Source organism: Cryptomeria japonica, chromosome 11 (genome assembly GCF_030272615.1).
Source record: "Cryptomeria japonica chromosome 11, Sugi_1.0, whole genome shotgun sequence".
Classification (NCBI taxonomy): Eukaryota; Viridiplantae; Streptophyta; class Pinopsida; order Cupressales; family Cupressaceae; genus Cryptomeria; species Cryptomeria japonica.
Genome location: NC_081415.1, coordinates 204,833,552 through 204,905,640, shown reverse-complemented (window position 1 = coordinate 204,905,640; position 72,089 = coordinate 204,833,552). Strand labels below are relative to the sequence as shown.

The following is a 72,089-nucleotide window of genomic DNA, read 5'->3' as shown; positions in this document are numbered from 1 at the left end:
TTCTCTCTAGCAAGCTTGTCACATTCATCAGCTTTGTCTAGATTTTCCATGCTTTGATCTTCTTTCTCCTTCAACTTGACCATCAGCTCATTACTCTTGTCTCTTGAAGTGTTTACTTGATCCTTCAAATCATTAATGAAGTCTTCTGTTGTATTCAAGTTTCTCTTTAAGGAACTTATTTCATTTCTTGTTGCATCAAGATCCTCAAGTGCCACACAAAGTTGTCTCTACAAACTAGAATCCATTGATTCAATCTTCTGGACCTTCCTCAAGCGATTAGGCTTCCACGAAGGAACTAGGCTCTAATACCAATTGTTGGAATCAAGGACTATTAAGAGGGGGGGGGGGAATTAGTGTTCTATCAATAAATAAACTTTCAAACTTATTATCAGACAATCGAAAGAAAATGCAGGAAAGTAAAATTAAAAAACATAAGATAATCAACCACATAATCATAACACCAGGATTTTTACATGGAAACCTGAAAAGGGAAAAACCACGGTGGGATTGGAACCCACAATATTCATATATTGTGATCAAGAGTACATAAATATTACATAAGGAGAATACACTTACATTTGGGTGCATTGCTTAGAACCAAAGGTTCATTTACAATATGGAAGTCTCACTGACTTACAAATCAATTACAATGATAACTACAGTTATTGAACTCCAAAATAGCATCAAACAATGTCTGGATGAGTTCTAGTTAAGTGCATAAATTCTAACTGTAATACCTCTGCAACTCTGCTTTGTTCTGCTTCTTAGTCAGCTACCGGATCAAGAATGCGCACATGAAACTATGCCAGAATGATTTCTCAATCACAACTCACTCATATCATCACCAAAAAGATCTTCTACATCGTTCATATATATCCGCAACCACAAAATAAACATTCATTAAGTCGGCCAAGCATAATATGCAATGTAACGTGTAACCGGGTGTCGGCTAAGATCGGATCACCAAAACATATGTGGATCAACCAAATAATGAAAAAAATATTTCTACAGGTCAACCCCATCATCCCATGCTCGAATCTAACCACTACAAACATCGCAATGATTCCGGACCAAAAATGCTCTGCTTATCCTGAAATACGGGAGATAGATTACTGGATCACATCCTCTTCCAGATATCAAAATCCATGACTACTAGATAGGATTTCTAAGAATATTTTCCATCAATGACAACCCTAATCCATTATCCATGCACTAAACTTCACCAGACGAGTGTCAATTACCAACAGTTATAATGTTTCTTTAGTTTATATTATTTTATAAGTTAATATTTGTATAGTCAATTTTTTTTATCGCTCTACTTTATAGTATTATTTTCAAGTTTTAGAAAAGACACGTGGTTTTGTATAAGTTTTTTAAAACAATGCTTTAGAGTCAAGATTGCTTTTGTAAAAGTTTAAGAAATAAGTTTTAATTCAAGTTTTTGAGTCCATATATATTTCTTTAGTCTTAAAATTTGTTAATTGAGTTTTTAAATAAATTTTTTTAAATTTTAAAGTTTGTTTTTAATTAAAAGTTTAAAAAATAAGAAAAGGATGAATGTACCACTCCTTAGAAAGGAGTCTTCTCACGGACTAGGGAGCGAAGAGGAGGAAAATGAGGGTTTTACAAATTTTGAGACACGGGGAGAGGAAGTTTTGAACTATATGAAGAAAAGGATTGTGTTAGTATTTTCATGGTAGATGTCTCAAGAGAACTTTTGATTGATAAGACCCTTTTGGAGGATCTTGTGATGATCTATAGATTTATAGGCCCTACGAGAGATAGGAAGTCAATTAGAGATTGGGTTAGTTCTTCATCGAAATATGAACATGTGATTAAATTTAATCCCAAAAGTTTCTTTATGGTTATCTTCGCAACAAAAGCGGACAAGGAAACCATCCTACAAGGAGGATTATGGGAAATACATAAATCTCCTCTGTATATGTAAAAGTGGGTGGTGCATTTCAATATGTTGATTTGTGATCCTTATGATTCAACCATTTGGATTAGATTGTATAATTTGTCGATTGAATATTGGGAAGAAGAGTGTTTTGAAAATATAGGGAGATCTCTTGGTATGATCATGGAGATAGACTTTGATCAAATTAATGGGGATTCTTATCTACATGCAAGGATTAAGATTGTTGCAGTGAGGAGAATCCCTTATGTCATTAGATTATTTGTTTAGAAGAGACATTGGCTCCAACGGCTGTAGGTTAAAGTGGAAAAAATCTATTGCCTTAAATGTTGGGCAGAGATCATATGGAAGACAAATGTAATAAATTTTTTGTTAGAAGAAACAAATGGATTCCTAACATGAACAATAATGCCAAAATACCATTACCTCTTGTAAAAATGGTTATTAGTAGTTATAAGGACATGGTGCGAAAGCCACCAGAAAGTGGAGATTGTTCAAATAAGGAAAATATTTCTCCATCAAATGGGCAGAAGGATTTTGTAGCAGATAAAGGGTTGGATTTGATCACGGTCAGGCATAAATATAATACTCATTCTCCAAGGAATAGTGCAGGTAAAAGTAAGGGGTCATCAATTTCAAAGGACTATTTGGATATTGTTGATTTGGGGAATAACAAGAAGGATAAGGCATTTACTGAGAAAGGGGAATGGCTTTTGAAAGATGACCAGTGTGAGATGGATGAATTGGCCACTTTGGACCCTAGGTGCATCCGTCAAACTATGTTATTTTATTTAAACAAATCAAGAAAAGGAAGGGTCATTAAACTAATAAGTAGAAACAAGAGGAAGAAGCCATAGAAAAATGTTTTCCAACAAAATAAATAGATGAAGGTCTCCATTGGACAACCATGAAAAATAATAGTTGGAATGTCAAGGGTATCTCCACCTCTGACTAGAGTCGTCTAATTAGATGTCATATGGAGAAGTTGTAGGATGATGTCTATCTATTCAAAGAGACAAAAATTTCAGCCTCTATTGGTGAAGAATTTATGAAATTTTTCCAAATGTGGAAAGGTTTTTTTAGTGATGCTTTGGGATCTACAAGTGGGTTGGGCATGGTTTGGAATTCGAGTGTGGTTGATATCTCCTTGATTGATTTTTCCTACCAATGGATGTTATGCAAATCCTTCTTTAAATGTGAGAACATATGCTGCCATATTTTTAATGTTTATGGCCCAATTAAGATGAAAGACAAACTAAACACATGGCAGGAGATTATGAGATGCCGAGTGGCAGATGATTGCATCATTCTAGATGGAGATTTTAATGCCCTTTTGGATCCATAAGAAAAAAGAGGAGGTGTTTTTAAAATGGATAAAGCTATGAGTGATTTCCACAATTTCATTAATTCTATGTAGGTGGTCAATTGTGTTCCCAAAAATGGAGATTTTACTTGGAACAATCAGAGGATTGGCTTTTCGAACAGTGCAAAAAGACTTGATAGGTTTCTAGTAGGCTTCAAATGAATCAAAGACTATCTTTATTGTGAACCAAATATTCTTCTGAATTCTCTTTCAAACCATTTCACTATTCTTCTGGATATCAAAACTAGCAAAAGACTAAGTAAAGGCTATTTTAAATTTTCCAATATGTGGTGGAGGATATCAAAACTAGCAAAAGACTAAGTAAAGGCTATTTTAAAATTTCCAATATGTGGTGGAGGGATTCTAATTTGATCAAATTATTGAAATCTTGGTGGGCAAAGACTAATATATACCAGGGTACTATTTATTTCTACTTCTTGAAGATGTTATAGTTATTAAAAAGTAAATTGATTGGGTGGAACATTGATCATTTCAAGAATATTTTTATAGAAAAGGAGAAGGTAGAATCAGAATTAGAGGAGCTGAATGAAAAAATCATTCGAGAGGTATGTTTATTGAGGACTTTGAGAAAGAAAAATATTTGAAAGCTATCCATTCTGAATTTTTAGCTAGAGAAGAGATTTCCTGGAGGGATAAGGCTCAAAAGCATTTGTTTGAGGTGGGGGAACTTAACACTAAATTTGTCCATGCATCAATGAAGAGAAAAAGGGATAGAAATAGAATTGATGAGATATGCTTTTAGGATGGTTTGACTATTGATGATCCTAAAATTATTGAGGAAGCAATTAAGTTTTTTAAAATTGTCTTAGACAGGCATTCTTGTTCAGATAGTTGGGCATCTACAAGTATTTTGCACTATATTCTGACATGCATTGATGAGGATGATAATTGTATGCTCTTGGATGAATTTTCTCTTGAAGAACTTAAGACAAGTACCTTTCAACTTCACTTGGAAAAAACCTCTAGGCCTGATGGTTTTTCGACCAAATTTTATTAGCGTTGTTGGAGTTTTATTGGAGAAGATGTGAAAAAGGTGGTGAAAGACTTTAGGAAGAAGAAGAGTTTTGTCAAAGATTTCAATAATACTATCATTGCTCTTGTCCCCAAAAAATAGGATTGCGATTTTTTTGGAGATTATAGGCCTATCTCTCTTTGCAACACCATTTATAAAATCATTATGAAAGCTTTAGCCAATAGATTCAAGAAGGTTCTAGGGAAATTTGTGTTAGAAGAATAGATGTTCAGTTTTGTGCCTAGTAGAGAGATCATTAAAAGTATCATTGTCGTTAATGAGGTGGTTCATACAATTAATAAGGAGAAGAGTAGAGTTATGTTGATTAAACTTGATATTAGTAAAGCGTATGACAGGGTCCATTGGTCTTTTTTGCTGGAAGTTTTGAAAAGGTTTGGTTTTGATAAAGGTTGGATTGAAATTATCCAATTTTGCATTTCTTCCCTTCATTTCTCATTTTTGTTCAATGGTTCTTTATGTGGTTTTTTTTATGCTTCTAATGGTCTTCGTCAAGGAGACCCTATTTCTCCCTTTTTATTTGTGTCTCTAGAAGAATCCATGAGCAGATTTATTTACAGATTAAGAGCAAATAATCTCTAGAAAGGTATTCAAGTGGTTAAAAGTATTGTGATTTCCCATTCTCAGTTTGTGGATGAGATGGTTTTGTTTGGTGAATCCTTTATTAAAGGAACATAAACTATTAAGATGGCATTGGATACCTACTCCACAACATCTAGGCAGAGGTGTAACAAGGAGAAATTTGCTATCTTTTTCTTCCATGTGAACGCAACAACTCGGAGGAAGATTGTTGACATATTGGATTGTCCTAACCTTGCTATAAAATATTTGGGAGTCTCATTGATTAGAGGTTGTTGCAATAATGTTCATTGGGAGGAAATTATGGAATTATAAGCATAAAATTAACTTATGGAAGAATAGGTGGCTTAAGTTGGCATGTAGATTAGTTCTTATAAGAATTGTCTTAGCTTCAATTCCTATTTTTATGATGTCGTGCTTAAAATTGCTCTGCAAGTCCATTAGATTTATGGAAGGAATGTTGAAACGGTTTCTATGGGAAGGTTCGAAGTATGTTAAGAAAGTTATATTGATTGGTTGGGATATTACATGAAGGGACATGATTAAGAAAAATGCAAAAGCAGAATTTGGCGTTAGGTGCAAAATTGTTTTGGAAAACTTATGTCGAGCCTGATAAACTTTGGACAAGGATTCTTAGAAAGAAATAGTTAGTCAGGGATGATCTAATGAGATTTTTAACCCACGTGAATGTTGTTAGAGGCTCGACAATCTAGAGTTTTATTTGGGGTAGCGGTGACATCATCAATAATCATATTTCTTAGAAAATTGGTAACAGTAGAAGGGCAAAAATTTTGTGAGACTCATGGAACAGAGTTCCTTTGATAAATTTAGTTAATTCCTTGAATTGGATTTAGGAAGTCATAGGTCATATTGGGGAGTAGGTGGTGGATTATGTTTGTAGGGTAGAGGATGTTTCAGGCCTGCAATTTTCTTGGAGGAATTTAGAGGAATTAGGTATTTCAAAGCGAGTTTTGATAGTGGTGAATGAAGCTTTGAGCAAGAGGAAGATTGTCCTATTTGTTGAGGAGGATGAGGTGATTTAGTGCAAATTGAATGCAATGGATTATTCCGTGAATTTGGGTCATCAAATCAAACTATATGTGGAGATCCTACAAAATGGCTTGGGAGACTATGCTGGCATAGATTTGTTCTCCCAAAAGAAGGAGCCTTCTCGTGGACTACACTACATGAGCAGATTTTTACAAGTAATCATTCAATGCAACTTGGAATTAAAGGTCCTAGTGTGTTTAAATTGTGATTTAACTACAATGAAACTATGGACCACATTTTTTTGAATTGTCAATCTGTGAAGGAAGTTTGATTGGTTATGTCTAACTATTAGTTAGATAGGAGTTAGACAACATTTGTGCTTCTTCACTTTTTGTTGAGTTGGTCAAATATAGTCAAGGGGAATACTTGGAGTAATGTGTGGATCTCACTCCCATCATTTCTAACCTAGCACTTGTGGAAGGTGTGTAATAGAAGAGTCTTCCAAGATAAGTCACTTGAAGTTCAAGACCTAATCAAGAAAATTGAGGTGGCAATCTATGAAGTGGCTAATTGAAATCAAAAGGGGAAGAAGAATCGGTTCTTTTCTAACTGGGACTCAAAAACTCAAAATATTTGGGGAAGGCTTGGGCCTTTAGTTCAAATTTCATCGAACCAAGGCAAGGATAGGAAAGAAAATGGTGTGCACTAGGTGCATGTAGGTTCAAATTAAACTATGATGGAGCGGCTAAAGGTAATATAGGAGAAGATGGGGAAAGGTATGTTATTAGAAATGATAGGTGCATGTATATGGGCTTTGGCAAGGAAGGTTGGGATTGCTTATAATAATGAAGCAAAATTTGAAGCATTGGCATGTGGTCTAAATCTTTATATCATTAAAGATTTTAAGGAGATCGATATTGAGGGAGACTCCTTGCCTTGTGTTAATGTGGTTAGCAAGAATGATGTTTACAATTGGAAACTTAAGAAATGGTTGTATATTATTAGTAATTTAATGAATCACATGGAGAATGTGTCTATATCTCATGTGTATAAAGAAGCAAACCATTTAGTGGATAAATTGGCAAATATCGATGTTGAGTTTGATACCAAAGAAAAGTGCTTTTGAACATTTGGCTAAAGATTTGGCAGATATTATGGTGTTGAAGGGATGATTTAGCACAACTTCGGTTGTCAAGAATAGAGTACCTTTCTATCGGAATTGGCATCTATAGATTCCTTGTTAGATTTGGTAGAGATTTTCTCAAAATAGAAGTGATATGTCCTTAGTAATAGGATTATGAGTTGTTCATGAGGTGTCGTGTAGAATCTATAAAGTTTATCTGGGCTTTTTATATCTATTGTGTCTAAAAGGAAGAGAGATATTTTTCTTTACAGGATAAAGGTGGAGACATGGTGGGGAGAATATGTTTCGAGTAGTATGTTTGTGTGGTTTAGATGAGTTCGATGCCCAACTCAAGTGACTTTTTGTGGTCAAGGAGGACTCATTGTTGCAAACTATAAAAAACATTATGGGTGACGAGTTCTACACTGATTCCCACATCCACAATGGGGAGCGTTTCCTCACTATGGTGGCGCAGGCAACAAGGAAGATATATAAGGTGGTGAGGGTGGCATATAGGTTACTCCAGGAACGTTATAAGGAGGGAGTAAGAGCGGATATCCAAGTTGTGGAGCTTGACTTAGAGGAGGTTATGTTAATATTATTTCGGGGTTGCTCATAGGCGGCATTTTGGTCAAGTGGCAGTGACTTATTTTGATTTTTGGCTCATTTTCCCATTCGTCAACATGCATGCCAAGTGGTGTCTCAACATTGTCCTGAGTTGGTCGCTTTTCTCGCTCAAAGTTGAGAGAAGACGGAGCTGCCGCGTGGCTCAAGTCTTTATCTCGGTGTATGCTTCTTGACACCACCATCCATCATGTAAAGGTGGTGACACTTGGTGTCCCCATGTTGCACAATCTGGTTCTCTTTTCGCGCTCAACTTCGGGTCTTCCCTGAGTTGTTGTGTGTCTTCTATGGTAGTTCGTCGACTAGAATACAGTTTGCATCACGATTTTCTTGTTGGGCAGGTGAAGGGGTCACCATGATACGATTGGGATAACAACTTCGAAGGTCGTTTCGCTGGGTAGCATCTCACGGAGTGCCACACTGGGAGTTTCCTGTCAGAAGCAGTTGCTAGGATGTTGCTAATGTTGCGTGTTGTTGGTTAAGAGTCGGGGCTTTATATATGCTTTCTTTTTCTTGCTTTTTTGGGGTTCAAACTTTTAGAGAGATTTTTTAGACTTTGGCTCATTGAAGAGGTCTTTATGTTAATTAAATTTGGTGAATGATAGACATGTCAGATTGTGTTGATGGACTTTGTGATTGTTTTATTTGAAGCTTAATATACTGACTTCTATGCTCTTTTCAAAATTCAATAATTTCTATGGTATTTGTTGTGAGACTCCACAGATTAAACTATGTTCTGAAACTTGTTTTAATGTCATTTTATGTTGAATGAGTTTTGTTGAATTACTATCTCGAATGGTTCTAAGCATGTAGATTGTTAAATGAGCTTTAAAGCCGCACGTATCTGGGTTTTATATGCTATTAATGCTTTTCCAAAATACTCTGGCATATCGCCTAAGTAGTGTAGATCGTTTGTTTTAAGTTTTCTTCTTCCCCTTTTCTCTCCCCAATTGTATGAAGAGTTGACTTCTCAAACCCATAGGTCATTTAGTGACTCTCGTGCAAAAGGTCCCCCATCACTGAGTTTCCCATAATGTTGTTAGCATTTAAGGTAAAATTAAGAGTCAACGGTTCATTTTTCTGGCACGCCCAGTGGGACCGAAATTTTGAACAAGCCTAAGAAATTTTATGAGTCGTAGACCCATTACCAGGAGCCAAACAACTTTAAATCCTAGTTTGCTTCTCCCACCCCTGGTAAGCATCCATTCACTCATAGCTACTTCTTCCCGGAATCCACCTATTTTCCCTGCGGTTGTTCCCGTAATAATAGCTCAGATCCCTCCTAGAAATTTCATGACTTGGAATAGCGGGAGCCCTCTCATTCCCCCTATTCCACCTTCAATATGGGGGCCAATTCCCACTTTCGCGCTAAAAGTTGTCTCTAAATTCACTGGAGAATGTCCAAAAATGCCTGGGGAACACCTACAAGATGTGGCCGATGTCTACACCGTCCATAACATTACAGAGAAAAATGTAGCTTTGAGATTGCTCGTGGCTTCATTCAAAGGGAAAGCTTTAGATTGGTATAGATCTCTCAGCCCAAACTCTATAGCTGATTGGGATCAGCTGGGTGACCGCTTCTTTGAGAGATTTTCTGACAAGACTGATCGATCGTCCCTGATGCAACAATTGATTACCATAAAAAGAGCCCCTCAAGAAGCAATGACAAAATTCAATATGAGATTTCAGAGGACCTGGCAAAGAGTATCGTTGTCCACTTGTCCACTTGCGGATATGGCATTTGTTTTTTTATTTGAAAGCCTTCAATTCAGATATATCCGAGATGATCCAATCTCTCAGAGGCAATACTCTCCTGGATGCGTTTGATTTGGCGGTCCGAGCAAAAAACAATCTAATCGATGTTGGAAAGCTTGCGCCATGACTGCTCATGCTAGTCTTTCCTAAGCTATCAAATCAGGTCCCTAGGCCAGTCATGTCTAGCACATCTACTCCCCAATCTATGTATGTGTACCCCATATCCAAACAAGCAAATTTGCCTACCCCCTCATCTCTAGCTGCGGAGGTCAACGATATAAAAAAATTGTTGAGATCTTTCTCAAATGAAATCGTTAATTTGAAAAGGTCCCAAACCCCACCTGCTAGACCTCCTTTCTAACAAAATTTCCAAGGGAATAGACCCGCATATCAACAAAACCAATATGCGAATAACCAAAATTCCTCATGTTAGCCAAATGGCCAAATAGTTCTAGTGCCTAGTCCTTTGCAAACTATCTATCCCAACACCAATAAAGAATTGACCGTAGGACAAAATGATCTAGCGGATGATACCAATTCTTGGTGTTTTCCATGTAACAACGCCCACACCCCAAGAAATTGCCCAAAAGGCAATTTACAACAAAAAAATTGCAGATCAATGGAACCTAGGTGTGGCCCCGGATGATTTGGTTTATGCATCCCTTGGCATGGACAATGCGTCTCTCATTGCACAGATGCAAGGTATGTCAATAGAGCAGGAAACAGAGATAGCTTTGGACTATGCATTATTCTCTTGGATGGACGACGAAGACATCATGCTCACAAATGGCGTAGCCACATCAAGCTCGGGGGCTCCTCAAGTGCAGTCAGATTACAACCTCCGGTCAAAAAGAGGTTTCACAGGAGAGAATGTAGGCATGCAAGGGAGATTCATCTTAGATAAAGTTCCTGAACAACCCGCGGTTTCTACCACATATTTGAGAAAGGAATTTATCCCCTATAAGTTGAGAGAGGCAAGGACATCATTAGCATCAGCGTTGGATGTGGTGGAACAACTAAAGAAAGCCTCAATCAATGTCTTCTTATAGGATCTCCTTAGTATCCCAGAGCAGAAGAATTGGTTGAAAGAAGCTCTATCAGAGGTGGAGAAACCTACTGGCAGGAATGTTTCCAGTTCTTCGTGAGCCAGTGAAGAAAGATTTCAGCCCCCCGCAGAACAACCACGCTCACCAATGGTGTTGACAAATGAGCCCATACCTCCTAAATCCCAAGTGGAAGGTAAGCCTAAACCAAATCCTTTCTATTTGACCCTCATAATAGGAGACAAACTTTTACACAATTCTATGATAGATTCTGGTGCCAGGACCACTGTCATGCCTAAGCAAATTGCCGAGGTTTTGAATATTAAATATGAGCCTTTAAATAGGGGTGTTATGCAACTAGATGGAAATAAGGTCGAGACTATGGGTCTTATTAAAAGCCTTCCGCTGACATTGTTTGCATGTCCTAGTGTCACTGTTCTCAAGAAGTAGTAGTTATTGACATTCCGCCTGTTTTTGGCCTCTGCCTTTCTCGAGACTTTACCACCAAAATAGGAGGTTGCCTATCTTTAGACTGGTCTCACCTCATCCTTCGAACCCAACATGGTGTTAAACTCAAAATTCTTTCAAAACCCCTATACATCGAGCATGTAGGTGATCAAGCTATGCTCAACTTTGAGCCAACTCATACCTCCATCTATAATGAAGAGAAAAATGGTAGAGCTTCTTGAAGATGAAGAGGTGACTAGGGATATTACACCAGAGTAGGAATTTTTTCTCAATGAATTTATAAATTTGGATCCATATTCCAACTATCAAGCCACGGGTCTTAGTACTTACTATATTTTTTATGAAGATCAAGTCATCCCAAAACTAATTAAGGATCCGCTAACCAAGGAAGAGTTGTCTTTTGCACTCTGAACCTTACACTTTGATGGTGCAATATGCAAAGTAGGTTCAGGCACAGGGATTTGCCTTACTTCACCTTCGGGTGAACAGATCCTGAGGTCTTTCTGCCTACAGTTTGCTTGCTCCAACAATGAAGTAGAATATGAAGGGTTGATCCAAGGCCTAAGTTTAGCAGAAAGGATGGGCATAAAGTAGTTGAAAGTTTTGGGCGATTCTGAGTTGATCGTACACTAGGTCTGGGGAATCTCTAGTGCCAAGAACGTCTGTAAGAGATCCTACTTGTTAGATAGTTCAAATAACCGTAAGGCAACTAAGAGGGGGGGTGAATTAGTTGTTAAATATTACCAGAAGATTTAGCAATTAAAACTTCAATACTAGAACCCAAAACATTAATACCAAAATACTTAAACTAAATATCGAAATAGCAGTTAAACCAATTAAGCATAAGCAATAATCATAGAATAAATACCATCCACATGACAACAAGATTTATACGTGGAAAAATTGGTAAAGGGAAAAACCACAGTGGGAAGCCTACCCACAATCAGATAATTTCCGCAGTAAGTATGTGAATTACAATTGAGGGGCTTGGACTTGCAGGAAGGCCAACAAGCTAGAGCGCACTGCTCGTCACAAAAGGAGTCTCTCTAACTACATAGAAATCCATACTACAATCCAAAGAATTGTTTGAAATGCAAAGATAACATCTCCTATACCTATGTATAGTTTCGGTTAAGCTCAATACTGGAGGACTAAATCCTCTTACATAAACCCAACTCGATCTCCAATGGTCAACCAAATCCTCTGCCTGAATGATATTACATTATTTGCACATTACATATCCATTCCCTGACCTTATTTCTATCTACATGATCTACAATGAGATCTTACATCATATATATAAAAACCCTCAACCATAAATAATCAGGTCGGCTATCGGACAATAAACCAATTACATAATTACAAAACATGTCAGCCTTAGACCAAATAAATAATATCCAACACATAAGACATCTTGAAAACACATCAAGAGGTCCAATCCACATGTTACATTAAGCCGCTCCATAACTTAGATCAACTGGGACCCAATATAGGTCCACACGCTAAAGAAATGATCTCCGTCCACCAAGTCTCGAACATGATCACCAACATCATCCTAAATCTCCACCAGAAGCTACACCAACACCACTTATGCAATTCATCAAAGATCTTCATCAAAAGCTCTACCAGTGAAACCCTCGTCGAAACCGCAAGTCAAGCTTCCAAGCAAACGGGATAGCATACGATCACCAGACTAAAACCAAATGACTAAATATGATCATGAGTATCATGAATAAGCCAATTTCATAACCAAATCATATCGGAGCCTACCAGATCATGTCGAATCCAAACCAACCAGAAACTACTCAACCTACCGAGACCAAAAGAGTGCCAGTAAAGCATCCAAATAGCTAGTGTTGACATCAATGCAACAGATAATCAATTCATCTAGATGGCCAACAATCTCCCCCTTTGGCATTGATGGCAACACTAGATGTGAAAAACATCTAAGTACCCAGAAATGTCAAACAAGTCTCCCCCAATGGAAGACAACCAACAATCTCCCACTTAAAGATATAACAATGAAGTTCTGAAACAAAGACCAAACTCCCCCTGTGAATGATATCTCTGTAAGACTCTAAATTATAAATATATATCTCCCCCTAATGTATTCAACTCCTTAAGTTTTCTTTTTCACATCAATATCACTCCCCCTTTGACATCAATGCCAAAAATCTGACATAAATATCAAAGCAAAAACATAAACCACTGAATCATAGAGCTAACTACTCCCCCTGAGCAAAAGCACCCCCACATCAGTGCCAGAATGAAAAATATCTCTGATAATGCCTACCGAACTGATGCCAAAAGCATCAATCAGTTCTCTGTCGGAGGGGCAGAAACCCCTAACCTGTCTCTTAGGTACTCAAATGGTTCTTTAGGCGAAGGTTTAGTGAAAATATCTGCAATCTTCTCTTTAGTGTTCACATAAACTAGTCTGACTTCATTTGCTTCCACCTTTTCCTTCAAAAAGTTGTACTTGATAGATATGTGCTTTGTCTTAGAATGAAATACCATATTCTTTGATATATCAATAGCAGCAGAGTTATCACAGTGAATAACTATCGATGCATCATAATCCACCTTTATATCCTTCAACATTTGCTTCATCCATAAAACTTGTGTATAGTTAGTAGCAGCAACAACATACCCAACTTCAACAGTAGATAAAGAAGTACATGATTGGTTCTTGTTGATCCACAAAACCAACATCTTTTCAAGAAAGAAAGCTCCACCAGAAGTACTTTTCTGGTCATCAACATCTCCATTCCAATCAACATTTGTATATGCACATAAAGTAAAGTCATCATCCTTAGGGTACCACAAACCATATTCTGATGTACCTTGTAAGTATCTAAAAATCCTTTTCACCACACTCTCATGATTTTCTCTAGGATCACTCTGAAATCTTGATACAATACAAACAACGTTCATTATGTCAATCCTAGTATGAGTCAAATAAAGCAGACCTCCAATCATAGATTTGTATCTAGTAGGATTTATCGATGTAGAAACATCTTTTCTTGTCAATTTCTCACTTGTAACCATAGGAGTACTTACTGGTTTAGAATCTCCCATACCAAATTTCTTCAACAATTCCCTAGCATACTTAGTTTGACAGATGAAAATACCTTTGTTAGTCTGAGTAATTTGCAAACCTAAGAAAATTTTCATTTCTCCAATCATAGACATTTCAAATTATTTCTTCATATTGTTAGCAAATTCCTTACACAACTTATCTTCACCTCCAAAAATTATGTCATCAACAAAGACTTCAATAATTAGTATATCATCATCTATGATCTTATAATATAAATTACTATCAGCATTACCCTTAGTAAAAGCAAGCTTCAAAAGATATTTATCCAACCTTTCATACCAAGCTCTAGGTGCCTATTTCAATCCATATAAACCTTTCCATAACCTGCAAACCATGTTTGTATCATCTGATAGTGAAAAACCATCAGGTTGCTCAATACAAACTTCCTCATCAAGATCCCCATTCAAAAATGCACACCTAACATCCATCCAATAAACCTTGTAGTTTATGTGGCCAACATAGGCAAGAAATAATCTTACAGCTTCAATCCTAGCTACAAGTGCAAAAGTCTCTCCGTAATCAATTCCTTCCTTATGAGAATATCCCTTACAAACCAATCTAGTCGTGTTCCTTGCAACTTGACCATCCTCATTCAATTTATTCCTAAAAACCCATTTAGTTCCAATAACATTCTTATTTTTAGGTCGGGGAACCAAAGTCCATGTGTTATTTTTTTCAATCTAATCTAATTCTTCTTCCATAGCTTTCAACCAATATTCATCTTTACATGCCTCGATTAATGATGTCGGTTCAACTTGTGAAATTAAACATACCTCAATAGTTGTTAGTCTTCTTCTTGTAATTACTCCATTGTTCTTATCCCCAATGATCTGATCTTCTGAATGATTCAATCTCACATACCTAGGAATCTTCTTACTCTCTGTTCCTCTTCCCGGTTCTTCAGTTACTGTAGAATTTTCTGATACTGCTGGAGTAACTGGTTCAACACTTTGTTCCGATAAGGGTGCTACCGGTTCAGAAATAATAGTATGCGAGAAAAGTGGTTTGATGAAATTAATATTACACCAATGGGACTCTTGGTGCAAGTTATGGAACTGTATGGAATAGCTCAACTTCCCAAGGGATGTTCCATTGTTCTCTATCTCACAAGACCCCTTAAGCCAATGTCTTTGCTCTCATATCACTGAGCAAGTGGCTTAGGGATGACAATCATGAGAATGAGGGATGTTTGATCAATCTAACATGAATGCAATCCTAATGTGCATGATATTAGCAAAAGATGAACTAAACTAGCATGTATATGATAACAAGATGAAAGGATTAGTAACAAAACTATTCTAGCATGCTATACTAGTTTGAGATGATTATTATGTGATAATACAAATTCCTATTTAAGATGTTATGAAGATTATCAAAGAGAGGCTAAATTCTTGATTAAAATGATTTAGATTATATTCTTAGTAAAATGTCTATAAGTTTGATGCTAAAGACTTGGATGATAAATGGAGGAATGAGAGCTCTATTTATAGGAAAAATAGGGCAATGAAGGGTCAAGATTGGATGATCCTATCAAGGGTCAGGATTGAGAGTTATCAATCCATGTTTACAATTCTCACCAATGAAATGGTGACAATTGTCGACATAAGACTACTTGAGAGGAGATGCAAGAAGCATTAAATGCTTGAGAAGACCTCATGGTTACCTTAGAAGGTAAGGATTAAGGTTAGGTTAAGATTACCCATTGGATAAAGATTTTACCCAAAGGATAAACTCTTGTGCAAGGGTTAAAGTGATAACCATGGTCAAAGCAATGAATGCTTGATGAGACCCTAGGGTTAGATGAGGGTTGAGTTAGACAAAAAGTCTCCAACCATGTAAGAAGGTTGAGTTAACCATTAATGGTTATGTAAGAGCCTTAAATGGTTAAGTTGTTGAGAACATAAAGCCTTTAATGGTTATTGAAGACTTTGAGGGTTTGAGAAGTGACTTCCCTTTGCTTAGGATTGTGACAATATTTAGTAGATGGGTTATAGGCTAATTTAGAAGGGATTAGAAGAATTCAGAAGGGGTTTAGAGAGGCAAGTGGGAGATGTAGGAGAATGCAAGTGGATGGAGGGTAATTTTAATTAAAATATATTGCTTTATTTCAACAAAATAGATGCAAGTGGGGGATTTAAATAAATTAGATTTGTTTATTTGAATTGAACAATTTAATCAAATGTAAGTCTAATTAAAAAGAGTAGAAGGGGGATTTAATTAAATAAAGTGATTTATTTAATTATATGATATGAAAGGCCTAGGTGAATTTAACTAAATAAAGTGATTTATTTAATTAAATGATATGAAAAGCCTAGGTGAATTTAATTAAATAAATTGAATAGCTTATTTAATCAAATAGATGAATGTGAGTGCTTTAATTAAATTATATTTAATTAAGCAGAGGAATGAGAATAAATTGAACATTAAATATTCATTTAGGAAAGTGGTCATTTTTATACGTCTACAATAATTATTTCCACTGCTGGTTCCTTCTCATAAACTCTGATTTGACCTCTATTCAGCTCATCCACTTTGACATTAGCACTCTCCACAATTCTCTGCAATCTCTTGTTATAACATCTATATGCCCTTCTTTCATTAGAATAACCAATAAATATGCCTTCATCACATCTAGGATCAAATTTGCCAATAATATCATCTCTCCTAATATAACATTTACTACAAAACATTCTGAAATACTCAACTATAGGTGTATTGTAAAACCATAATTCATAAGGTGTCTTACGGTTTCTCCTTTGATATGTACTCTGCTCAATGTATAAACCATTTTGCTCATTGCTTCCCTCCAGTAGATATGAGGTAGACTAGCTTCCATTATCATTGTTCTAGTAGCATCCAATATAGTTTTGTTCCTCCTTTCCACAACTCCATTCTGCTGAGGTGTTCGGGGAGTAGAAAATTGTCTCCTTGTACCATGCTTCTCACAAAAGTTATTAAACTCACCGGATGTGAATTCTCCACCATGATCTGATCTCAAACATTTAATCTTCAATCTTGTCTAGATTTCCACTTTAGCTTTAAAGATTATAAACTTTTCAAAAGCCTCAGATTTATCCCTTGGAAAAGTAACCCATATCATTCTAGAATAATCATCAATGATTAGCATGAAATATCTATCACCTTGAAAACTTTTAACTCTAGCAAGGCCACACAAATTAGTATGAATAAGATCAAGAACATCACGAGATTTATCTTGTATACTACTGAAAGAGGTTCTAACCTGTTTACCCATTTGACATTCTTTACATACCAGATTATAGGGCTTCACAATCTTAGGTATATCTCTAACTACCTTAGTTGAACTGATCTTTACAATGCAATCAAAATTCACATGACATAGCCTCTTATGCCATAGCCAACTCTCATTAATTTGTGCAATCAAACATGTCTTTTCACCGGAATTCAAATGAAAAATATTACCTTTTGTCTATGTCCTGGTTGCAATCTCCAAACCGGATCTGTTAATAATTTTGCATTTTCCATCCTTGAACTGTAATTGAAATCCCTTATCCACTAATTGTCCTACACTCAAAAGATTATGCCTCAAACCTTCAACAAAATAACCATTGTCAGTATTGTTCTTACCATCCAATGATATAGTTCCTTTTCCTTTGATCATACATGCTTTGTCATTTCCAAATCTGACCAGACCTCCATCAAATTCTTGCAAAGATAGAAACTTCTCTTTATCTCCAATCATATGATGTGACCAACCACTATCAATTACCCATTCATCATTGTCTTTAATTTTAGCAACAACTGGCTTCTCTTCAGGTACATTCTCTTTCAGTGCCGAAACATCTTCCTTGATAGCTAGGAACACCCATTCCTTCCCATTGCCAGAACCACTAGCAGAGTCTTTTGCCGGTTCATCAGAATCAGTAATGCTTTCCTCATCCACTATGTAGCATGACTTGTCTTTGTTTTTCCTATACTTATACTTGTTTTGATATCCAGGGTTAGGCTTAAAAGATCCTCTAACTCTTTCTTCAAATATTGAATTTCTTTCATGACATCTAGATGCAAAATGACCAATCTTATTACATGCAAAACATTTAAAAGGTGCTTTACCTTCATACTGACTTCCTACCAGTCCTTTAGATACTCTTCTAGCAAATAGTGCTTCAAGTTGCTTAAACTCGTCATCTTCTCTCTTCATATCATCCAAATCATTTGCATATAAAGCTTTCCAATCTTTCTTACCGATTGTTGATGTAGATGCATGAAAAGTAGGTCCAGCCTTCACAGCTCCAGAAGGTCCAAATTCTTCAAGCTCAAAATTAGATAATTTCCCAACCAAGGTATCTTTATTGACAGATGTATTAGCCATTGATCTTAACTCATTAATAGCAGTAGCCTTCATCTTGCAAGTTGGTGGTAGGGCTCTCAAAACTTTAGAAACAATTTCATCTTCACTGAGAGTTCCACCACAACATTGAATTCCCATAACAATCTCATTTACCCTTTCCATGAATGTAGTAATCCTTTCATCTTCTTCCATCTTCAGTTTTTCATATCTCACCTGGTAATATCAAGTTTAGCAATCTTCACTGTAGGGTCACCTTCGTTAAGAATCTCCAACTTATCCCATATAGCCTTTCCAGATGATTTGTTAGTCAATCCCATTATTTGTTGATCAAAAAGTGCACACAAGAGGGCTTCTCTTGCTCTATAATCATTCTCAAGCTCCTTATCCAGGTTTGCCGGAGGAGGATTGCTAGATGTCGGATTATGAGGTGTAAAAACATTCTATGTGATCTCCCAAATCTCCTTGCCAAGACATCTTAGATGAGTCTCCATCTGAATCTTCCATACTGTGTAATTTGTTCCATCAAGCCTAGGAATATCTCTCCGAAAGATAGCTCAAGATGAACTGGATGAACTTGAACTATTAGTCGCCATAGGATCTTCCTCAAGCGGTTAAGCTTCTGCAGAGAGGACCAAAGCTCTGATACCAATTGTTAGACAATTCAAATAACCAGAAGACAACTGAGAGGGGAGGGGGTGAATTAGTTGTCACAGATTACCAGAACATTTAGCAATTAAAACTTTAATACCAGAACCCAAAACATTAATACTGAAATGCTTAAACCAAATACCTAAATAGCAGTTAAACCAATTAAGCATAAGCACTAATCACATAATAAATACCATCCACATGACACCAATATTTATACGTGGAAACCCCGGTAAAGGGAAAAACCATGTTGGGAAACCTACCCACGGTTAGATAATACTTTTACAGTAAGTATGTGAATTACAATTGAGGGGCCTACACTTGCAGGAAGGCCAACAACCTAGAGCACACTGCTCATTACAAAAGGAGTCTCACTAACTACATAGAAATCCATATTGCAATCCAGAGAAGTTTTTGAACTGCAAAGATAACATCTCCTACGCCTGTGTACAGTTCCAGTTAAGCTCAATACCGGAGGACTAAATCCTCTTACATAAACCCAACTTGATCTCCAATGATCAACCAAATCCTCTGCCTAAATGATGTTACATTATTCCCACATTATATATCCATATCCATTCCCTGACCTTATTTTTATCTACATGATCTACAATGAGATCTTACATCATATATATACAAACCCTCGACCATAAATAATTAGGTCAGCTACCAGACAATAAACCAATTACATAATTACAAAACATATCGACCTTAGACCAAATAAATAGTATCCAACACATAAGACATCCCAGAAATACATCGAGAGATCCAATCCACATGTTACATTAAGTCGGTCCATAACCTAGATCAACCGGGACCCAATATAGGTCCACATGCTAAAGCAATGATCTCTATCGGCCAAGTCTCGATCTTGATCTTGATCACCAAAAAAAATCCTGAATCTCCACCAGAAGCTGCACCAACACCACTTATGCAATTCATCAAAATCTCTGTCGGTGAAACCCTCATCGGAACTGCAAGCCAAGCTTCCAAGCAAATAGGATAGCAAGCGATCACCAGACCGAAATGAAATGACTAAATATGATCATGAGTATCATGGATAAGCCAATTATATAACCAAATCATACCGGAGCCTACCAGATCATGCTAGATCCAAACCAACCAAAAACTACTCAACCTACCGGGACAAGAAGGGTGTCGGTAAAGCATCCAAATATTTAGTATTGACATCAATGACAAAACATCAATGCAACACATAATCAATTCATCTAGATGGCCAACACTATCGTCATAGGATATTTGATCTGATCAAAAATTTTGATGCTTTCAACATTTAGAGGGTTCCTCGAAAGACAAATGCATATGTTGATCAGATGGCTACTATTGGGTCGCAATTCAACCCTGCTATGGACCTACTTTCCAATTCCCAGGCGGTCTGTGTGATCGTTTGACCAGTTATTCCAGACAATGACACCCACTGACAAGTTTTTGAGAGTGATGAGAAAATCGCTTTGTTCGTTCAAAACTCGGGAGAGTTTACTAACCAATTGAAACCTAAAGTAAAGGAGGCTTAAAAGGATCAAATCATTCAACTGAAATCCAGCAAGCTCCCAAATGGATTGATCACCCTAGAAAATTTGTTTGACCATGATGATGCTAAAAATGACAAGCAAAAACTCATGGCCAATAAAGGTGACTACGCCGAAATATTAGTAGGGAACGGGAGAATACTTAAGGTCGGAAAGGAAGTTCCCTTAGAAGAGCGAGAGAGATTGGCTCAATATTGTGATGAGTATGTGGGCGTGCTAGCATGGTCATATGAAGATTTGAAAGGATATAATTCTAACATCATTCAACACACCATTGAGCTCGCTGATGGGGCCAAGTGGGTTCAACAAAAGCAGAGACCTGTCAATCCGAAGATTAAGTTTTTTATGGCTCGAGAACTGAAGAAATTGATAGAATCAAAGGTCATCTATCCCATCAAGCATAGTACATGGGTATCCAATTTGGTTCCAGTTAGGAAGAAGAATGGAGATATCTGGTTTTGTGTAGACTTCCAGGACTTGAACCAAGCCTCTCTAAAAGACCATTACCCTTTGCCACCCATGGAACGATTGTTAAGAACTGTAGCAGTGTCAAAGATGTTCTTGTTGTTGGATGGGTTCTCAGGTTATAACCAAGTATTGGTAAAGCCAGAAGATCAACATAAGACAACCCTTACAACCAAATGGGGAACATTTGCTTACCAGAAAATGTCGTTTGGGTTGTCAAATGCCAACACCACTTTTCAGAGAGCTATGGATCTAGCTTTCAAGGAGCTCATTAACAAAATTATCCTCATATACTTTGATGACTTGATCATGTTTTCAAAGCACAAAGAAGATCACTTCGATCATCTCGAGCTAGTGTTCCAAAAGTGCTTGGAGTTTGGCATCTCATTAAACCCAAAGAAATGCATCTTTTGGGTCCTGCAAGGGAAATTACTGGGGTACGTAGTGTCAAAAGAAGGAGTCTCCATCGATCCAGATCGAGTGAAGGCAATAAAGGAGCTTCCTCTTCCTGTCAACAAGAAGGGCGTTCAGTCCTTCCTAGGTAAAGTTAACTTTGTTAGCTGCTTTATCTCAGACTTTGCTAGGATTGTGAGGCCCATCACTCTAATGCTTAAAAAGGAAATGCATTTTAAATGGACTCTTGAAGCTAAAGAGGCATTCAAGTGGATCAAAGATGTCATCTCTTCAAATCCTGTGATCTCCAAGCCTGGTATGTCCAAGGATTTTATAATGTATGTTTTCTCTAGCAATTATAGCATTGTTGTGGTTCTAACCCAGAAAGATGCGGACAAAAGAGGTGAGCATCCCATAGCTTTCCACTCCAAAACTCTGAAAGAATACGAGGCTAAATACAATTTTGTTGAAAAGCAATCTTTGGCCATTGTCAAGGGCCTAAAACAGTTTAGGCATTTTATCACCTATAATAAGACTACTATGTATGTCGCCCACCCTTCAGTCAAGGAATATATAATGGAAGGTGACATTACAGAGAAGAGAGCGAACTGGATTACCAAAATCCTAGAATATGACATTGATGTCAGACCCACCAAGGTAATCCGTGACAAAGGCTTGTGTGAATATATAGCCCAAGAGTTTGACCCTCAAGAGGTCGAGACTACTACAAAGGAAATTATAATGGTCACCTCTGAACCAACAAAAGCATGCTAGATGGAGAATCATAAACATTTTATGGAGACTGGAATTTTCCCTGCAAGCATCCCTCCCGAAAAGAAGAGATTCTACAGGATGCAGAATAGCAACTTCCGCTTGGTGGAAGGAGTGCTTTTTAAGAGAAATTTCAACGGAATCCTACTCCACTGCGTGGACCAAGGCCAAGCTAGTAAGATTCTACATGAATTCCATTATGGATTATCGAGAGGCCACTATTCAGTGCAAACCACCATCATTAAGATCACCCGCGCTAGGTACTTTTGGCTCTCTATGTTTAAAGATGCACATACTCTGGTAAGAGAATGCAAAGAATGCTAGTACTACAATGGTAGCTACAAAAAGGCGACAATGTCGCTCAGGCCAATAATGGTGGAAGAACCCTTTGCTCAATGGGGTCTCGATTTCATAGGAATGATCAACCCTCCAAGCTCAATCGGACACAAGTGGATCCTGATTGCTACTGACTACTTCGCTAGATGGTCTGAAGCTATCCCCCTGAGGAATGCATTAGAGGCAGAGATATTAGAATTTTTGGAAGATTTAGTGTGTCGATATGGTCTGCCAAAGACCATAATATCGGACAATGCACGAGCATTCACAGGCTCACGAGTCACCCAGTTTTCTCTCAGTCGAGGTATCTACCTGAAGACCTCCTCAAACTACTATCCACAGGGAAATGGCCTAGCTGAGTCCGCTAACAAGAATCTCATAAGACTCGTTAAAAGGATGGGATATGAGCACAAAAGTGAGTGGAATCACCACTAGAGAAGCGCGTTATGGGCAGACTGGATCATGCCCAAGCTAATTCTAAAGAACTCCCCATACAAGTTGGTCTACGACAAGGATGCCCCATTCCCCATGTCTTTGGAGATCCCCACCTTACAGTTACTCAAATCTATTGAGGTGGCTAAAAATGGTCCCATGGAGGTGAGACTGGCAGAGCTTATGGAGCTAGAGGAAGCAAGGGAAGCAACATTTTCGTCCCTTCGCAACCACCAACAAATCGTCAAGAGGTGGTTTGATAATAAGAAATTTTTTGACCTGAGACTTAAACAAGGCGACCTTGTTTTGAAGTATAATGAGAGGGTAGCCAAGCCTGATCAACATGCTAAATTTGATGGTTTATGGGAGAGTCCCTTCTGGATTACAAATTGCAAGGGTTTTAATGCTTTCGATCTCGAGAATATGCAGGGGGAATCTCTTGGAATCCCAGTCAATGGGTTTCATCTTAAACCCTTTCACTAGCATCAAATTTCCTAATGTATAATAATGTATTTAGCATGCCTTATTTATTTAATTATGTTTCTTCATGCATTCCCAAATAGAAAAAGTGAACCACAAGATACATCTTGAACAAGCAAAAGGAAATCATTATATTATAAGTATCTTGGTACAATATATGTAGAAGGCCTACGACCTAGATTTGAGAAATAAAGAGACAAAACTTTTGAAACAGGGTGGCAGTATCTCAATGATCTTCTTCATCATCATCCTCATCCATCCAAAATTCGGAGTCGTCATCTTCATCTTCAACATCATCTCCCTTTGACCACTTGTGGCCAGAGTCATTGTCGAGCTCCTGAGCTATCGACACAAACACCAGGTTAGGGAGAACATGTGGCGTCAAGACCCGCGCGAAGATGTAGTCTCTGAATTTAGTATACCACTCAGTGCCAGCAGGAACAAGCACTATCAGATGGACTCAGAGGAGGAACTCCGCAGCAAGCTTCGCTTGGAAGTGATGAGATGACAACGACATGGTTTTTAGGTTGTCTATAAGCAAATACTAGGTCACCTCCTCACCAAGGGTGATAAAACGTTGCTAATCTGAGGCCAGAGGTAAGCCTCTGAAAGGGATGTAGTATGCCACAATGTCCTCCAAGCTACCTCGATACTCCAGAGAAAAGAGTGTTTTAGTTGGCTTTGAGGTCAGATAACTAGTCATCCTGACATCCAATAATGAAGCCACAAAACGTGAGCAGATCTTCGTGTTGACACGGTATCTATCCACGTTGTCAATGAAATCCTCCCCGAGAACCCATTTGATGGTAGTATTGGTTAGAGGATTTTTGCATCGCATCATCCCTTGTAACCTCCAGTTTGAAATATTGCCTAAGAAAGTGACTTGAGCCTTACTACTGGTAAGCCTGACGAGAGTATCCATTTTTTAGGAAACTCTGCCATTGAGTTGGATACTGTGCAAAAGAATGTCTAAAAAGACATATTTATAGCAGATTTTCAGCTCCAGGTGATGAATAAAGTGGAAATTCAGTGCTCCCAATTTTCGATGCAGATGTCCTTTCTCATCAACTTGCACAAGTAGATAGAGTCTAGCTTGAAGGTTGTGTACGCCTTGTCCTATACCTCGAAAAGAGAAATGGTGACCTCAAATGCCACACATATATATAGGTACATCATGTCTAAGCCTGAATACCCACAGGTTTGTTATAACTCGTGCGAGCCTCGCTGGCTGCAGATACTCTCCTCAATGGGGAGATTTGTCTGGACAAACAAATCACCTCAAGTGGCTCGAAGTAATGGCAAATTGAATAGGCATCTTCTTGGGAAATGTAGATGGTAGCGCTTATCCTTTTTTAGAATTAATTGCAACTGGGAAATAAACTAGCATACGTGTGGACAGACACTTGTCATTAAATACCTTCTTTCATGCAAATCTAGGCATGCGACGCATTTAAGGAAGAAGGTCTCCAAAAGTGCCTATCATATTGTTCATTCTACAACCCCAAGTGCTGAAAATCTTTAGAGGTGTTAGAAAGAGAAGCTTTCTTACATAAAATGGAGATGGAAGCAGCTTCCTCAAGTTCTTTCCAAGGAAAAATGTGGGTAGATGTATTCGAGGAGCTCTCATATTCCTCTCACGCTTTGCCCCCAAAGCTGGAATATCAAAGAACCAAAGCTAAATCAAAGTCGCCCACTCGCAACCCGACGACGGTGATAGATTCTTTAGAGAATGTCATTGAGCCCGAACTTCACAGGTAGTCGAAGAACCTCATAGAGGCCACTTGCGGTAGGATGGTAAATCACAGAAATGAGCCGCAATCTACAATGGTCAAATTCTGCAATAGTGGTGCTCCTCAGTTCGTGGTTCCCATGGTTCTGCACTGTTTAGAGTTTGTAGCTACGTGCACTAACAGGTTTGAGCCTGGTTCTTCTTCAATCCAGGGCTATATTTTGAGAGTAGTTATAAACCCAAAGGCTGTGAGGGATATGATGTGTCCCATTTTTGATAGAACAAAGGTGTTCGGTGAGAGTTCCATAGAGGAATATTGGGACATTAGAAGAGATATCGTCTCATTTTGTCACGACATGCTGAATCGAAGTCCAATAGTTGGGCCTCCAAGACTCCCTCTATCCTAGAGAGACTCGAGGCATGATGACCTCAAAGATATCTCCTTGACCCTTGTATGGCTATGCGATCGTGATAACGACCGAGAGATCACTGCTTCTATGATGGGTTTCTTGTTCAAATGTCGAAAGTAAAAAGGGCCATTTCATTTCGACTTTTGTGTTTTAATATCCAGAGAAATGGTGAAGCAATTAGTTGAATTCCAACATTTTCGGCAGTTTAGGTTCACCTCATTCCTATTTCTTGCACCAAAATGATGCTTTTTTAGCCAATTCATGCAATTGGCTACCCATGATGAGTCAGGAAACAAGATGCCCATGTTGCCTTGGACGCTCATCCTATTAGCTTCTTACGATGCCTACCAATTTTCAGAATGTTTCCTAACTCTCATCTTTCAAGATCTTGGTTTGATCCTCAAAGAGCCTCTTGCCCGCTTTTCCCAAATACAAATGAATTGGATGTATAATGGATGCCCCCCTTGTGACTAGTTTCTAGGTAGTGACTTTTCCTTTATCCGGGTGCATGGCTTCTCTGAAGAGCCTTCCGCCTACCTACGTCACAGAGAGAACCCTCGCCCTTGAAATTTTCTGGTAGTTGGTGGAGATCAACAAAGCTATAGGGGCAGGAAAACATGATACATCTATAACATAGGACCACAAGGCTATTGGTCCATTACTCTCGTACGGAGGAGCATTGCTGAGAATGTCTTGACCTCCTAACTGGTGCAACTTGTCTTGGTAGTAATTGATGATGTGTGGAGTTATGACCCAGACAGGTGCTTGTCTAAGAGAAAAAATGTAGTTAAGCATGAACCGCAAAGTTCGTGGGAAGGACACACCACCTCGCTAGTGAATGATCCAAATCTCTATGTGGGTCCCAGTGATTTTCCTATTTTGAAATGTCCCTCATGGTTGAATTTTTACTCTATCATACAAAAGTACAATCTTGTGAAGCCCATTCCCCAGAGCATGCTAGAAGCCATGAGTTTGGATTCGTGGCCTCAAAAAAAGATGGAGGATTTATAGATCTACCGTCAGGAAGTGAATCAACCCAGGGCTAACATCGGGAATGCTCCTTTTGATGAGTGTTTTGAGACTGAATGGTGACAACACAACAAGTCAGATGAAGAGACAGGCGATGAGTCCCCACATGGTGACTCATCCCCTGAGGTGACCCAATAGCAGGAGGTAGAAGTTATAAGTGTAGAAGAGAAAGAGACTAGGTCTAGTATTCCTCTTCCTCTCGCTAGTTCAATCCGGAGACCCCATTCCCAAACTGCCAAAAGATCGACTGAGAAGCAGGCGCCTGATTCCCCTTCCAGTAAAAAGAAATATCTTGGTTCTGCAAATAAGGGTTCATCTTCTCGGGTCCCTCTGGTTCTTTTAGCCTCTCAACAACCGGTGACTTCTATGGCTCAGGTACGCCCTTCTTTGCCCTTTCTCTCTACTCAATCTGTATCTTCCGTAGCGTCCCAAGTCACATCTATGCCTACCCAAATCCCCACTACCCTCACATTAGCACCCGTCGGGGCATCGATCGACCCTCAAGTTGCGTTATCGCAGGTCTCCATTTCGCTTTCTACCCTTGATTTTATTCCTGCAGCGTTTTCCCCACATATGACTAATGCAACCACTATCTCACATAGGCTTGGTTTTGAAGAGTCCACTCCTCCCCCAAATGTTGAGGAAGCGTTTGCTGATCTATTTTCTTCAAGAGCCTCTCCTTTCGTCCTGTTGTTTTCTCTGACCACACTTGGACATCCCATTCAGACCTCTTTCGGTGGCCCTATTTCCCAATTCCCCTTTGCAATCCCTCCTAGTGTAGCGTTTGCAATCCAAGCTATTGTAAACCCGAATGCTTATCAGTAATAGGTTACCTATTCCAAGATTGCACGTATTGGCAGGACCGGTAAGAGAAAGGAGCAAGATGGTGCCAGGCCAACCCGTTTGCATGTATAGACACATTCAGCGAGGAAAAGGATAACCTCTTCTTTGAGACCATGTTCCCCAAGATCAACAAGTCGGAGGCCCAAATGAGACCCAATGATTACACCTTGCATGTTGTCGGGGTCACTCTCCTGAATGCTACAACATCTGACAAAGTAGAAACGATGGAAGAAATTTTGAAGGCTGCGTCTTTAGATTTCATCAAAAAGAGTCATCGTTTGGAGAAAATGGAAGCATAAAATGCGAGCCTCTGAGAATCCTTGGACCAACAGAGAAAGGAAGACATAGCTAGGAATGCTGAAATCAACCGCTTGCAAGGATTATTAACCAAGGCTAACTCTGAAAAAGGAAAGTTGCAGTCCTCTTGAACAATGTGAGTTCTCAATTGAAAGGACAAGAGGCAATGAAGAATGTGGCCTTGAAAGAATTATAGGAGAGGGAGCAAGAAATACAACAACTAAAAGCAACATCTTGAGATGCTACCCAAATTCATACACAGTTGTGTGAGGAGATCCGCTTAAAAGAAGAATACGCTCGACAGTTGAGTGATACATAGGTCACGCTTTCAGAGGAAAGAGAAAGGTTTGAAACACATGCACGTGAAAAATAGAGTAGCGTGAAGCAAGCTGAAAAGAAATTCCTGGATGTGGAAGGTTTGTTCTAGCAAGAGCGGGATCGCATGTCGTGACTTCAACAAGCTATACAGGATGGAAACACCAAGATCCTCGCTCTAGAAAGTCAGGTGGTCCATAAACAAGACAAGTGCAGGGAGCTACAAGATGTGATAAGAGAAAAAGATGAGGAAGTCTCACGGTTATCAAACCTTCCTCCCCCTCTGGAGGTTCTTCAAGATTTCTCTCCAATTTTGGTGGAATTGTATGTTTCCCATTGGGAAAGAATTAAGCATTATTGCCCTTCACTACAACTTGTACTGAGATTCCGAGGAGAAGCACAGTCTCTTTGTGTTGAAGCGAGCGCTCTCATTAAGAGCTCTATGCTTTTTATTGGTCCTAAGCTCCCCATAGCCCAAAGCTTAATTCAATTGTTGTATGTTATTCCAGATGAAGAATTGAGAGCAAAAGGAATTACACACCACAAGCAATTAATCAGGAAGGCTAATGTTTTCATTAACCAAAACAGGGTAATCATGCATGTATCAACAACGCTTGAGCCTTTAAATATTTTAGTTCTATATATCAAGCAACGCATAGAGAGGTTTGTTTTCCTGGGTCTGCCTTCTCCTTTTCCCGCAGATGGCTCTGTGTTAGGGATTGAACAAGTGTTGAACCATATAGAGCAATTACAACAAGATAGGACCTTCCTACAATACCTTAGCAATCCTATTTCGGCGAAGGAAGTCGAGCGTCTCCTGCATCCCCTGGCCCAACTCTACGCGCTCTTGAAACTGGTCCATGATGAACCAACGAGCTTGCCATTTGATGAAGTAATCTGTTTAGATCAACACTACCAGAATTTGGAAGCGCAGGTGCTACCCTCCGAGGATGAATGGTTCCTGTTGCAGTAGGTCTTGGATCTTCTTTTCCCCGTTCTGGCATGAAGTCTGGTCTCCGAACCAACAATTTTGGGTTCTAGTATTCCGCAAGCAGAATTCCCCATTTAGTCACCATAAAATGTTAATATTATTTTGGGGTTGCTCGTAGGCAACATTTTGGTCAAGTGGCAATGACTTCTTTTGATTTCGGACCTGTTTTCTCGTTCGTCAGCATGCGTGCCAAGTGATGTCTTGACGTTGTCCCGAGTTGCTCTCTTTTCTCGCTCAAAGTTGAGAGAAAGCGGATCCGCCACATGGCTCAAGTCTTTATCTCAGTGTATGCTTCTCGACCCCACCATCCATTGTGTAAAGGTGGTGACACTTAGTGTCCCCGCGTTGCATGATCCGGTTCTCTTTTTGCACTCGACTTTGGGTCTCCCTCGAGTCGCCGCGTATCTTCCATGGTAGTTTGTGAGCCAAAATGCGGTTTGTATCGCGATTTTCTTGTTGGGCAGGTGCAGGGGTCACCATGACATGGTTGGGATAACAACTTTGAAGGCCGTTTTGTTGGGTAGCATCTCGCGGAGTGCCACACTGGGAGTTTCCTATCAGAAGCGGTTGCTAGGATGTTGTTGATGTTGCGTACTGTTGGTCAAGAGCCAGGGGCTCTATATATGCTTTCTTTTTCTTGCTTTTTGGGGTTTCAGAGTTTTAAAGAGATTTTTTAGACTTTGGCTCATTGAAGAGGCCTTTACGTTAATTAAATTTGGTGAATGATAGACATGTTAGATTGTGCCTATGACCTTTGTGATTGTTTTATTTGAAGCTTAATATACTGACTTTTGTGTTGTTTTCAAAATTCAATAGTTTCTATGGTATTTGCTGTGAGACTCCACAAATTAAACTATGTTCTGAAACTTGTTATCTGTTGGATGAATGGTTAATGCCATTTTATGTTGAATGAGTTTTGTTGAATTACTCTCTCAAATGGTTATGAGCATGTAGATTGTTGAATGAGCTTTAAAGCCGCGCATATCTAGGTTTTATATGTTGTTAATGCTTTTCCAAAATACTCTGGCGTATTGCCTAAGTAGTGTATATCATTTGTTTTAAGTTTTCTTCTTCCCCTTTTCTCCCCCCAATTGTATGAAGAGCCGACTTCTCAAACCCGAAGGTCATTTAGTGAGTTTCGTGCAAAAGGTCCCCCATCATTGAATTTCCCATAAGGTTGTTAGTGTTTAGGGTAAAATTAAGAGTCAACAGGTTAAATTGTAGATATTTTGATGCCAAGGCGGTGGGGAAGAAGTAGAGGGTTGCTGAAGCTCTTAACATTTATTGGGAGGGATTAGATAGGAATTTACAACTCTTCCCTTTGCTAATTTTGTGAGGATTCATGCTGATTTGTTTTCTTGCCTCTCAGATTGTGAGGATTAATGTTCTTAGTGAAGGGATCATATCCCTCTTTCCGTAGATGTAATGTTTTGTTTTTTGATGAATGAAAATGAGATCTACCCCCTATGGTAGAGGCTTATATATATATATATATATATATTTTAATTTTTAAATACGAAGTTTTGTTATTTAAGTTGTATTTTCAAATTTAATATATACTCTCAAGTAAAGGGAATTACTATTAAAGTTTGTATTTCAATATTTAAAAAAAAAAATGAAGCAAAGGGGATTTTTTTTTAGCTAATCATTTTTCTTGACAAGTTTTTCTTTTTTAGCAATAATGCCTACTTTAATTCCTAAGATCAAATTAAATAGTTCAAATTATCATTCATGAAAAATACACATTTTGTTCATTTTTCATTTTAAGCACCTATTGGATGTTACGACTGATTTGAAGCCAGAGCCGACTTCAATTGCACCTCCCGTTGACCATGAAAAATAGAAGGCTCAAAATGAGGAAGCCCTTGGTCTCATTAGCATTTCAATGGTTTTTGAACTTTATGTTCTCATTGGGAATTGCATGAAAGCCTGCGAAGCATCAACGATTCTAAAATCTAATTATGATAGTTCTAATGAATCAAGAAATATCCAAATTTAGGATCAACTTGAAGAACTCAGGTATATTGATTTCAAAACTATGGATGATTTTTTTATTAAACTTTGATTCTTTTAATAGCCAATTACATGATTTAGGAATAAAAATTGACAATATATGTTTAGTTCATATTATTCTTAAAAGGTGTCTTCCTAGACAATTTCAACAATTTATTACTAATATTCATGCTCGATTAGCTATTCCTTCTTTAACTAGTAAGCTTGTGATATTTTTTGTGATTTGTTACATCAAGAGGTGGCTAAATTGATTCAGTTTGGTACACTTAAAAGTAATGAACGTGCTTTTATGTCTAAAAATTACAATCATAATTTCAAATCTCATAATAATAATAATAATAATTATTCTAATAGTAATTCTCATTCTAATTCTAAATCTTATCACAATAATTCTAATGATACTTAAAAGAATAATTCTTCTAAGAGGCCTCATTGTACTTATTGTGGTAAAGATGGAAATTGGTCTAATAATTGTTTTAAGAAACAAAACGGTAAACGACCAATGACACAAAATAATCAATCAAATCACTCTAATTTAAAAAAGTTTCATAACAATAGAAATCAATCTCGTTGTGATTTTACTTGTAGTTATAATGTTTCTCAACCTCTTGAGTGGGTTATTGATTCAAGTGCTTCTCAACATGTTACTTCACATAAATAAGTTTTTGATCTCATGCAACCTGATACTTCTAATGTTCCTCTTCAACTTGTTAATAATTATAGTTATAAAGTAGAATTATTTATGTTCATAAACCTAAACAAAAAAGGCAAAAATTAAAATTATATTCTAAATTTTCTCCTTACATATTTGGTGGGTATGATGAACATTCTAAAGCATATAGAGTTTATAATCCTATCACTAACAAAGTTAAAGTTTCTAGAGATGCATGCATTGTTGAAAATGGTATTCATGATTGTTCTAAATTAATGATGCTGAATTTGTTCAAAGTAAAGTTGTGGTTGTGGAGTAAAATCCTCCTTCTCTAGACACTATTGATGCATCTCTTCCTCATATTGATAGTGACGATGATCATGATAATTCTACTACTGATGATTCTTCTTCTAGTGATGATTCTATCATATCCAAAAGAAAGCCTAAATGGTTTAAAACTTTGCTTCAAGAAAGTGATGATTATTTAGCTGGAATAGATAAACTTAAGGCTAGAAGAGCCAATTATTGCAACTATGCTTTGATGTATAATGTTATGAATACGAATGATCCTCAATCTTTTGAGCAAGATAAAAATCATCTTCATTAGGAAAAGACTATGCAAGAGGAATATGATACTTTTCTTTCTAATCGAATTTGAGATTTAGTTTCTTTACCTCAAGATAAGAATCTTGTCTCTTGTAAATGGTTGTATAAAACTAAGTTCAAGACAAATAATAAAGTTAGCAAGTTTAAAGCTAGATTAGTTGCTAGAGGCTTTTCTCAAGTAGAAGACCTAGATTATAATGAAACCTTTGCTCTTGTAGCTAAAATGCCAACTATTAAACTGGTTCTTGCTTTAGCTTCTAATATGCATTGACCTCTTCATCAAATGGATGTTAAAAGTGCTTTTTGAATGGTGATTTACATGAAGAGATTTATATGTCTCAACCTCTTGGTTTTTTTAAGGAAGGTAATGAACATTTAGTTTGTGAGTTAAAGAGATCTATCAATGGATTGAAACAATCTCCTAGAGAATGGTATTGTAAAATCAATGCTTTCTTTCTTTCTCAAGGTTTCATTAGAAGCAAAAATGATCCTAATTTATATATTAAGCACAAAAAAAGATGATATTGTGATCATTATTTAATATGTATATGATTTAATTCTAATTTCACATTCTAATAATTTGATTTTTGAAGTTAATTTTCACCTTAATAACTGACTTGGGACTATTACATTATTTTTTGGGTATGCAAGTTTGGCAAACATCTAATGATATATTTCTATCTCAAATAAAATATGCTCAAGATCTTTTAGATAAGTTCAAAACAAATGATGTTAATCATGTGTCTACTCCTTGTGAAATAGGCACTAAACTACTGATTGATATGCAAACTCCTTTTGTTGATACCACTTTATAGGCAACTAGTTGAAAGTTTAATTAATTTAACTCTTATTAGGCCTAATATTTCTTACAGTGTTGGTTTAGTTTCTATATTTATGTCTAAACCTTGACAAACTCATTTCAAAGTTGCAAAAAGAATTTTGAGACATGTCAAAGATACTATTAATGTTGATTTATTTTATGATGCAAATTATGATTTTATTTTAAAAGGATCTACTAATTAAGATATAGAGGGAGATCCCAATAATGGGAAATCTACTTGTGGATATTGTTTCTTTGTTGGATCAAGTGCCATTACTTGGAATAGTAAGACACAATAGTCTACTTCTCTTGGTTCCATAGAAGCTGAATATAAAGGTTGTACTAATGCCTCTAAAGAAGCTTCATGGTCAAGAAGATTGATTGAAGACTTGGGGCTACCTCAACAAGATCCAACACCTTTGTATTGTGACAAACAAAGTGCCATTGCCTTGGAAAAAAATATTATCTTTCATGCAAGGACCAAGCATATTGCTCTTCAAGATCACTTCAATAGAGAGAAAATTGAAGACAAGCAAGTTTCTCTTCTATATTGCAAAGGAGAAGATCAAGTTGTTGATATTCTCACCAAGCCACTTTGTAAAGAAAAAATCCAATTTCATTGTAGAATCTTGGCTTACAACCCATTGAAGGGTTTGATGTAAACTCCCCAAGTAAAGATTAAGGAGGGGGGAGGGGAGGGGGGTGTTATGATATTAACTTTATTCAGTAAAGGTTAATTATTTATTTGTATTATGTTAGGTGATTCCTTTGGAATCCCTACATGTCCTTTGTCATTTTGTGTCATCTCCACACATGTGTGTAGATAACTCATTTTCTTTTAATTCCTTTATTAAGGAATAATAATTGTCTCCTCCTTAAGAGGATCTTGACACATTGCCAACACATATCATAAATGGTGGCATTCAGAGAGTTGGGAGTTACAAAGTAACTTATCTTCTCCTCATCTCTCTCTCTCTCTCTCTCTCTCTCTCTCTCTCTCTCTCTCTCTCTCTCTCTCTCTCTCTCTCTCGGGCTATTGCCTCCCATTCCTAATTCATAAGGGGTTTTTTCTTTTCTTTTTCCCTTTTCAAAATCTCTTGTGTCTCCATTCATATTTTGTTGATTGCTCAATTTGAGTTGTTCTTCATCTTGGTAACATTACTTCAATCAACAAACTTCTTGGATTATTATTTCATTTCTTGCTCTTATTTTCCTGTCATCCCACTAGGATGACATAGACAATGAAAAATAAAATCGTTGTGCCTCTCAATTATATAGTTATTTTTAATGAAATACATGTGAGCTCTTTCTATTTAATGGTTAATTATTCACAAGACTTTGATGATTATACTAATAATCTAAAGTTGCGGCAACTATTAAACTGCCTAACTTATTAAACTCAAGATTGTACCGAATAGATGTTGAATAATCTCCTTTAAATTAAAATAGGTAATCCCTCAAGAAAATTGCAATGACCAAGCAAGAAATGCATAAGTTTGGTAGATACATGCATATAATAATGAAGAAATGTAAGACGTCATGCGACTCAAAAGGATGGAAAATTCTATTGAAGTCACCATTGTACTTGATGTTATAGGAGTTCAAGATTCTTTTGCCACCATACAACTATAAGAACAAATTGCAAATATCATGGTGTAAAAACAAAGTTATTCTAAAAATATTAAAAAATATTTTAGGAAATGAAGAGCCAAGCTTCCAAAAAATTACCATTAACATCTCTCACATGATTTGTTTTAGATTTTTATTTGTTTGCAATGATTTTGGTTTGTTTAATGTATGCTCAAAATCTTAAATACGATCATCTAAAACAAAATATATATTCAAACAACAATATACAAGCACAACATTGTGCTTAAAAACATGTATTTTTTTGTTTCATTGGTTAGTAAGTGTCTACAGTTTAGGGCGATAAAAGCCCTCCAAGGACTCTAATACTAACCTTGATTGGTATATTACAAAACTCATATAAAGTGAGCTCCATTACAAAGTCTTGTTGCACCCTTTCCATGTTGAACAAACCCTTGTGATCCATAGTTTCATAGAAGGGGTGCCACTTTTATTTAGCAGAGTCATATCATCACCATTGCTTCTCTCTAGCAACATACAATGCCAAACTCTCCTTGTAAGTTACATCACTACCCTCCCACCTTCTATTTTCACTTTACAAAAACCATTAAATTTTGGATGTAAGTGGGTATTTGCTATGGAAACTTCAATGCAATAAGCCATAATAACAATTGATCATATACAATACTTCTAAAGGTTATTAAACACCCATAATGTAAGTACATATTAATCCAAAAACATATAATCATTTATGATATTTCTAATGAACATCAAACTTTTAGTTAATTTTTTTCTCCTCGCAATCCCATTAACTTGATTTAGTTATTTGTGGGCATTGACATATAAATTTTGAATTTCAATTAATATTCACATATCTTCCTCCATCATTGAAAATGAACATGGACATAACTAGCTCTTGCATTGTTAAGAGGGATTATGGGTTAATCAATACAATATATTGACATCTTCCAAAAATAACATTTATGATGTTTTAACCAATATTTAAGTACGCATTTTTGAGTCAAACTTACTAATCAATATTTCACAAATATTGGTTCATGGAAACCTATCTCTCATGAATATGAATGGTCTATTTATCATATATTTGCATTTAAGTGATGCTCACAAGAATGAAGTATTGGAACTTACTTGAAGGTCAACCATCCTAATATTGCTATGACTTGAAACTTATTACTCTTTAACTTATATATAATTTCCTCGTCTACTTAATTTGTTACCCCTTTAGCAAAACCTTCAATAAATGTTGTATGTTTACATAACCCAGATTATCTGTAAACAGATAAAAAAATATTTTTTTAATATATCAAATTGTGATATTTAAGAAAATTTAACTATATAATTTATTGATTCATGTTTGATAAACTATAATTTCCACATGACAAGCCTATACTCAAAACATAAATAATTTTTAGAAAAAGTAGGGCTATCTGACGGGCACAGAATTACGCAGGAAGGAGCGGTCTATCCCGTTTAAAACTCAAATATTAATTTCTTATCAATTTTCTGTCCCTTCGTGCTTTTCTGGTCAAGGATAGAACCACAAGTAAAATACACCTAGGTCACTTGAACCCATGAAAAACTAGCGCGTTGACAATGATTTTCCGACATTTACAGCCACGTTGAACGAGGCAACAGCCGCGAAGTTTGCCCGGCAGACCCCATAGGTTTTATCTGTACGATGCCAATTTAAATTGATGCGTATGTTACAGGGCTCCTCCTATGTTTCGCGAGAGAATTGAAGCCTCAGGCAGCAGCAGAGGGATTCGATCCATGGACACCGCGGCGGACAAGGATCGCTTATTGCCCATCACAACGGGAGATGCAGATGAAAGCAAACAACCACCTCCCTGGAAGGGCACCACCATGACCAAGCGAGGCGCCCTTGCCGCCCTCTCCTACATGACCAGCGCGGGTAAAACCTCATCTTCCTTTCAGGATTTGTTCTGAATTAAATTTTCATAATAATTGATATATATTTTCTCCTCCTTTCGGACTTAATATGGGCAGCCTTCCATTGGGGCTAATGTGCACGACAGTGTTGGGGTCCCATAGGCTGTTTGGTCTTGTGAAGGTTCTTAAAAGCTTTTATTTCATTGCATTTTGGAAAAGTTCTTTTGGGTTTTAAAAGTGCATTTCATTATATTTTGGAAAAGATAAAAAGGTTCTGTTTCAGGCAGTCAGACCCAATGAAGGCAGTAAAGATCCCTTTGCCGAAATCCACACAGGAATACCTCGTTGTTTACACTTTGTAGTCCAATGTTTTTCTGTCATTCTTTAGGATGAACTAAATATACCTAAACTTAATTCCTGTGAAATAGTCACGAACCAGAAAAAAAATGCTAGTCTATTTCAATGAGCTAGAGTAACAATATAAAGACTAGAGCAGAAAGATGTAGGCCTTTTGGATGAGTGACTTAGAATGACACATGTCTATGAGGTTATGAGTTCGTCTCTTGTTAGAAGATGAGTTAATTCAGTCAAGCGAAACAAAGGTGGCCCTTGATTAGACAGAAGCAACACTTTATTGCCACCGATCAAGAATTGATGGGGCAGCGAGGCAGTGGTGGTACTCGAATATCTTAAATCAAGGGTGACGTGTCTTTGTTATCTACCTAGGTGAAGGAAAAATATCCTATTATCCTTAAAAAAATTAGTAAATAGGTGTAATATTATGCTTAGGATAATTTATATCATAGGCGAAGTACAGCATACGCCAACACCTCCCATAAGTACAATTTAGTGAGAAATAGAAATGGGTTTTTGCAACAAGGCTATGCTAAGTACCCATATACCAACTAAATTATAATATTACACTAACACCCCCCCCTTAAGTGCAATTTGATTAGAAATAGAAATAGGTCTTTGCAACAAAGCCATGTTAGCTGCCTATGCACAAAGATTCTCTTCCAAAGAATGAGAGAAACCTCCAAGAAGAGAAAAAATATGAACAAAGAGACTAGGTAGCCCCCTCTCACATGTGTTGCCTTTTGCACTAGAAATAGATGGATCATATTGAATGTTGTTGAAGATTCACTTTTGCCTAGTGGTGTTTCTTCCATTTGGAACTGTTGGTCCTATAGTTGCATACAAAAGTTTTTCCCAATCAATGAAGGAATATGTGAGAAAAAATAGGATTATCAACTTTGGAATATGTTCATTGGTTTTTTCATCAATGCCGGTTGTTGTCAATCTTTGATCAAGAGTACCAATAACTATAGAAAGTGACAACTCAAAGGCACATGCAAGATGAGACAGAATAGGTGCCAAAGGGAAAACCTAGGTGCTTAATGGTGTCCACTAGATCCAAAAGATGCGTTCAACAAACAAACATGAAAGGTCTATCAAGTAAGCACCCCAATGCAGTGTGTTAGGCAAATATGGATTATCATACTGAGAAGAATCATTGCATTCCTTTGGAAGAACAACTCTTAACTTAGTAGAAGCAGCATGAGATGGTGGAATTTCAATGCATGTCTTTTAAATTAATAGTTTGGATGTCTACATTGCTTATCCTATGATTTGCTCATATCAACTATGTGAGTATGAACGAGGATTTATGGTTTGAAATGAGGAGAGCGGGAGGCGAAGCGGGCGCGAGGGTTTCAGGGGAATTTGGAGATGGAGAAGAAGATTAGGATGGTGAAGTTGATGACGATGATGGAAGCGGATTTGTTTCCCTTGATCTATGCTTGATTGGCAAGCCAATTTTTGCTGTATGCATATCTTGTAGTTGGAGATCTCAGGTGGAGGCGTCTCGGGCTAGGGATTCAGGGGTTTTTGACGCCGAAGGGCTTGCAAGAGATATCCCTGGGATCGAGTATTGTGTGGGTTGCGATTCCTTTTTGGCTGTCCTTTCTTCGTTGAGTGCTCATGTTGCCTGCTCTCTATTCCTTCCTCCCAAAGTTATTGTTTTGGGTAATGGTGGGAGCCGCTTTTGGGTTGCGAATAGAGGGACTGCAGAAGGAGCGGGAAGAGATCTTGAGGTTGCAGTGTGCATTGGGGAGGCTGATCTCAAGTCTGCGCCAGTTGCCTTTGCTGTTTTTGGTTGCTTGGTTTACAGAGAGCAGTCGGGGTGTGTGTGTAGTGGAGGGGTTTGGGCTGCGTGAAAGATTGCTGATGACGGGGAAGATGGTTCTCCAACCGGTGGCAATGTTCTTGTTTGGCTTCTCCCTGTTCTATTTGGCTCAGATTTTTATTTTGAGTTTGTCTCTGATGGTGGCCTCCAGTTTGTGGTTTGGATCTTCTTCTAGATGGACCTCTCTTTGGTATGTGCTTTGCTTTGGCTTTCTGCTTTGTGGGGGATGTTGCTTCTGACTGGGGTTTTCTTTTGTTGTTTGGCCCCCTCTTTATGCAATTGCCATGTTAGAGCTGAGATCCTTTGGGACTGTCTATGTATATCTTTGGGCCCTAAGAGAGCCTGCTCTTGGTTTTGGTTTCTCGACTTGATGCTTCATTGGAGATTGTTTTTAAAGGTTTTTCTTGCTCTGCCTCTTGGATGCCTTCGTTGTCTTTTTGGGTGTTTCCTTTTTGTGGATTCCAGAGCTAGAGTTTTCCCTTCTATTGAGGTGGAGTTGGGTGCTGCAGTTGAGGCTGGGAGGTATTGGTGGGTAGTTCAGGGCGCCCTGCTTTTTGTCTGTATGAGAACAGAGGATGGTTGTTTAATCGTTTTTTCTTTGTTATCACCTATTGAAGTGGTGATTAGGGAGAGTATGCTGTTCTCTACTCTGTTCATGCTCAAGATCGGGGTTATGGGAGCTTATAAAAAACCCATTGCTATGGTTGAGGGTGCCTAGAATACCCTTATGGTTATGCTGAGCCGAGCTTTCTATGGAGCTAAGCCTTTGCTGCTGATGGTCTGTGTCTTTTCAGCCCCTATAGAGGTGGGCCCCTGTCCTATGGAGGTGGAGAGGAGCTTTGTTGCAAGGATGCTGATTCTCATATGGATTGTGACTGTTGGCTTAATCTCTTTGGTTTTGGGAGCCACTTCAAAACCCAACATGAAGGTTTGGGGAGCCTTTCAAAACCCCTTGGCGCCAAATTATTACTCAATGCTTCTCTTCTTCAATTTGGCTATTATAGTTTTGGGATATTTGTTTGCAAAGGTTCAGGTTATGGGTGCCTAGAAAAGCCCGTGGTATTTGTTGAAGGTTAAGGGGGCCTTGATAAAACCCTTGGATTTGCTTGTTTAGTCATCTCCTAGCTTGTCATGTGTAAGGCTTTGGCCGCCTTCTCTTTTCAACCGGCTCTTTAATGTTTTTGCTGTATTGATTTGCCTGAGTTTGGGCTGTTGGTTCTCTTTGATTATTTACTATGGCAGCGTTGTATTGTGGGTTTTGAGTCTTGGTAAAATTCGAGGGTTTCAGGTCCCTTCAAAACTTGTTGTAAGGGGTTTCAGGTCCCCTCAAAACCTGTTTTTACCTTAATCAAAAACTATGTGAGTATGAACATTTGTAGTTAGGGCATAAGTAGGAGGATTGGTGGTGGTTTCAATATCATCCACATGTGCAAGGTTATTCAAAGAAACATCACAATTCTTCAAGGAAACCTCATGGTTAGATGGAGGTTCAAGATCTCCATATAACTTCCTATGTATGGTCCAAGTAGTGAAAGGGCACTTTGTATGCATTATGTTGTAGGATATACTTGGAAACATAGAGACATTACGTCGTAGACGATGTCATTTTTTTTTTGACCATGCATTTTATTGTTCAAGATCATATGGCTCAGGAATTAGTCCAAGGAGTTAGGGTAATAAATCTTGCTCTAGGCACTAATTCTTAATCTCTTCACTCCAAAATAAATTGTTCTTATGGTCCAATGTGACAACAAAAGAGAAAACATAAATAACGAAAAACATGATTGAAACCCCCCTAGAATGGTACTTCATGTCAATTCATTGATTACAATATCCCCATTAATGATTTGCATGAATGGTGTGATTTATAATACGTCTTAACAATTGTAACGTCCTGTTCTGAATTTTTCTTATTTTGCCTTATATAAATAACCCTAACTCACAACAATAATTGCATAGTTGATGATGAATAACAATTTATTTTAGAGATTATAATTTTGATTATATAATTCATATTTAAAGCTTATGATGTGTCTCTTGAAAATATAAAACTTATCCTTTTAGTCTTTGTTGTAATTTCTTTCAAATTTGCTGCAATCTCTCTTTGTATAAATGCCCTTGTTCCTGAATTTCTGCCTAAGTTAGGGGTTTCGTCCTTTAATTTCTAATCTCGAGGTGTTTTGTCCTCAAATTACCGAATCCTTAGTTTGTTTCCACAAGGAAAATTAATAATATGTCTTGATCAATTGATGCCTTCCTCTTGGTTTTATCTTCTTTTATATACCTTTTCTTTATAATTGATATGACCCTTCATTTTGTACCTTTTGGCCATTTCATTAACTTAATTAGTTTTTGGTTTTTATGATATTACTTATTCCTCTTTGATTGCTCCCTACGATAGGTGGCTTGTTGCGATTTATTTTTGGGTGGGGTCATAACAATCCACCCTTACCAATATTGCTTGTCTTCAAGCAACAACAGCTCCAGAAACCTTTATCCACTTCATGCCAAGACAGCATAACATGGATCCATGCTCATTGATTCTGAGCACTTCAACAAATAAACTATCTTTTTAGCAGTAATACTCACTAATCCTGGTTTCTACATTGCCCTTTCTTCCTTAATGATCTTATCATGGCATGTGTAAGCTTTAACATCATGAGCAAATGCCTCTTCCAAAACTTTCTTATGAAGTTCACCTTTACATTTGCTAATCATGAGACCCCATGATGTCCTGTCTGGAAAATGGTTTAAAACAGACTGTATGTGTGTGGATAGGTGATGACAGCAGTCACATTTACTCCAAAATTCACCATTGATGCTGTTGACAATACTGAGACGTACATGCTCAGTGCTCTTATCATGTGGTATCACTTACTCAACTTTTTAGACCGAAAAGTCTCTTTTGTATCTGTTGGTATTAAATTGCCCAAGATAATACTGTCAACTGAAATATTTTGTCATGGATGTCATTTTGCTTTTCCTTGCTCAGAAATAAAGAAATGTTGGGTGGAAACCTTCTTGCATCATTCCCAAATGCCTCCTCAAGGTTTAAAGGTGGGAGATGCCTTTTAAATTCCTCTCTATGGCTGTCCCAAATGGGTGGGAAAAGCTGAGAATATAAGTAACAGCATAACTGAGATGGGTAGTGCATTTACAATGACCCATGTCTTATGGATCTTACCTCTGAAATCCCAAACAGCTATGTGAGGATGATGATTTTCCTGAAAGGTTCCTTTTTGCCGATGCCTCATATGGTAGCCATTTTTGGTGTGCTATTGTGATCATATTCAAAATGGACCAAACATTATCATAGTGGAGCATCCTACCTTGGAGGGAGTCCTTGATTATCTCCATGTATACAGTGGCTTGGTTTTTCCGAAAACACATCTCCATCTTTTCATTTCAGCCATGCTTGGGGCTCCATTCGAATTGCCTTGAGAGTATCATCTCTTTTCCATGCCTTTTGAATTTGAACCCATTTTATAGGCCTCTAAGAGGAAAATGGATGACCCAGATTACAATCCAATCAATGGCTAAGATTAAACATGCAAAAACCCTAATTAGGGTTTGACCAAAGATTCCCAAATATGATGCCAAGTAGCAGGACACATTAATTGCTCCTTGCTCCCAAAAAGGGTGTCGATAATGCAATAAATGGCCATCACTTCCCAAATCGTCCATGATGCATTAAATAGAGCCACTACTTCCTTGAATAAGGCAACCACCATGCAATTAATCAGCCACCACCCAGTTGAAATGTCCACCAACAATAAATGCGCCCTCATACCCTCATGCAATCAAAAGATTTTCGTCCGAAATTGGATGACCATTATCCCGTTCATTTATGGCAAATGCAACGAACCTGGCTATGACGGCTTCCAACTCTCCAATGAAGACACTTGGCACAGTCTCTAGTTTGAATTCCAACAGTGAAATGTCCTCTTCACATTTGGAGAAAAACTTCTCCCAACTTGACGCTGCTTCTTGAGTCCTGCACATTGTGTTGGAAAACAAGGAAACATTTTCCAAATGTTCCTTCCAGAAGGATTCCACAAAGAAGAATTTGTGCAACTTGTCCTTCAAATAGTCAATTGTCAACTCTTCATCAGTCAAGCTTCTTGCAAACAATGCTTCAACTGCATTATGGATTTCTTCTTGAATCTTCCTAACCGATTCTTTCAATGATGCCGACTCTTTGTTGAATTTTTCAAAGAATTCTTTCCTAGTGCAGATTACATAATACCACCGAGGGAGGTCATATATTTCATTTTCCTGGATGACCTTCCCATCAATCAAAGTCCGTCTGGGAATTTCCATTAGTGCTTTCAAGCGTGGAATTTTTAAGTCTTGATAAATATGCGCATCTTTCCATGAATTATCTGTAGTCTCTAGTTTGTTTAGGATAGCAAGAATCCTCCAGTGGGAGTGAGCTGAGTCTTCAATAAATTTACCAGTTGAAGTGAAGATGTCCTCTACCCACCCCTTAGAGTAGTGAGCTCTTCTCCTTATTTCTTCAATACTATCAATAGATTCCTTGGGAAGAGAAGAGGGAAGAACAAAGAATGGATCTTCTTCTCTGAGTGGACGCTTCAAGTGCCGTAGATACTCGCACAAGGCTTTGTTCTCACTCTTTAACCTTTTATTTTTCTCTTCCATTCTTTTCATCTGCACCTTCAATGCTAAGGAAGATTCATCAAAGTCTTCCACCACCCATGCCTTGGAAGCACGCCCTAAGTTGACCTCTGTGATCTAATATTCATCGGGTTTGATTTCATTCCTAACCTTGTCGACTCTAGGCACAACTAGGTGTAATGTCCTAGATCCTAACTCATTCGTTGTGATTTTGGAAAACTTCCTTGCTGCCTTCTTCTTTGTTGGCCTATCTACCCCGTTCAAAAGTTCTTCCAATTCCTACGTAGGATCTATCTCTTCTTTTGGCTCCTTTGTCATTCTTTCCTTTAGCCAATTTAGAGCCGTTTGCTGTTTTGGATCAGGAGGAATTTCTTGCCTTTGACTCCTTTGCTGAATAGGTCTATGGGAAGCACTAATGGTGAGAATATCCTATGCTTGCGCAATGTTAAGATCATCTTCCTGTGGCTGGTTCCTTGTAAATCCTCCCGGGAACATTTCAATTTCGTGTATGCTAGAAGAGCTGGTAGGTGATTGTGCTTCTTTGATCCTTGGCCTCTTCTGTTACGGCTCTTTTGGCTGAATTTCCTTTCTCTTCTTCGTTTGTGAATTCCCAAGAATGTTTTTCTCTTTCCTACTCTCTGATCTTTCTTGCGGAATTTCCTCTTCCCTGGCCTGGTCTCTTGATAACCCTTCTGTTGCCTCACTATGGGAGTCTAGGTCTCCCATCAACTAGTAAGTCAAGCGAGCATTCTTTGCCTTCAACTTTGTGATGTGACGCTCAACCTAGTGCCTTGTGAATTTCAAGACTAATCTACTTTGAACACTTAAATCATCAACTTCCGACTTTGACCAATTTGGAGCTTGGATAGGCCTATCCTTCTCATTTTCATATTCTAGTTGAACCATATTTTCATCCTCTTCAACTTGATTTGGCACTTGTATGACTTCACAAAGTCTTATCAGATTGAGAGGCATTTTGGAAAACATCCTCTTCCTGATTTCAAAGTCATGCTTGGCATTGCCTTAATAATCTTCCAATTGGATTTTGTGCTTGTGTTTTATTCCAGCAACCATCGTGGTCTTATTGTATGCATCAAAGAATGTCCTTGCAGTATGGAATGTCTGTTGTTTATAATTAGGGCCTGGCGGATTCCAATTGCCTTGGGCAACATTGGAATCAGCCTAAGGGGGCCAGCCCCTTCTTCAATATATAGGACCAGACCCTATATCTTTCGGCCACTCCAAAAGGTCCCCACGCTACACTCACAAAAGGAATTAAATAAACCCACGCTATACCTTGATAGGGCCGACCCTATCCTCTACACACAAAAAGGAATTAAATAAATTAATGAAATTAAAAGGATCAAGCTGACTTGATTATGAGTGTTTGCTCTCCTATAAATAAGACATTTATCTCTCACAATATAATCAATGTAGTCTGCAAGTAAATGCGAAATATATCCTTCTTGTGCAGCGAACTCCTTTACAAGCAGTAGGTCACAGCGAATATATCCTTCTTGTGTAGCGAACTCCCTTACAAGCAGTAGGTCACAGCGAACTACATGTATGTACAGATCTAAGTGGTGATCACAACGAATTCCATGTATGTGCAGATCCAATTAGTGATCACAGCGAACTCCATGAATGTATAGCAGATCTAATTGGTGATTACAAAGACGGGGATCTCCATTGAAGGCTCAAGCAAAGGACTGCAACTAGTTGAAAGGTGCATACACAGCAAGACAAGTTAGAAGGACTGTAAAACATGATTACTGTCAACAAACTAGCTGTGTAGTCTTCTATACCATCTTCCTTGTGACTGCAACTTCTATACTCCAGATAAGTGTGTAATTGTCAATTGAATCTAAAACCATAATCAGATCTGAGGATCTTTTTTGGCTGGGTTTTTCCTCCTAGGAGGTTTTCCCAAGGTAACTTCGTCTTGTCTCTTTTGCATTTATTTCTTACCATGCTTAAATCTGAAAACCAATAAATCTAATTAACCTAGTTGGAAACAAATTCTGATTTTCTGAGTATCATCTAATCTGAAAGTGCTAAAATTAACATGGTATCAGAGCTATAGGCTAGATCAAACTTTCAGATTCAGAATTCAGTATTCCTTTATTTTCAGATTGGGGTCGCATTTGCAGGTCAGGTCAATGGGGCTGAAAGTTGAAGATAGGCTTGATGGGAATCTCAATTTTACTGCATGGAAAGTTCGAATCAAGTTGGCTCTAGAGGAAGAAGATCTTCTCCAATTCATAGAAGCGAAAGAGCTAACTGAGCCTACGGATGGAGCCGAGCTAAAACAATTCAAAAAGGATGCTGTCAAGGTCAGGAAGATTCTCATTGATTCAGTCAAAGACCATCTAGTCACCTCTATTGCCTCATTTACCACTGCAAGGGAAATGTTCAACCATCTACAAGGTACATATGAAGTTAACAATCTCAGTAGGGCAATTATTTTAAGACAACAACTACTTAATATCAAAATGGCTAAAGAAGATTCTGTTATTTCTTACTTTATGAGAATTTCAGAACTAAAGAATCAGCTAGGTTTAATTGGCTATAACATGGAAGACAAAGACCTTGTCATGATTGCCCTAAATGGTCTACCTCACTCATGGGAGTCATTTATCCAAACCATAAGTGGCAGGACTGAGTTACCTACCCTTGATCGCCTTAAGAATGATTGCATCCAAGAAGAGTCTCGCCTCATCACAAGAGGGCAAACCAAAAGTCCCCATGTAGATGATCATCACATGCTTGCAGCTCAATGCAAGAAAGGGGGAAATTGGAAGAAACCTTATCCAAAAAGAAATAGGGAATTCAGACCATTTAGTTCCCAACACCCTTGGAAGAAACCAAGAGATACCTCGCGTGTCCGATGCTTTAGATGTGACAAATTTGGTCACTATGCTAAAGAATGTCAGAATAACCCTAACCAAAGTGAAGCCAACCTAAATGAAGTCTCAGAACAAAACGATAACTTCTTATTCATCTCCGCTTTGTCTAGCAGTGTTCCTTCAGATAGCAATACATGGTTGATTGATAGTGGTGCCTCCAGACACATCACAGGTTACTGTGATCACCTTTCAGGCTTAGTAGAAAAGGATACTAGCCTTCACGTGGTAATTGGTGATGACGCTTGTTATTCCGTAAGAGGTTCTGGCTCTACTTCTCTGAATTTAGATTCTGGTATTTCCTTGCACCTCAGTGATATCTTGTTTGTTCCTGGAATTAAAAGAAACCTAATTTCCATTTCTGCTCTAGAAGATAAAGGTTATCAAATTGCATTTTCTGAGGGAAAAGTTTTTGCTTGCCCTAAGAAAGCTAGTTTTAAATTTGCTCGTATAATTGGTCATAGATATGATAGTCTTTATAAGCTCTCTACTAACCCTATTCAAGCCCTCATTAATGAGGCTTCGGAATCCTGTGAGTTATGGCATAGAAGACTTGGACACTTGCATTATCAAGCTCTTCCATCCCTTGAAAAGTTAGTCAAAGGTATGCCTAAACTCAGTCAAATTCATGATAACACTTGTAAAGGTTGTGCTATAGGCAAAAATGTTAAAAGTCCATTTCATAAAAGTGAAAATAGAGCTAAAGACAAACTAGAACTTGTTCACTCTGATTTATGTGGTCCCATGTCTATAACATCTCCTAGTGGATTTCTTTATTACGTAATCTTCATAGATGATTTTTCTAGGAAAACTTGGATCTACTTCTTGAAATCCAAAGAATCTGATGAAGTCTTAAGTAAATTTAAAGAGTTTAAAGCATTAACTGAAAACTCCTTTGGTAAAAGAATTAAATGTTTAAGATCTGACAATGGAGGTGAATACACCTCTGGTAGCTTTTATGATTTTTGTGTTGAATCAGGAATTAAGAGAGAGTTTTATGTTCCATACAATCCTCAACAAAATGGTGTTGCTGAAAGAAAGAATAGGACTATTGTGGAGGCTGCAAAGGCTATGATCCACGATCAAGACTTGTAGACCTTCCTATGGGCTGAGGCTTCTAGAACAGCAGTGTATATCCAGAATAGATGTCCTCATCGTGTTCTAAAGAACATGACCCCGGAAGAAGCCTTCACAGGATCCAAACCAGACATTAGTCACCTCAGAATCTTTGGAAGTCCTGTTTATGTTCATGTGCCCAAGGAAAAGCGATCAAAGTTGGAACCCTCCGGAAAGAAAGGCATGCTAGTCGGGTATAGTGAATCCTCCAAGGCATTCAGGATTTACATCCCGGGTCAAAGGTATGTTGAGGTAAGTAGGGATGTTACATTTGAAGAAGACATTGCTTTTAAGAAATCGAAAGGTTCTTGTGTTATTGATGAAGCTAATGACAATCAAGATATAAATGTTGATACTAACCCTGAGATTCAGAGGGAGCAAGTTGAACCTCCACCTCAAGATGATCATGATGATCCACCAAAACCCATGAATCCCACTGATATTCCTAGTGACATTGTCATTCCCAAAAAGAGGCCTCTTTGGGTAAGAAACACCATTCAAGAAGCTGAAAGATTTGCTGCTCCCAGTGGCACTTTCCGTGAAACTAAGAGACCTCAGGTATTCTCCAACTACGTTGATTTGATGTGCAATCTCATTGAAACTGAACCTTGCAATGTTGAAGAAGCTTTGATTCATCATGCCTGGAAGCTTGCTATGGATGAAGAATATCAGTCAATTATCAAGAATGATGTGTGGGACATTGTGCCAAGACCCAAAGGTAAATCGATTGTTTCCTCTAAATGGTTATTTAAAATTAAACATATTGCTGATGGTAGTATTGAAAAATATAAGGTTAGATTTGTAGCTCGTGGTTTTTCTCAAAAGGAAGGCATAGACTATGAAGAAACTTTTGTTCCTGTTGCTAGATATACTTCTATTAGAATGATAATAGCCTTTGCTGCTGCTAGGGGTTGGAAACTACATCAGATGGATGTTAAGACTGCCGTCATTGAGGAAGAAGTCTATATTGAGCAACCTGAGGGTTATGAGATTCATGATAGATTGACCCATGTGTGCAGGTTAAAGAAAGCTCTGTATGGCTTTAAACAAACTCCTCGTGCTTGGTATGAAAGAATTGATAAATACTTGCTAAGTCTAGGCTTTTGTAAAAATGATGCTGACTCTAACATTTACTTTAAGGTAGCCAATGATGAAATGCTAATTCTAGTTCTTTATGTGGATGACTTATACCTTACTGGTAAAGATGAACTCATTATTAGATGCAAGAAAGAACTAGCTTCAGAATTTGAGATGAAAGATTTAGGTCTAATGCATTATTTTCTAGGTCTAGAAGTATGGCAAAGATCTAACGAAATTTTTCTAAGTCAAGGAAAGTATACTATTGACATTTTGAAAAGATTTAGAATGATGGATTGTAAACCCATGTTTACTCCTATGAAGTCTAACTTAAAGAAATTAAGTGTTTCTGCAGCTAACTCTGATTTTGCAAATCCATCCGAGTACCAGCAGTTGATTGGATCACTGATGTATCTAGTTAACACTAGACCAGACATATGTTTTGCTGTGAATGCTCTCAGCCGGTTCATGAGCATGCCCAAACATGTTCATCTTGTTGCAGCCAAGCATATCCTAAGATACTTGCGAGGCACAGTTGGTTTTGGGCTGAAGTATCCACTTGACACTCCAATAACCTTGGAAGGTTATTCAGATGCAGACTGGGCTGGTAGCGTCAAAGACAGGAAAAGCACCTCCGGTATTTGTTTTAGCTTGGGATCTGCAGTGATCTCTTGGGCTTGCAGAAAACAATCCTCAGTGGCACTGAGTACTGCTGAAGCTGAGTATATTGCAGCAAGTGTAGCTTCTAGAGAAGCAGTGTGGCTTCGTAAGCTTCTTGCTGGGCTGTTTGGTCAGCCATGGGATCCTACAGTTTATTCACTGTGATAACTAGAGTTGTATTAAAATGTCTATCAATCCAGTGTTTCATGACATGTCAAAACATGTGGAAACCCACTATCATTTTATTCGGGATATGGTGCAAAGAGGTGCTATTCAGTTGAAGTATGTCAGCACTCATGAGCAGGTTGCAGATATTCTTACCAAGCCTCTATCCAAAGTGAAGTTTGTGTACTTCAGGGACAGACTTGGTATTGTGGAAAATGAAACCCTAATTGAGAGGGAGTCTCAATCTTAGTGATACATTGTGTTGTATCAAACCACCCTCTGTGGGCAATGTAAGGTGGTATTGTAAACTTCTCAGGGAGAAGTATAATTATTAACCATCCTTTGCGAGCAATGTAAGATGGTATTGTAAATGTTAACCACCCTTTGTGGGCAATGTAAGGTGGTATTGTAAACTTCTCAAGGAGAAGTGTAATTAGTAACCATCCTCTGTGGGCAATGTAAGGTGGTATTGTAAACTTCTCAGGGAGAAGTGTAATTAGTAACCATCCTTTGCGGGCAATGTAAGATGGTATTGTAAATGTTAAACCATCCTCTGTGGCAATGTAAGATGGTATTGTAAAACTTCTCAGGGAGAAGTGTAATTGCTAAACCATCCTCTGCGGGCAATGTAAGATGGTATTAGTGTAATTGTTGACCATCCTCTGCGGGCAATGTAAGATGGTAGAAAAGATCCTCTCCACCCTCTGCGGGCAATGCAAGGTGGATCCAGTCTATGCTTGTGTACAAGACGGAAGATTATGGTTAGGATTCTTTGCCCTAATTAAAAGGGAGTGTTGTTTATAATTAGGGCTTGGCGGATTCCATTTGCCTTGGGCAACATTGGAATCCGCCTAAGGGGGCCAGCCCCTTCTTCAATATATAGGACCAGGCCCTATATCTTTCGGCCACTCCAAAAGGTCCGCACGCACTCACAAAAGGAATTAAATAAACCCACGCTATACCTTGATAGGGCCGACCCTATCCTCTACACACAAAAAGGAATTAAATAAATTAATGAAATTAAAAGGATCAAGCCGACTTGATTTAGGAGTGTTTGCTCTCCTATAAATAAGACATTTATCTCTCACAATATAATCAATGTAGTCTGCAAGTAAATGCGAAATATATCCTTCTTGTGCAGCGAACTCCTTTACAAGCAGTAGGTCATAGCGAATATATCCTTCTTGTGCAGCGAACTCCCTTGCAAGCAGTAGGTCACAGCGAACTGCATGTATGTGTAGATCTAAGTGGTGATCACAGCGAATTCCATGTATGTCCAGATCCAATTAGTGATCACAACAAATTCCATGTATGTGCAGATCCAGTTAGTGATCATAGCGAACTCCATGAATGTACAACAGATCTAATTGGTGATTACAAAGACAGGGATCTCCATTGAAGGCCCAAGCAAAGGACTGCAACTAGTTGAAAGGTGCATACATAGCAAGACAAGTTAGAAGGACTGTAAAACATGATCACTGTCAACAAACTAGCTGTGTAGTCTTCTATACCATCTTCCTTGTGACTGCAACTTCTATACTCCAGATAAGTGTGTAATTGTCAATTGAATCTAAAACCATAATCAGATCAGAAGATCTTTTCTGGCTGGGTTTTTCCTCCTAGGAGGTTTTCCCAGGGTAACTTTGTCTTGTCTCTTTTGCATTCATTTCTTACCATGCTTAAATCTGAAAACCAATAAATCTAATTAACCTAGTTGGAAACAAATTTAACAATTCATCTACCGAATATTTTGCCGTAGTGAATGTTGCACATTTTTGCATAATCTCCTACAACGATTGGGAATTCAAACGACAATTTCTTCTTCTTCTTTTGGATTTTGTCATTGGCGGTCAACTGTTTGGGAACCTCCAACAACACCATCTTGTTTGTTGGATATCTTGGCAGTTTATATAGCTGGTCAGAGAATCCTTGGACCCGGATGTAGGTGAATTTCGGAAATTGGATATACCAGGTTCTGTACTTCTTCACTAACTTTCTAGCCTCCTGCGACAACCTCGTATGAAGTCCTTGCAATGTTCTGGTGATTTGCATTGTGAATGTGTCGCTTCCTTCCTTGAAAGAAGTATTATATAAATGCAATTGTGGACAACACTCATGAACTTTTAGTTGTCTTGGTCCGCATCCCATGGGTCCTTTCCCTGGCAATCCATTGAATTTGCCCATTCTAGCCAGCGAGTAGATGACATATGAACTCATATAGAAAGATTGTGTTTGCCTTAAATTCTTTAGCTGTTGGTCCAAATTGTGGCTGATTATCTTTGCCCAATCTATCATCCTTTTGCCTTCCATTACTTTACCAATGAAGTAAAACATCCAAGGTTCAAACATGAAGGCTTGCGAACATCCCATGATTCTGCTCATCATCAGCACATGGTCGGCATACTCCTGTTTAAAATCCATGCTGGTGATATGCTTAGGTAGTTTGGAAATATGTGGCTTTGGCCTCTGCATCCATACTTTGTTGATTATTCCAGCACATCTCTTGAAGCTAACATCATATATAATCGTTGCTCATTCCTTGCTCCTGTATGTCATGGACTGGTATGCTGGAATTCTAAATGTTTCTCCAATTGCTTTAGCTATGAAGTTGGCCGGGAGGTTGCCATCCAGTACCAAAATTGCCCTTCTTTCAGCATTGTAATGTTTTACGCACTCCATAATCAGCTCCAGGCATTGGATGGCTGGAGGGAAACAGGCAGCTACAACAATCCCACTTTTGATGATCCTTGTGGCAATGGCTGATGGAGCATGTCCAGCTGTTCCGTAAACTCTTTTCTTGAATTCTCCCAGTCTGAACATTCCCAGGTTGGTGTTGCTGACTTCTTTCCACTTCAAAATTATCTTTGATTCCAAAAGAAATCCTCTTTGCTTGTTCTCGATTTGCGCCTGTTGGAAGGTGTTTGCAGCCTTGTTGGATTCCGCCATTCTTGCAAAATAAAATAAGTAACATTAGATTCATAATAAAGGAATTCGATAAATCCGTTGAGGAAGGAATTCCATGCTGCAATTCTCCACGTCTCTCTAGCTTCTAATTTCTCCAAAAACCGTTGTGAGAAATGAATTCCAGATCACCATTTAAATAGAAGTCTTGAAAGCCACACAGCCAATATTGAGAGGGGGGAGAGGTGAATCAGTATTGAAGATTTTGAAAATTTCTAACAAATTATGAAGCTACTTGAAATATAAATGTACAAATGCAGGCAACGCACATAGACAAGAACACATAAATTTTCTCGTGGAAAACTCTTTTGGGTAAAAAACCATGGCATGAAAAGTCTCTTATAAGCTTCAGAAGGGCACTGACCTAGATTACAAGGCAACAATTAACAGAGAGCACCAACTCTCAATTCAGCATGAACTGAGAATAACAAGAGGCTCCAACCTCATACAAAAGAGAGCACCAACTCACACTAACAGTGTTCTGAAACACAATACAGTACCAACAATCTCAATAATTTTTCAGTAACATCCAGCTCTTAAATAGATTCCTTACAGCACTTTGCTCCTTTTTAACACCCAAAATAAACACACTAAAAATTATAACTTCATTCGAATACCATTCTGGTTCCTGTGTCATCAACAGAATATGCTGTTATTTTTAAACAAAAATGTTCAGAAAATATATTCACAGCTCAACATGCCACTTCTTTCAAGCAAATACATCTCCATATGTCAAAGAGATTTCATCGCTCTGCTAAAACATAGCTTTCTGATACCCTCTATGCATAACCTGATCACATCTCCATGAACATCCGATACACCATCCATACACAGAAGAAGACATGCTTAATTATTTTTGATCAGCACTACCCTCTTCATTCATTAATTCCCCAGCTGCACCTATCAGAAATGAAAGACGTAATGATTATCACTTCTCCAGCGAAAAAACATAAAGATCCTTTTTGAAGCAGTATATCAAAAACGGCTCAGGAAAAATAATTTCAACACCCTGCATTCAATTCAACCTGCCAAATAAAACCGACTTCTGCAAAAATAAATACACACTCCCACGATTTCAGCAAAAATAGGCATAGCCAAAAACGGCTTCCACTAAGTCACTTTGAACAATCTCAAAATCGAACCTAGGCTTTTTCACTGCACTCAGTAGTCATAAAAACAAAATTAGAAATTCTCCACATAATACCACGCACAAACCTCTGCCTTAACTTCTGTCATTTAGAGCATAGAATCAATAACGTTTTTTATTGAAAGCACAGAAAAAAACAATAAATTTTAAAGGCACGAAGTAGCAAGAGACTCCTTTATGCTAGCCACACGTAATTCCCATATTCTGCCAAACCGTTACACGATTCTGAAGCAAATGCACCAATTTCAATTCATTGACTAAAAAAAAATGTAGCCGTCAATAGTCCCAAAGGAAAATCAAACCAATCTTTAATTGAAAAGTCTGAAGACAAATAAAGGAATCGAGCATACAAGTCCACCACATCAAAAGGATATTAATAATTCTTCAATAACCTTAAGCTTGAAAAGTAGCATGATAATTTTACTAGAAATCATAGGAAATTCAAATACTGACATGGCAGTCTAATTTTACACATGGCACAAAAAGTAGACAAGAAGCCAGCTGAAGTAGACACACAGCTAGGTGAAGTAGATAGGCAGGTAGCTGAAGCACACACCCAACCAGCTGAAGTAGACAGCCAACCAGCTCAAGCACGTCAAGCAGCTCAAGCAAAAATAAGAAGATCTAATGAATAAACTGTAGCTCGAAAACCACTTCAAACTCAGTCCAAAATTACTTTGAGTAATCCTCCCACTTGAATAGTTTAAGCTTGACAAAAACACTTGACATCAATGACAAAATATCTAACAAGTCTCCCACTAAGCTGCTAAGTTGGCGAGTTGTTAAAATTGGCAGTTGCATTAAAATGCTTCATGTTTCCTTTGACAACTTGCCATGCAAGTCGACCCCGCCGTCATCTTGAGTTCAAAAAATGGAAACTTTTATAAATTTTTGAGTTTTCGTAAATACCAAATATTCCCTTTGCATGTCGCCAACTCATTTATTGCGAAAATCTTTCCATTTCAGACGTATACAGATATTTTTGAAAGATTTTTCTTCCTTGGAAGAATTTTATCAATTTTGTCTACTTTTGAAGGAATCTTGTACGTATGGAATTCTAAGAGAGAAAAAATCTTTCTAGAGAGTTTTTTTGTCTTGAAGGTAGATTTTCCTAACCATTGACCATTTTTTCCATGTTTAGGGAATTTTACCTTGTTTGGAGTTTTGGAGAGAGAAAATCCTCACTTAGCCAATTTTTTTTCGTGCCTTCAAATTCTTCACCCTGGGTGCAATTCCACCTTGAGTGCAATTTGACCTTGAGGAAGGAATTTTTTGAATTTTGAACTTTCTTCTCCTGAGGAAGGAATTTATTCATGCCTTAGACAAATTTCACGTTCTCCATCTTCCTTGGGCATATTTTCATGAAGGGAAAGAATTTTGACTTGGAGGAGAATTCCTCCTTGACCCCATTTTGGCACCCAGTCACTTCCTGGAGCGCATTTTGACACTGATGGAGGAACTTGGGGAAAAAAATTCTTGCTTGCATTGGTTTTGGCGCCCTATCTTGTCTTTGAGCGCATTTGGAAGGGTGTGAAATAATTTGGCTTGGAGGAAGAAAATCCTCCTCCACCTCATTTTGGTGCTTTATCCCTTCATTGAGCGCATTTCCAAGGAAGTGGAGGAATTTCCACTTGGAGGAAAATTCCTTCTCATCATACATTTAGTGCTCTAACTCATCCTTGGGCGCAATTTCACTAGGATGGAGGAATTTTGGGAAAAAGTGAGTTTTCCTCCTTGACCTCATTTTGGTGCCCAAGTCTAGCTTGCAGTGCATTTCTCATATGGAGGAGGAAATTTGGAATTTTGAACTTTTCCTCCACGATCTTGGTTCTACGCCCTCCATATCTTTGAGTTCCACTTTGACCATGGTGAATGAATTTTGCTAAGTTTGGAAATTCTTCTTTGCCTAGTGTATTTTACATTCATCATCTAGACTTGGATGCCAATTTTGGATTGAGGAGGATTCCTCATTGAAGGAACACTTTCTTGCCTTTGGATAGATTTTTCATGCTTTTTCCACTTCAGGAAAGGATTCTAGACTTGGCCATTTTCTTGATCAACTGCCTGCTTTTTCAACTCTTCGGATTTGGAACTTGAATTTTCAAGAATGCTTTGCCTTCAATGTTCTGCCCACTGCTTGAGATATACCTACCAAAAATAGACTTACTAAAAGTAGTAAGTTCTTCCAAACATCAAATTAGGGCAAACCGGGACAGTGTGACACCACTAAAAATAGTTTGTTCAAATGCAAAATTAGGCCAATCCGTGATGTAGTTAAATTTACTAAAAATGGTAAATGCTTAGAATTCGCTCAAATTTCACTGTTAGCTTCCTTGAAGAGTTTTGACTTCATTGCTATGTTCAGATTTTTCAAAACTCTAAGACAATGACCTTAAATCTAAGTCTGAGGGCAAAAACCCTAAAATAGACAAAACAAGCTCCAAACTTAGTCAAATTTGCTCAAAACACTTGGAGGCTTGATCAAAATTCACCAAAACACTCACAAACCTAGGGAGATCGAAGAGATTGCTGTTAAAAGACCCAAAAGACCACAACCAAAAGACCGAGAGGACCAAAAATGTAGGGGGTCCCCATTTGGAATGGGGTGATGTGTGATAAGGTCACAACAACACCCTCATTGTATTTAGGTTTCTTATGTGACAATAGACGAAGGTTGGAGTGTATGTAGACGAAATCCTTTGCTTTTTTTGCATCCAAATGATTGCGCTTAACCGAGTGGATGAAGGGGTATGTACTCCAATTTTGCTCTGCTCAAGAAGAACTTGCAACCTGTTGAGTTTGCATACAACATTTAGTATTTTATTTTATAATTCAAGAATCAAAACTTAAACATAAATTGTAAAATAATTTTTTTTTTGATGAATAAGCTTTGAGTTAAGGGCCTGCTCCCTTTTATATTGATCAAACAAAATACAAGTATAGCTTTAGACTTGAAAATTGGGTAGCAGAAAGTATAATGACAACAGTCTTAACACTTTAGAATTTAAAGTAAATCTATAGAAAGCTGGAAATAATATAATCACATATTGAAATCAATCCTTGAATGAAATTAAGGAGAAAGACCAGAAACTTTATTTTTCTTTTGTTTGCTCCTGCTCTGAGTAAGAAGAGCATCTGTAGTCCATTGTGTTCCCAACTTCCCACTCCCTTAGTCTCCTGGGCTTCTAATTTGAGTTTTTCTGCCTCAGTCTTCCTTACCCGCCTGGCCATAGATAGGCTTAGAATTTTTGTTTGATGTAAAGTAAGGACAAACCAATCTGTGAACAAGAAAATCTTCAAGGGCCTCATCCTCATTCGTGGACTCCTGAATCAAAGGCTCATGTATTGGAGGCTTAGGTAGCTGAAAATTTTCAGTGTTAACAATTTGAACATTGTTAGATGGAGCCACCAAAGGATGCTTACCACCAGGAGGATCCACTGAGGCAGCACAAGTCACCACATTGCGATAGGAAGGAGGTTGACGATGGGCAAAAAATTTCCCATGATTTTGCCAGATTAAGTCTTTATCAAGGCTGCACTCTTTTTGAACCCACTTTTTGATATTGTAAGACCGAAGCCCTTGAACAGACCTAGAATTGCAGCTAGCAATTTTATGACCAAAGAGATTACATCTGAAACAACGTCCTAGCAATCCTTCAATATTAATACATTGCATCCACAAGCCATGTGATGAAAGCAATCTTATCTTGTGTGTAACGGGATTGGATATATCAATCATACCACAAACTCTGTTGAATCTGCTACTTTGGCCAGCAGTATTCTCTTCAATCTTGACAATAGTCCCAATCAAATTTACAAGATTTTGTATAAGATCAAAATTCCTCATAATTGGAGGAAGATTATAGAGTCGTAGCCAGATTGGAATGATGCTAATGCATTCACAAGCAGGGTCAAAGAAAGGGGACCAGAGTTGCATGAATAATCCTGTTTTGTTTAAGAACCAAGGGCCATGATTCGAGACAAACCTCCAATCTTCAGAGGACTGAAAGTAGGCTAGGAAAAAGCCATGGTTTAACAAATCGATTGAAAGAGCAGCCAAAATACTCCAAGATTGTCGGCACCCGACTGAGAAATCCTCCAATGAAGGACACTTCCCTAAATTCGTGAATACAAGGTATCTAGAACTCACATCTTCTAAGATTTTCTCAATAGCTTCTTCAGAAATGTGAAGATCCAAAGGGGCATTTGCCAATGTGACTACACTATGTCTAGTGGAAAAGGCACAAGAAGAGGCTTGCCCTGAGCTAAGAGGCGGTGGTTTAGGAGAAAGTGAGGTATTTGTCACATTTGCAATTGAGGAAAAACCCAAATCTAGAGGAGTTCCAACCCCACAAAATTTTGAAATAGGGGCAGAGCGTACTAAGTTCTTTTTGCAATAGTCGTTGCATTGATGAAACAAGTGTGTAGAGTTTTGACAGTTGTTGAAAACCCTAGGCACTGTGGAAACCACTGAGCTATGCAAAAAAGTATCAAGAACCTATTTCTTTGCTTTCTCTTGGGGTGGGGAAATGTGCACGAAAGCCTTCCCAAGTGGGTTGAGGGCTAGGGAACCATGCTTTGATGCCTACATTCCCTTTATGCGGACACCCAAACCACCTCCACTGATTTGCACAGAAGTGTGCCCAACCTCCCCAAGCTCTATGTAATGTTTGCCGTATTGTCATTGCTTCTAAGAGCACAAAGCTGTTGATCTTGCAAAGGCATTCTCCGTAGGTTGTCTTGGAGAAGCTTTGTTTTGGCCTATCTTGTGCTCGGGCCGACATTACCTCCTCGTTTGTTTGGACATTTGTTTCGAGGTCAATTTCCTTGAATGACCCTTTGTTGATCTTCCGTCCTAGTCTATATTTTTTGTCAATCATTGTTTTAGCGAAGCCTATGTAAACCCTCGATGCACATTTAGATTGTTTCATATAAAATAAAAATATTTTAATATGATAGCATTGAATGAAAAAGGTTAAAAATAAAAAATAAAAAATAAAAATATACATACCTGGAAGAGAATTTTAATTGCAATAGGCTGTAAGAATATGGAGCCTTGACCACGTACATGCCACCATTCATTCGCACTCATCCTATATTAGGGATGAAGAGTGGTAGTATGATGATTTTTTGAAGATACAAATTGGTTCATCTTGCAACGACATCACTACACTATATTTTGTAACTTCATTGACCTATTGTGGAACAATAGAAAAATATGACTCCGTTTTTTTTACATTAACATCCCAACTAACAATGAGTTTGTTAGTAGAAGCATCAATGAATTTGCATGCCTTACCATGTTCACTATGGGCAACAAAGAAATATTTGATACTTTTGGAATCTATCTTACATCTTTTGTGCTGAGAAACTAAAGTAAAAAGCTGAACCAAAAACATGAAAAGATGTTACCACAAGTTTGTTACTCGACCAAGCTTCCTTCTGTGTGATATTTTAGAAGGTTTTGTGAGGGCCCCTCTTTAGCATATGAATATTGTATTAAGAGTTTCTCCCTAATATTTGTAGGACATGCTTATATTGTGCATCATGCATCACACATCATGCATCATGCTATCTCCATGATAGTCTTGTTATGCCTTTCAATCACTCCATTTTGTTGCGGAGTGTTTGGTTTAGTCCATTAGCATTGAATACCTTCTTTCTTACATAACTTTGGATTGAGTGGAGGTGAATTCCCTCCCATTATTGAATTGTAGAAGCTTGACTTGACACCCTATTAAGTTTCCACCAAACGCCTTGAACTTCAAGAATGCACCAAGACAATTATACTTGTTCAAGAAGCAAACCCATGTCTTCTTTGATAAATCATCCACCACCAACAACAAAAATGCGTCAAACCTATGACAGTTGGAGATTTCATTGATGGGTCATACGGATTTGTATGAATAAGATTTAAAAGCCCCTTAACATGCCATGCACCTTCAATAGGAATTAACTTCTTTTGCTTACCAACAAAATGCCTAATAAAAATATCTTGTTTTTCCTATATAGAAGGTGATCCTTAAATGATATTGGCTTTGTTGAGTTTAACCAAATATTGAAGGTTATAATGACCATATCTTTTATGCCAAAGAACATTGGCATTTTCTTCAATAGCTAAGGCATGCAAATCAACTATAGTAAGATCAACAAGTTAGTACAAGCTACCTTGCCTAATGTGCCCAAGATAACCATTCAATCCCATTCTTGTTCGAGACAATGTACTTCTTCCCACTAAACTTCACTTTAATTTTAGGATTTTGAGTAAGCTAATTGATAGACAATAAATTTGTGTTCATTCTAAGAACATACCTAACATCACATACCAAAAATTTGATAGCATCATTTAGTATAATTATTACATCAATTATCCCTTCAACCATATTTAACCTATCATCACCAAGTGAAACTGAAAATCTTATGGACCGACCTTTCATCATGTTAAATGTCTTGATGCTCTTGAATCAAAAAACTTACGACCACTTTCAACACTATCTTTAAATGATGTCATTAATGCAAACTTTTAATATGAGACATAGTGCTCATCAATAATAACCACATTAGCCTCACCATGGGGCTTGTGGGTTTCCTTACATTCTTTCGTTACATGACCAAATTTATCACAGTAAAAACACTTAACCTTTTTCTTTGACTATGAAGTATGAGTAGAAGCTTGACCCTTAAATTGTGTAGAAAGTGCACTTTTTGAACTCCACGATGTAGACTCTCCTAGCTTTGTTTGGCTATGTTTTTTTTTGCTACAAATGTGTACTAACCTTTCAAAAACTTAGAATTTGAGTTTCTAGATGGGAAGTTTCTAAACTTGTTGTCCAAAACTCAATAGCATGCCATGAGTAGATGGGAAAGTGAAAGGTCATGGACAGGCATGATTTGAGTTTGCCAAAACAGTAAGGATCCAACAAACAGCCACCACAGATAAATAACTCTGCAACAATTCAAGGGAAAGATTTTGCAAATTGACTACATTGTCGTAGGCAATAATCATTGTTTGTAACTGCTTCCCATGGCACCAAGTTGGAAAAAGACACAAAAGCCCTTTCAGAATAGAAAGCTATAGTTGGCGGTCTTCCTTTAAAGCTCATGATATATCTTTTAGATTTGATTTGTATTCACATAGGGATGAATGACACATCATCTCCCAGCCAATATCTAACTCAGCTCTTAAGATATAACACTTACTGTCGCAGCTATTACCAAAACAAAGCATTTTATAACATAAGCATTCAGCCTGAAGCATGATATGCAGCCTTGTCGTTTTACACACAGCTCCTGTTACCCGTTTTAAAAGCCCACATACAACAAGGACTATCCTGTAACAACTTGGTTTGGGTTTGTAGCAACATGATAATTTGTTTAAGAATTGGTACAGATGGTTTGAAACACATGAGAGCTTGCATCCTTCCTATAACACCTATAAACAGGGCAAGATGATATGAGCAACAAAAATGACAAACACACAAAACTAAAGGGAAGACTGAAAAGATAAGCCATCAATATTTTTGGTGACACAGGATTGCACCTGAACCCAGATGCTCTTGCATCATCTTTTCTAGTCCCACAGGACAGATATCTTCAAAATGTTGGAACTTTAGATTGTGTAAAAGTTCAGTGCACATATATAATTTGTTGTTATGCGTTGCAATTGCAATTGTTTTCTCACTCCATGTTACTCGGTTCACTAGAGTCTTATTGATTTGTAACTGTTCTCTTATCTAACTGAATGGTTTCCTTGTATTTGAATGCAGAATTTGCAACATGTGTTTGGACTTTTCCTGTTAGCAATAAGCTTACCTCCTATAATCTATTTAATCTCTTTAACAGAGGGTATATGGCAGAGCGATTTTGGTTGCATTTTCACTTACTTTTTTCATCTAGGTGTTTGTGAGCTCATATTATAAGTAGAAAACTTCAAGAGAAAATGTTTATGCTTAGTCTTATTTCTTTTGGTTGTTAAGTTATTTAGCATATCTGATGGTTCTCCAGGAGGAGCTTACCAGTTTGTGTGGCTTTGCAGTGATGCTGGTGATGTTTAACAAAGCAGTTCTATCATCATACAACTTTCCTTCTGCCAACGTCATCACATTGCTTCAGGTAGATCCCCTTTTCCCAATCTGATGGTTTAATCCTGCAAGCAAATAATTATTTCTGTTTTAGAAATTCAAATGAAGCTACATTCATCTCCTTGGTGGCATCTTTAGCGTGATCTTTTCAAAATATGACTCCATGGTTTAATACTCAACTACGTTGAAATGAAAATCCAGTGGGCATGACATCAGCTCACATAAAATTCCCTGTTGTAGTGAAATATTAAAATCCCTTGAGAAAGTTTAACAAAGCTCACTAAAACAGTTTATGGCTTCTTTTGGTTCTAGTCTATATGTAAATGTTATGTGTTGGTTGTTCAATGTTAAGAATGGTGTAGTTTTTTGAGATCTTCTGTTTGAGTTAATTCTTTTCAATAAAAATGCATTGGTGGCGATTCAGAAAGTCTTGTTTTGTGTCTTGACAATCAAATCTGAATTGTATCTTCCTGCCTATGTATTATTTGGGAGGAATATATGATTATTCCTAGACTGCATTGATTTATCTTGTCATGTTTAAGGATTGCTTTTACTCAATATTTGGTTGAATATTTGCATTTCACTTCAGTAATGCTTTTCTCCAAAATATTATATTATATGCTTAACCTTTATGAATTGCAATGAGTTACTTAAGCAGCTTTATACATTTGAAATGCATTTTGCATGAATTATACATAATGTTTAGTAACTTCAGTTTATTCCTCTTACAAAGCTAACTTTGGTCCTCTTTGAAAATTTGCTAACTTATCATGCTACAATTGGGGAAATTTTCACTATTTTCTTTCATAGATTTTTGGTTATTTTGTCATTGCATCAATAACCAAGAACGGGTTTTGTGTATATCTGCAGATGATCTCGTCAACTGTATTTTTATATGCGATGAGGTCATGGAATATAATTTCCTTCAAGACAGTTGAAGGGAGAAATACCATGACGGACACATCTTCTAAATTGTTTTTGTCTCTAGAAACTTTTTGGCGCACATCACCTCTTTCAATTGCTTATTTACTATACATGGTAAAGCAATGTACATTTATAAATCGTCTTCTAATTGTTGTTTAAAGTGGTTTCTTCTATACAAGCAATTGAAGTTTTAGGCAAATTGCTTCTCACTGGATGTTTGAAACTTTGATCTTCTTGCAAGAAGATTGTTGGCATGGCTTCAATTCGTGGGGTTAATGTGCCAATGTACACAACGCTGAGACGGACAACTGTATTCTTTACAATGATTATGGAATACTTTCTTTCAGGACAGAAGCATTCTCCTCCTATAGTTGGCAGGTATATAATAGTTTGGGCACTTCTGTGCTATCTAATAATTTGTCAGGAGGCTTGCACAAAAAATCATTTTTTTTTTAATTATTCATTCATAGCTAATTCAAAGAATTAATTAATCACTTTTCTTGTGGCTTATACCAAGGTTTTCATCAGTGTGGGCTTGATTTTGTTGGGAGCATTTGTTGCTGGAGCTAGGGACTTGTCCTTTGATTTTTACAGCTATATGATAGTTATAGTTTCCAACATAACTACAGCAATATACCTAATAACCATAGCTCGCATTGGTAGTATTTTGAGCCTTACAAATTTTGTGATTCTGTTTCTGTTTATTCATATGATGCTGACAATGCTTCAAGAGTTCCATTGTTCAAGTTAATAACTTAATTATAAACTCTTTGATGCTTAACAGGGAAATCTAGTGGTCTCAACAGCTTTGGTCTAATGTGGTGTAATGGTAAAGCAAGTCTGCTTATTATTTTCTTTATAAAGCCTAAAGATTAGTGATGCTTAGTATTAATGGGTTTTACCAGTGTGAGAAAATGCTTATTTTTATCATAGGAGAGAACTAAATGGATTTTATTTGTTCAGGAGAAAACTTGTTTTATCCTGTATGCTAATAGTCTATTGTCATTTTTAGGCCTGATTTGTGGACCTCTACTTCTTTTATGGACTTTCTTTAGTGGTGAGCTAGAAATGACGATGAATTTTACACATTTGTATTCTCTAGTGTTTCAGGTGCGTTAGTCTCACTGGTTATACTTTGAGAAATTATCATTTTGTTCTCTACAGGGACGAATATGTATGCATGTTCAACTATGTTTAATTCTTATTTGAATTATGGCGTCGATAAGAAATATCTGACAGTGCTTATGGGAAAATGTTGATGGGCCACATAGAGTTCATATTTATTCTAATGAGTTTGTAAAATGTATAACATAAAATTTAGGTCATATGAATTTGTTGGTGCATTCTTCATGGATTATTTTATGGTTCCATAGGGCGAATGTTCTAGATTTCTAATTCAGAATTTGCAAAATCCATCAGCATTAGTCCCTTTGGTGCGAATACATTACTTAGCTTTGAATCTTGCAGAATTTAAACAGTCCTGGATATTGCAGGTTATGATGCTCCTGTCCTGTACAATGGCATTTTGTATTAACTATGCAATATTTCTAAATACGACTCTTAATTCTGCCCTTACACAAACTATTTGTGGTAATTTGAAGGTAAGTTATTTGTTTTTCTTTGTTTTTATTTACTTCTTTGAAGGTGGGTTCATTTAGCATCTCCTTAGATTTTTTTTTTTTCAAAGATTGCAAAGTTATTCTATGTTGTGCAAGTTTTAATAATTCTTTTGAACTTTTGAAATTTCAGGATTTTGTCACTGTAGCCATTGGCTGGCTTTTGTTTGGTGGACTACCTTTTGATTGGGTAAATATTTCTCAGTGTTTTATATTCCAGACTTTTTTTTGTTATCAGCTCCTTCCAGAGAAGTTAATAGAATTCACTGAAATCTGATTGCTGTTATAGATGAATAATGGTTTAGACATATCTTGGAATTGTTTGTACGAATATATTTATTTGAAGCCTGCTAATATTGTACTTTTCTTGAGCAGTTGAATGTTATTGGCCAGTCTCTTGGGTTCTTAGGTTCGGGTGTATATGCTTACTGCAAAATCAAGGGGAAGTGATGACGATCGCTACTGTCTCCTACACGGTCAGACGGAAATAGGCATTAGGGGTTGTTTTTGACATATAGCTTTGTATACAAAAAACCATGACCTTGTAATAGCGTGAACTTAATTGCCAACAAACTGCACCTGCTGATGATGTGTTCATTATGAATCATGCTTCAGGTCACATCTTTCACTTATTACAAAGTTGTATTTGTTAAATTTTTTTTCCTCCCCTTTGTTTGCCATGTGGACATGGAATGTCTACCAGTTATCGGTTGGTTTTTAATATACCCAGGTTTCAAAGTTAATTTACCAATAACAGCAGTCTGTTGTTTTTCTTGGATTAGTTCTTCAATTATGTTCATTTCACTTTATAATGAACCCTGACATCCTTGTTTCATGGCTATCTCACAACTTAGCTAAGAACATTCATTGCAATCTCCTGCATGCTCTATTCAATCTCCTCACCCTTTTGGAATCGTGCACAGCCAACCAGGCAATCTGGAAAGTGCAAATTCAGAGTTAATGTCTAAATTCAGCAGGATATTGGACTAATCGGGATTCCATTGACTTGCTCAAGCATCGTTTTTTAATTTCTTCTAGCAAATTCACATTTAGCGTCAATTATTGAACATTCGGTTGCTTTTTCATTTCTCGCAAGTGATTATACCTTCAAATGATATATTAAAAAAGTAATTAACTTCTAAGTACAGGTTGCACAAACAGTAAAGAAGCAATAAAATAAAAATTTGAGTACTCTAAAAGATTTTATCTCTACGTGCCACGGACATTTAAAAGACCATGTTAGACATCAAATCATCTGTCTTCCAAATTTCTTCCCTTATCTTCACGAGCTAAAGCCTCTCTCTGGTCTTCATCATTTGCTTTCTGAAATCTTTCACTTAGGTTCAATTGCTCCACTTCAGAGCTGCCAAGCCTAGAGGTTTGTTATTATTAGAGATATTATTATCAATGCCTTTTCTTTGGCATATAGACTTACAAATTCCCAATGCCTTTTCAAAAGAAGGCTCAGAACATCACATCTTTTTTTCAGACTCAAGCAAATCTTCAAGAGTTTGTGAAAGCTTGTTTGTTAAATTTGGTTTCAAGAATCGTAATGGAATAAAATCTCTCATCCTCCACCCGTGCCAAAATTGTGGGTTACCGGGTTTAAAACATTTAAACACTGAATCAATCAATATTTCTCTAAAAATTGATTATGGCTCTGGCAAAAATATTTTTACCCTCTCCTTGATCAATTTAATAGTCTTTTTTTTTCTTCGTTTATTTCCTACTCTTGGAGAACTCTTGAATTAATGGCCTTCAACTTATTATGAAAATTTCTATTATTGAAATTCGTTTCGGTAATGATGATACGCAACAGACGTCATTGATTCTAGTTCAGACATAGATTATAGCTGTTTATCTCAAAGGGAACGCAAATTTTCCAATGTGGAATTTTTCTATGATATCAACATTAGTGTAATTTTTTCCTTCAATTATTTCTAATTACATATATATCTACATTATTTGGAAGGTTTATTTATTTATTTTCATTCTTCTCAATTAAATGAGTGGATGCTTTTAGACTTATATACCACATTTTTTCATTTATATAATCCACTACTTTGTCTTTCTTTTCCCCTTGCACTCATGCTGTTAGTTTTACATCATCTTATGAGAATATGCTATTATGTCTTATTTGATTCATGGTTTTTCTTTTAGTATCATCTTATAAGAATGTGTTATTGATGCTCTTACTACCCTAAATTTATCCTTAATCAATATAGTCAACCTTGTTGAAGATAATGCTCTCAATTTTGAGAGGATAATGAAACAATGTAAAGGTGTCTTTTGTGTATTTTTTTTTTTCGATTTCAATATTAATGAAGCATAATACTATATTCTTTCTTTTAATTAGTATTTCTTATTATTTCTTATTATAGCGAGAATTATATTTTTTTATAATTTTTAAATGGTTATTTAATTTTGAAGAACTTAAACTTGAAATACTAAAATTGACCAATTTTTTTTATTCTACTACAAAAGTGTAATTAGTGTGTCACATATCACGATGATGCCACATAAACTGATTAACATCAATTTTCTCGTGCTAATGAGTCTTCTAATTTCATGGGGTGTAGGGTTACAACTCATTGTTAACCATTAGATTTCAAAGAATGAGCAATTAAGATTATGATTTTTAAGTAGAAATAACCCTATTATAGGTGGGGCTAGTTTGTTTTTTACAAAAGCAAGGGTATTTAATATCTAAATAGGTGATTAATTTTCTAAGAATCTTAACTTGAAAGAACAAAAGTGATTAAAGTAATCAATTCACATGCCCTCTATTATGACTATACAGTTGGTAGAGCCCACTACAAATCCAATTCTATGTAGCATTGATAAAAAAATAATTTTGGTGTATAGTAACTAATACAAAAAATGAAGCATATAAAGATTAGAGCTACTACATCCTACTACTTGTTGGTTCATGTGATTGCATATTGCTGAAAAAGATATTTAGAAGATGTTATGAAATAACTCGCACAAGAGAAGAAGATGATATGAAATATGCTTTAAATACTTGATGATAATATGCCACTTCAAGTGGGCAACCTCATTATCCACTTCGAGGGAGATACCTTTAATAGTCTTCAACAAGAACAAAATCCTCAATAAAAGTAACTATCCTATACCTCCTATATATACCATACTTATGTCCGAGATATTATCTAAGCTGACTTAGACAACAAAATATAATCCTAGGCCAAACTAATTAATGAAATAGGAATATAATAATGATAATATGACTTAATTAAGAGTTAATGCAACCATGAACTGATTACTCATAACCCAATACACGCTATACGGTTAGGGACATAACATTCCCCTCCTCTTTACAAAAGCATTATCCTCAATGCTATTTTACTATGAATGCTTATGCAAAGAATATCATCTTCATCTTCTTTTTCTTTTTCACTTTCTTTTTTGTTTCTTTCTCTCTTGTTCCCTTTCCTTCTTTTTTTTGGTACTTCTTGTTTTGAATAATTTCTATACAAACAATTTTCAATAAATCACAAATAAAGCCCAAATACTCTAATTTTTACTTTAACTTACCGATGCCTAGGCCACAATTACTTGAAAAAAATCTGCAAGAAAATAGCTAATTTGTTGAAAACCATAATTCCGCAATAAATAGTTGAATTCTAATCCAATTAATTTGAAAGACGAGTTGTAGACATCTAAATGTTTTCTTGAACAACCATCTCAAAACTAGGAAAAAATTCACCCGGTTCTAAGAGATGTTCATCACAATTGTTTTGGCAAAATCCCTAATTTTGCAATAAATCGCTTAATTTGATGCCAATTTCTCTAATTTTTTACTATATATGCTTCAACACTTTCTTAAAAACACTCCAAAAATAAAGAAAAAAATTACTAAAATATGAGAGATATACACTTCACAAGATGATCTCTAAATTTGAAAAAAACGAGTTGCTTTTACAATGCCAAGATTATGCTTGTATACAACTTGTAATGGAATAACTTATATAAGAGAAGAAAATAATATGAAATATGTTGCAAATACTTGATAATAATTTGCCACTTTGAGGGGGCAACCTCCTTATCTACTTCAAGGGGGATACCTCCAATAGTCTTCAATAAAAACACAATACTCAACATGAAGATAATAACTAACATATACCTCAAATATACACCATGCTTATGCCTAGGATATCACGTAGGTTGACTTGGAAAATAAAATATATACTATAGGCTAATGTAATTAATCAAATAATAATATAATAATGATAATCTGACTTAATTAAGAGTTATGGTTGCCACAAGCCAACTAATCATAACCCAATGCACACTATAGAGTTAGGAGCATAATGCATGTGAGATTTCTACCATTCATAGAATCTAATCAATTTTAATTTGTAAACCCGCATAGTCTAGGCTCTTTATTTTGTTATATAGAATGCCAAATTCAAATGTTCCTTTCACATATACTTAAACATGTACACCCATATAGCCTAGGTTCTTTCTTTTGTTATACAGTCCGCTAAAGTGAAATGTCCCTTTTAGATATCTCAAAACCCTATTTGTTGTAGTTTGATATTCTACATTTGGTGCTATCACGAATCCAGAAATAAAACTCATAGCATAGGTCAATTAGGTCAGTGGCTGTAAGATATCTTAGGAAACCGACTAGTTGCTTGTAAGATGACTGATTACCTATCTTAGAGTTAATTTTGGTTGGAAGCTTCAACCCTTTCTCCATAGACGTGGATGAGATATTGCAATTTGTCATTCTAAAATTGTCAAGCAAACTCTTGGTATATTTGAATTATGAAATAAAAATGCCATGACTTGTTTGCCAAAATTTTACACCTAGGTAGTGTTGGAATCCAAGAACACCGGGGGGGGTGAATCAGTGTTCTATCGGTACAATAATTTCTGAACTTATTGCCGATCAACCAGATGACAAAGTATAAAATTAAAGTGCATAAACAAATGAATACAAGAAGCAATACCATAACACCAATATTTATATGTGGAAAACCTTGTAAAGGGAAAAACCATGGTGGGGATGGCACCCACAATATCTATATACTTGATCAAGGTATACAAATATTACATGGAGGGGTATGCACATGCATACAGGCTTACTGCCTAGAGTTCACTACTCAAATACACATATATGAAAGTCTCACTGACTTACATATCATTACATAATGATTTATAATTGTATTGAACTTAAATGAAGCATCTGACCATGCTGGATAAGTTTTGGTTGTAGCTCTGAGTTCCTCAACTGAACCGGTGATACGGATACTCTGTTCTGCTATCAGTTAGGATTGCGCACGTGCAACTGCGCACATATGCTATCATTCGCTCATCAATTCACACACTATCAATATCTGACTATTTCTCATCTCAAATTATATCATGTAAATGTATATCATCCATCGCTAAGTGATCTCTCTTATATACCCTTATAACTTATTCATCATGTCGGCCTTTATAATGAAAATAAACCTGTTGGCTTCCTCCCGGATCATAAAGTATATTACAAATTATCCCGATGATCTTATTGGATGTCGGCCTGGCACGCTACCTTCAATTCCTCAATTGACTTTACCGGGTCCCATAATATGAATTATTAGTACCAGGAATAACCGGTTAACAAGTGTAAACCATAGGGTGTACACCGGTTGACCTTAACTAGACAAAATGATAAAGTGATGAATTTGGATGAAGAGATACCATCTCCTGAAGATGAGTTGCCATCGATGACAACCCAAAAATGAAATTCACCTCAGAAGGTGACTACCAGATGAGTGTCAATTGCCAACAATCTCCCCCTTTGGCATTGATGACAACAATCATGTGAAAAATGATATTATCTCTGAATGTGCTCCCCCTTTCCTATACATCCATGCAACTATTTACTTCTGTACTCTCCCCCTATGATATTCAATCATTTTTCACTGTACTCCTCCCCCTTTGACATCAATGACAAAGCTGGATGAATATATACAAGAAGAAATACGTACAAGTGATTTACATATATACCGGTCTCTATACATATTTCAAAATTTCTACATACAAAGTCTTTAAAAACGAAAAGTAAGTATCCCATCCTTGTTTAAGTGAATCTAGAATGGAGTTGAACCCATTCAAGAGACTAGCATAGTACTCAATAGCTTGGGATTCTGTTGGATCCTCCTACTGCATATTTGCTATACACTCTGTTTTATGACAAAGCAGGTTGTCTAACCGAGGACATATAAAGTTTCGGAGCTCCGTGGCTCTCCTTATCATACCGTCCCTTTCCTTTTCTAACTTTAATATTTGATCCATGACTACCAAAATTGGACCTTCAAGATAACTAGTTAGGTTTGATGTTGGATTGTAAGCATTTGAAATCTAAAGAATTTGGCCTTTATAATCCATAATTTGTATGTTTAGGGAGGCAATGAGCTTTGAAAAATCTAGACAAGTTTTATATACTTTACCTCCTTCCGCTAAGGTTTCATCAATAGACTGTAGACATGTGTGAAGTTTTGCCTTTTCTATTGATATCATCTGCAAAAATGTTTGCTTCCTAGCCTCAACAAATTTTTCTTTGGCCTCAAGTGCAAAAAATTTAACCAAAGAATCATACTGTTTAAGAATGTACTCAATTATTTGCTGAAGGTTCGCGGAAGAGCTTGAGCTCTCTTCTGCTTGAAATTCCAGTACAAGCCAGTTCAAAACATCAAAATCAGACTATATCAATTGCATGCCCTTGGATTCATCTTGGGCTAACTCCTGACTCGCCTGAGCATGGAGTGCAGCTGTAGCCAATACCTTTTTTGCCAGTGACATTAGGTGGTAAGGTTTGTCAAAACTGATGGAAAATCCCAGTGTTTTCCCTTTAGATTTTGATAAACATGTGTCAATTGCCAATCTAGAAGGGAAATCTGACTCTACCTTTTTGCCTTGGTCTTCAATAGAGGTCTTCCGGGGTAAATCTTCTAGTTCCTTGTCTGCTGAAGTCTGCATCTCATGTGCACCGGTGGCTTTTCCACTTGGTGCACCACTCTCTTTTGGTGCTTCCCCTGATTCCTTTTCTTCCGTGTCTTTTTCCTTTTCAACCTCTTTCTCAACACCCTGTACATTTGTTTCCGAAGGATTCTGAGTATCCTCAATGTCAAAATTTGACTCATGAGTTGGTGGAGTAGTAACCAGTGGATCAGTTTTCACATTTTGTTTATTTTTCATTTCCGGTTCCTTATCCTTTGGTAATTGAATGTTTTGAGACTGTACAAAACTGGGGCTTAGCTCATATCCTTGGCTCAAAAGAATTCTTACCCATATATCTACTTTTTTTTTCTGGATCTCTTCATATTTTTCTAGCATGAAGTTGTTTATCTGGTGTTTAGATTTGAATTCGGTCAGACTTGTCTCATTTATCAAATCTACAACCTCTTGTGGAGTGATGGATGGACAAAGACTAATCAATTCTGTTTCCTTCATCTGTCTATCCAGATTTTGTGCATATAATTTTCTTGATTCTAATCTATCATACAGTTCTTTGGGCAAAATTTTCTCCAACTCTATCAATGTTCTACTAAATGAATCAAGATATAACACAATGGCCTCTTCTAATTAATTCTTATCCTTCTCATCAAATTCATCATTAAATATAGAAATATTTTTCAGATTGCCATCATTAATAATTTGATCTATGATTTCTTGAGCATCTAGCTTCTTTTGCTTACTAGTTCTCCTTTTATTTTCCGGTTTAGATTGCTCATCACCTTTGGGCTTCCTTTTGTGTACAATGGTAATCTTAGGAGTCTTCTTGGGTTGCTCCTTCTTCGGTTCCTCCTTTTGATCTACCTTTTTATCTCCGAAGGGTTTTCCTTTGACAACTCTTGCAAAAACACCTTTCTTCTTAGGAGCTTGTCTGTTTTCTTCTTTTGACTTTGTCTCCTTTGAAGATACTGCAACATATTCCCTTGCCGGTTTTTGTTTTGTTTTCTTTGCTTCCTTAGGCTTAGGGTTAG

At 37.2% G+C, this 72,089-nt stretch overlaps 2 protein-coding genes across 2 annotated transcripts; both read left to right on the top strand.

Moving 5' to 3' along the window:
- The first annotated feature begins 22,525 nt into the window (after positions 1-22,525).
- On the top strand, positions 22,526-22,942 carry LOC131860133 (uncharacterized). Its single transcript, XM_059214506.1, has one exon. The coding sequence runs from the start codon at positions 22,526-22,528 to the stop codon at positions 22,940-22,942; it is 417 nt and encodes a 138-aa protein (XP_059070489.1).
- A 13,233-nt stretch (positions 22,943-36,175) lies between these two features.
- On the top strand, positions 36,176-64,868 carry LOC131067653 (UDP-N-acetylglucosamine transporter UGNT1). Its single transcript, XM_058002750.2, has 10 exons — positions 36,176-36,644; positions 61,507-61,583; positions 62,423-62,590; positions 62,721-62,854; positions 63,005-63,135; positions 63,261-63,305; positions 63,489-63,586; positions 63,970-64,077; positions 64,226-64,282; positions 64,468-64,868. Exons 1-10 carry the CDS (start codon positions 36,452-36,454, stop codon positions 64,540-64,542), a joined length of 1,086 nt encoding a protein of 361 aa, XP_057858733.2. The 5' UTR covers positions 36,176-36,451; the 3' UTR covers positions 64,543-64,868.
- Positions 64,869-72,089: the final 7,221 nt, after the last annotated feature.

What these genes read in the sequence shown, in the direction of transcription:
- LOC131067653 (XM_058002750.2), top strand. Translation starts at nt 36,452, where the DNA reads ATGTTTCGCGAGAGAATTGAAGCCTCAGGCAGCAGCAGAGGGATTCGA. An exon ending in TTGCTTATTTACTATACATG is followed by an intron (nt 62,591 to 62,720) that starts GTAAAGCAATGT and finishes TCTTGCAAGAAG; the next exon opens with ATTGTTGGCATGGCTTCAAT. An exon ending in TGTATTCTCTAGTGTTTCAG is followed by an intron (nt 63,587 to 63,969) that starts GTGCGTTAGTCT and finishes TGGATATTGCAG; the next exon opens with GTTATGATGCTCCTGTCCTG.
- LOC131860133 (XM_059214506.1), top strand. Translation starts at nt 22,526, where the DNA reads ATGTCGCTCAGGCCAATAATGGTGGAAGAACCCTTTGCTCAATGGGGT.